Consider the following 72,089-nt stretch of genomic DNA (forward strand, 5'->3'; position numbering starts at 1 on the left):
ATTGTGGCCCTTTATCCGTTGCTGTGGAGGCACTGCTCAGCTAAATTTCTTGTCCTTTTTTGAGGGAAGTGTTGCAGCGATACCTGTAGATTTGTAGTGTTATTGGGATGAAGTGAGTTCAGGATCCTTCTACACTGCTAACCCTCCCCTCCCCCTAGGTTTTAAATGTTAGTAGTAGAGGATAGTTTTGAACTATCAGCCTCTGAGTCATGGGCCCAGCACTTTCCATGCTCCATTCTACAGCATGGCTCATTGTCAAATGATAATGATGGTGTTAATTAAATAATAATATCACAACCATTAACAGTCCCATACTCCAGTTAGAGAGATGCAGCTATGGCCCCTATCTAACCAAAGAAGAACTATTATCAGTGCAATTGGCTTTTGCTTTAAGGAAGAGCTTGGTTACTTGCTACTCAAGTTGAAGCAAAAAAACATGGGGTATCTTAAGGTGGACTATTCACTCATTCAACAGGTATGTCTTGGGTATGTCTTTGTGTGGCATGCACTGTTGCAGGTGTCATCATACTCTTGCCATTCTAGTGCTCAGAGCCTAAAATTCTAGTGTACTCAGAGCCTCCTGGGAATTTCAAACCTACTCACTTGACATTTAGAATTCTTCCATGTCTAGCCCCCCACTTGCCTATGAGGACTGCCCCATCTGTCCCTTCATGCATGATCCTGGCTGATTTGGCATTGCTACCTGGCCACATAGCAACCCCACATTTCTTCCTAGGCATCCTTTTCAAAACTATGTACTGCAACACCCCAGAAAGTGGGGGACCACTCTTTAATCAAGGGTATACATGTATAAAGCTCTCTTATATGTAGAATTCTTCTATGATATCTAGTGGCTCTGGATGTAGCAAGGCCTCTAAGAAACCAAGTTTAGGAAAATTCTACAAGTCTGTTGAAACAATTCAAGCAACATGAATTGCTATAGATTCTAGAAGTAGGTAATAGGAAAAAAATTGGTAATTACTAATTTGGTAAATTGATCATTTAACAAATTAATGATTTTACAAAACTGAATTTTTGGTTCATTTGCTTTCAGCCAATTGATTTTTGTGAATTTCTTTTTGCTTGCTGATTTTGTTTCCCTATTCCTAGGAAGCAATGAGACCGTATAGAAGAATCCTGAACTAGAGGAGAAGCAGTTTAGAATTATGATGATATGTGAAGAGTCAACTAAACCAAAGACAGTGAGATCCACCTTCACAAAGGAGTGTGTTTTGCCTGCCCTCTCTCTCATCCTTTCTACTTCTCCTTTTTCTGTTCCATATTTGTCCTGTTTATGGACCCCTTAGTATGCACAATGAGTTCATCTCTGAATCCCTACAATACCCACACCAATGCCTTGAGCAGAATAGCAGAACTTTCTTTTAGGATCCATTCTTACCTAAGGAATCCAGCCTGAAAGTTTTATTTCGGTGTAAATGACAAAAGGGGCTTGGGTAAAATGAACCCTATGACAAAAGGGGCTTGGGTAAATGCCTTTCCAGAAGGCATTAATGTGACAAGGAAAAGAGATTTGAGAAGGCAAATTTGAGAGACTCTGTCTGTTTCCACATTCTGGAAGATAACCCCAAAGTTTCCTTCTTTGTTTGTTTGTTTATCATGAAAGATGAGACTGAGCTTAAGATGGGTCAGGACCTCACATAACAATTAAATGGGGAATCAGAACTAGAATGCTTGCTATTTGGATCAGTTGGGGGAAAGGGGTGAGAGAACTAATGCTTACCTTTTTCCTTTTCTTTATTATGGAAATCACAAAGTGAGATAAAATCCCTGCTTCTTCTTCTTCGAAGTGAAGATTTATAAGATTATCCTAGTGGTTGCTTGCTGGAATGCTGCAGGAAGAAATATTAGTTTTATACACTGATACAATGTCCATAATTCCACATGAAAATGAATTTAGTAGCCACCAAGCCCAGACAGGCCACAAGGCTGCATAGAGCCCTGATGAATGAATAGAACCACATTATAAGGTTCTCCAGAGAGTGGAGAAAAAAGAACCAATTGTCTTTCTGAAATATACCAGCAAGAATGCAAACCTTAATTAACGAAGCCCAAGGTTGATTTTTCTTGCTGCCTTTTTCTCTAAAAGACAAATAATAAGAAATGAATGAGGTTGAAAGCAAATGAGAACCATATTTGGAAAGAAAAGCATACTCAAACTTTAGGCTGAGCTAGTTGCAAAGAGCTAAAGTTCTTTAATCATCTTATGGGAGATGTAGCCAAAAAATGCAATTTGAATCTCTCTCTCTCTCTCTCTCTCTCTCTCACACACACACACACACACACACACATTTCCACACCATACCCTCCTACTTTTTCACTGTAGATGAATCAAGATAGTGGAGACAGGATATGATGAGAACCATTCCTGCCCTCCATCTACTTTATCAAAAGCCTTTGGCAATTGGTAATCTTTGCTGCCTTGGTTTGGGGAATCCATCTATCAATTCTTATTCTCTAAACATTCATTTGTGCATTTATGAATTGGCTGCAAGGAGCTAAGAAATAGCTGAAATAGGTAATGTACTGTGAATATGCAGGGAATGGCATCTTCTCACAGATTTTTCTAGAAGAAGATGAGCCAGTTTGGGCCTAAAAGAACATTACTCATTTGAAGGTGGGTATGAGATGGGAAACGACAAGTTTTCTAGAATTAAAATAGTGTCTAACAAATTGATGAAACACAGAGGATTTTCCTTGTGTCAGGCAGAGTTAGCCTGGTCCACTTTCCAAAGAAGCAGAATGGAAGGTTGAATATGGTGGTGTGATTTCAGGATCGTCCAGTAGACACTCCATGCTTCACAGCACCTCAGGGTTTGTTCAAGGTTTGAAACATTACTACTGTCTTTGTTAACATAGAGACAGAAGACCTACCAATCTTGCTTTATGGATGTGGGGGAAATATGGGCTTTGATTAATGAAGCCTAACTTAGATTGATATCAGAGAAATCTGAGGTACTGTAGGAACATTTTTACTCGACTCATGATGTTTCTGTTTGTTAAAGGAAGCTCATTTAGTGTAACTCCTGGCCTTTTTCAGTCCATTACTCATAATTCCCCAAGGGGGAATGGAGTACCTTAACCAACTGGTGTATCTGGGCATGCTTGGCTCAGTTGCACCTATGTTCCTCTTGTAGGTGAGTTGCTCACAAAGAAGAAGCATTTTATTCTGCTCTTCTAGCAGGGAGATCGTTTTCCTTATTGGGGTCCAGCATTGGCAGATCTACTCAGCTAACAGACAGCCATATGCTCCCAACCTGGCCCCTATTAGAAACAAAGGGTACTTTTTTTTTTATCACCATTTGCCAGTTAATTTGTACAGAACAAGGTCAGAGAAGAGTGTGGTGTAAATTGGGCTCCCTCAGACACCACAGCATGTTAAGAAAATTAATTTATTTATTTGAGCGGGGAGGGGCTGAGGGAGAGAATCCTAAGCAGACTCCCCACTGAGCATGGAGTGCAGCGTGGGGCTCATTGCCACCACCCTGAGGATCAGGACCTGAGCCGAAACCAAGAGTTGGATGCTCAACCAGCTGAGCCACCCAGGTGCTCAATCCCAGCATGGTTTTAAATGTCCAGAAACATGAATGGAAAACTTGAAACTTGAAGATTTTCAATCTGATCTTGGCTCTGTCTTTCCTTAGGTGTTTGAAATTGGCCAGATATAGAGGCTTTCAATGCTTCAGTTTTCTTAAATGTGAAAGTACTTCATAAAATCATTACCTTATAATTATATGCACAATTGGATGCCATTCCAAGACTTAAGTTTATATAATACAGTGTACTGTCAGAGACTTTTTTCCAGCCAGAGGAGCTTCCAGATCTCTGTATAGGCAGATTCTGAGGAATCTGTTAGTTACATAACAGAGGGCTGATCAGGTTATAATTTTTTGAGAGAGGATATAATTGAATTTTTCTGGATTTTGAGCCTTCATAAAACTCCCTATCTCCTTGGAAAGAGCAGCTCTGGCAAGAGTCTATAATTATTTGCAAAAGGGTCTCAGGAACCTTCTGAGATCTCAACCTTGTGTCCCAAGAATCAAAGTAATAGTGATCTACCAGAGGTGGGCCAGATTAGTCCTAACCAAGGCCAGGGATAGGGAAGATCTGTGAAGTCCCTAAAAATGAAATTATATTGAGGAAAGGAGGAATGAGATTGATGGCTTGAGCTCAACACAAAGCCAGTGATCCATGGATCAGTTAATTCTATACAACCACAAAATACTGGTGGAAAAACCAGTAAGCACCATTTAGGCCAGGAGTCTGCAGGTTGACTAGGGTATAATGATCTGTGCTGGGCTCAGCTTCATGGTTCCACCAATCTCCAATAGGCTTTACAAATATATACTGGTTCGTTGAAGTTTAGCTAATCTAGACTGGCCTTGATTGGAGTGACTCAACTCAGTTCCACAAGCAAAAATGCATGGCCTCATTATGACCTAGTCTAAGAATTGGCACACTGTCACTTGCTCTTTTTTATTGGCCAACGTAAGTCACATGGATAAATCCAAATTTAAGAGACAGGGAAATATACTTTGCCCTTTAGTGGGGGAAACTCCCAAGATACATGGCAAAGGACATAGATAGGAGGGGGAGATGTGGAGAATTGGGACCAATGATGTTGTCTATCAGTGTTGGGAGTGGTTTGGGCACAAACTGATAAGGTTCCTTCTGGGAGCACCTCTAGACCAGTGCTCAGGCACCAATGTGTGTGCTCTAGAGACTGATGGCTAAACAAGGCAATGTAAGCTCAGGAGAGTTGCAGCCTTTGTGTGGAGGACAGTGGTGATCTAGGCAAGGTCCTCACTGCATTAGAAGTCAAGAGAGCTGTCAAGTTATGAAGGACCACCTGTGACAGTGGTGGATGCCAGGTTCTTTTTCCAGAAAATAATTACAAACCTCTTTGCAGCTCTGTGAGCTCCTAGAACTCTCTTGGGTGAGAAACTGGGGGAAGGATTAAAAAGTAAGTTTCTGGGCTCTCCAAGAATACAAAAAGAGATTCTGGGAAATTAATAGAAATGGCCATAAATGGTCATTGAACTGATGACACAGATAATTTCACACACAAAGGAAAGCCACTCACCAATGGACCCACCTCATCTGTCCCACCATGCTCCTCTTCCTCCTATCATTTTCCTATTTTCTTCCTAATTTTCTGAAGTTTATAGTTACAGAGACTGAGGAAAGTGTCATAATTCCTATTTAGAAAATGGTCAGTGTTATGGGTGAAAGGATTTATAAGTATCATTATGTTTCATCCCCTTCCTAGAATGAATTTTGGGATAATCCTCCTGACATCCCAGTCAAGTATATGACGAAAGATCTAACCCCCAAGGCTTCATTCAAACAGGGCAGCCATTTTGTTTCCTTTTCCTTGTTCAAATGAATGATCTGTTCTTTCTACAAGACCATGGACAATCTGACAGGAAACCAGTGGTGCTGGCTGGCTATGTGTCTGGAGGGGAACAGAGATTTGATAGGAAAGGATATTCTTTTGCCCTCCCTTCCCCAGTGCATGTGGTCTTCCAGTATACCTCTTCTGTGCCCCACCCTGGCCAAAGTTTAGGGTCCTAAAGGTTAATGAGCAATATTTTTAATCAGCAAAGAAAGAACTTCAGGTCCATTAGACCTTTGAAGGGGTCTGCTGTCACGGCCGGCGCGACAAATCGACCAGGAAACGTGAGGGTAAGAGGATAGTGAAAAGAAATTAAGAGACAAAGAGATGGGGGCAGGAGGAGCACTGAGGTTGATGTCCAACAGTACTGATTTTATTCCACATCTTACAAGCATTTATAAGGCAGATCACAATAGAAGGAGTAATACGTCAGTATCTAGTCAGATGACTGCAAGTTCCTATAACAAGTTTACATTAACTACAAGCAAACCTCGTGATGCCAGGTAGTCTCAGCTAATGCCATTAGCAAGACAGTCAACCAGGGAGTGGGTTATGGGAGGTACAGGAACAACAAGGACCAACTAAGAATTCATGACCCTGACCACATTGCTCCCTTCTGTAGGGAGAGCGTGTGGGAAGTCACGTAGGTGAGCACACGACACGTATCACAGACCCTTCCTCAGTGTTACTCAACTTTCCCATCCTTAACCCCTTGTCAAGGTGTCCAGACTTTAAAGGAGACACAAGTCAGGGCCTGGTTTGATCCACGACTCCAACCATGCCGTAGCCTCCAACAGTCTGCATCTCAAAAGTTTACTGGTCCTGTTTGCTCATGAGGGCGTGAGACCATCCCAGCCCACACTGCCTGCTCATCCCTGTTAAAGGAGAAGATTACTCTGTTGTCCAGCTAGAGTCTGGGTCTCAGAAGTCAGTGCTAGATGGACAATTATAAAGAAGAGATGGGGAAGGAATTCAATGGTTTGTGAACATCAGTGTGCTTTTGTGCAGGGAGGACATGGAGATGGGAATAATGTGTCATTAAAATCATGAACTTCACTTTTACTATTTTAATTATATTAATTGTTATGTCAACAACAATATAGTCACAGGGTTTAAAATTCAAAGGTACAAATGTTATCCTGATTAAACTCTTCCCTCCAATTTCAAACATCACAGAGTTGTTATGATTAAATGAGATGGTGTGTATAAAGTGCTTCATATAATATTAACTCTCAATAACCATAAACAAAAGCTAATGTGATGCCTATTCATTTCACAAAACACAGACTTATGTGGGCAAAAAAACCATACCTTTCTTTATTTTCCCTGTTTCGAGCCTTCCTTTCTATCTTGAGTCCTCATTCAAATATATACAGAAAAGTTAATGTAATTATTTTGGGGTAAACCTGGTTAAATTCAGTGATCTCCCAGACATTATAGGTTATAAGCAAGTCATAGTCAAGACTTCCTTCTCCCTCTTTCTTCTTATACCTGGCTGGTCTTTGTTCCAGTAGGAAGAAGACTGTCTAGGCTCTGACTGACTGCTATCATGCTTGCCCATGTGTATTGAAGGTTGGGTACCTATGTATTCTCAGCTGTGGCTTGCCTTTGTGCTCTAATAGCCCACTGCCTCAGATGTCCCCTGTCCTCTCTCCATCCAAGACACTCTCCCACACACTGGCAGTCCTCTAAGATACAGCTCCATTCTTCCAAAACTTCAGTGGTCTTGTGCATGGGCTGCATGCTTCTGATGTGGAATTCCCTTATGCTGGCCCCACAGGCTTGCTCTCTCCCAGATATCTTCTGTGTTTCCCTCAGGAGCCTTTGGTATTTTCAGATGGCCATCTATACCCCTTTAGGGATTTAGAAAGCTCGGGTAGTATTGGTCTCCATTGTGTTTGGCTACCATTTCTACCTCTACTGTTGATAATCTAGCAATGGATTATGCTTGCAATCTTTCTGGACTTCATGCAGGTAGCAAGACACAGGTCTTCTCCATTCTCAGATCCCCAATTAAAAAGGGTTCCTTGGTGTGCCCACACTTGGGACTTGACAGATTAGGAGGAAGCATAATTTCTATGCCTCACCTAACCCTACTGTTTCCTCTTTGGCTCTCCTCTCTCTGCTCAGCTTAGAGGCCTTCCTCTGTTGGTTTAGAAGTGGAGGAGGACACAGATGGAGGGAAGGCAGGACACATCACAGCTTCTTTCACATTTTTTCTGCCTTATGCCTGGTTAAGGCTATCTGAAGTTAAGGAGTTTGGTGTCTTTGCTCCCTGTTTCTGCAGTGGTTGGATTATGGAAGCTATGGAGGATACAAATGAATAATGTGTGTGGGGATATGCTTGGGAGAACATGTCCATTGCCACTATACATACCATCCCATACTCAGTCTCCTGTCGTTGCCAATGCCTCTGGTTGGTGTTGGTTCTGGTAGAGATGCTGTCTAGAGTCCTGAAGAGGAGTTTTGTCTGCTCTGAAGGGCAACTGCGGATTAAAGAGAAGAGCCTTGACCTTGGCCTGAGATGACCTGGGTGGAGTCCAGACACTGCCTCTTCATTTTTAGGCAATCTTGAGCCCTTAATCCCTTTTGTACCAAGCTTTCTCAGTTCAGACAGACAAGGATCATAATACTTCCCCCTCAAGGTTGTTACAGAAATTGTCAGGTAATGTCTCAGAAAGTGGTTTAGTATGTGTAAAGCCCATTAAAATCTCAACTATGGTTTCCCCCAAATCTTCCACCCAGTTAGATTATCTTCTTATTGAAGGTCATGCAAACGAAGTGGGAAGAGAAAAGTTAACTGGAAGACAACCTGATAAGATTACTCAAGTGATCAGGCTGAAACAATAGCTGGTAATGACACCAACATAAACAGTTAATTCACCAGGAAAATAGTCCAATAGGATTCCAGTAATAAAGAGCAGACCCTTAGACAAACATGGAGAAACTTAGTCGTGATCGGACGTTTGACAGAATAATTTATGTATGTGCTATGGACTTAACACCATCCTGCCCAAATGTGCATGTTGAGTCCTTAACCCTCAATGCAATGGTATTTGGAGCTGGGGCCGTTGGGAGACGATTAGGTGCAGATGAGATCCTGGGAGTGCGAATCTCTTTCTATGCTCTTTCTGCCTGGTGAGGATACGGTGAGAAAGCAAGCAATCTACAGGTCAGGAAGAGAGATCTCACCAGAAACACCATGTAGCTCAGTGTCAGACTTTCAGAATCTAGAACTGTGAGAAAATAAATTTCTGTGGTTTAAGCCGCCTTATCTGTGGTATCTCCTTGTAGCGGCCTGAACTGACTAATACAAATACCCTTAGAAATCCTCTGTCTCTCCATGATTGGTTCCTTCCCATGAGCCCTAGGCAAAGTCTGTTTATAGAGCTTTCTGTCGGCCACACAGGAAAGGCAAGCCAACATTCATCCCTATCTGTACACATTTTCACTTCCTCCACCGTGGAACTAAAATCCATCAAATACTCACCACAACTTTACACTCTTTTTTAAAAAAAAAATTTTTTTTAATTAAAAAAAATATTTTATTTACTTATTTGACAGAGATCACAAGTAGGCAGAGAGAGAGGAGGAAGCAGGCTCCCCACGAAGCAGAGAGCCCACTGAGCCACCTAGGCACCCCACAACTTTATACTCTTAAATCCACCTTCAACCAATACAGTCATTTATAGAAAGAATGCGAGCAAGCTTCTGCATTTTCTGGTATGCAGATGGTAAAGAGGTATCTTTCTTTTTCTTTTCTTCCTTTTCTTTTCTCTTTCTTACTTTTTTTTTTTTTTTTTTGAGAAACCCAACTAGTTCTCTCCTCCTCTCTGGTAAAACATAAATTCTTTGAAAACAACAATATCAGGGCACCTGGGTGGCTTAGTGGTTAAGCCTCTGCCTTCAGCTCAGGTCCTGATCTCAGGGTCCTGGGATCGAGCCCCGCATCGGGCTCCCTGCTCAGCAGGAAGCCTGCTTCTCCCTCTCCAGCTTCCCCTGCTTGTGTTCCCTCTCTTGCTGTCTCTCTCTCTCTGTCAAATAAATAAAATCTTTAGGAAAAAGAAAAGAAAGAGAAAAGAAAACAACGGTGTCTTTCTTCTTTATGAACGATCTGTAACTTCCAGATGAGGCGGGCGGCCTCCCATGCCGGCCTTTCAATTGTCATCCCATCTCTTGCACTTGGTGGTCTTGTGAGCGGTGTTTTTCCATGACCTTCCTGAGCCGCCCAGTTTTCTCATTCATAAAGTAGGAAACGCACCTAGCACACAGGCTTTGTGTGACGATTAAAGAGAGTGTGAGAAAATCTTTGGCACATGGCTTGATTCTCAGTACACCCACGTGTGGAAGATATTACTGATATACCACCCCACAAAGCAGCCCCAGAGAAGCTAAGCATCTATACCTCAGGCGGTGGTTGGTAAGAGGGCACAGGGCTCTCCCAGGGGCTAAGAGGCTGTGAGCCTGTGTAGACACAGACCTGGCCATGGTAGTAGCACAGCCACCCCTCAGGGGAGCATAGAGGAGCTCAGAGTTGCTCAAGGACTAGTGAGACCTCGAATCAGGGAGATAATCAAAAGGTCAGCTTGAGGCCTTGGGCCAGTTCTCAAAGCCTCTTGAGTCCAAAAAGGAGTCACCCTCATATCACGACTCTGCACTCCAGAGCTTAGGAGTCCCTCTCCTGCCCCATACATGCCTCAGGCCCTGGTTCTGGGCACCTAGGCAGGGGCCTCAGTGCTGGGACATGGTCATGAAAGAGGGAAATAAAGACAGACACCTGAGAGAGAGAGAGGGAGGGAGGGAGAGAGGGGGCATGCATGTGTCAGGGGTTGAGTCCATCCCCAGAGCCTTGAGGAAAAAAAAGCAGGAAACCACACCACAAACACCAATGGCAGGTCCCAGGGCAGGAGAAGTAGACTGAAACGGGGAGCCATTCAAAATCGGAGAGGAGTAAGAGCAGCTCTAGAATGAGGATTGGAGGTCCAGCACTCAGCCCTCAGGCTTCCTGACCGGTCAGCTGGAGTGTGGGGCATACCCGCAGGGCAGGTTCAAACCCAGGTTGGGGGCCGAAATGTTATCTCTGTAGCCATCCGCATGCTGTTCCACCAAGTGAAATTTCTTCTCATCTTGGTTCTTTATAGAGCTTAAAATTTTTAAGCTCTCTAAAAAAAAATCTCTATAGAGCTATAGAATTCCCTTCTCTGTGCATTGCAGGGATTCAACCTTTGTTGATTTCAACTAAGAGCCATTGACCATGGGGCTGGGATTCTCTTGGAAACTCCATGAGAGACCTACTTCACTTCAAATTTCATTCAGAACAGCAAATAATTTGTTGAATGCATTTCACAGGAACAGGACACTCATTTTAGTATCCTGGACATGGACCAGGGGACCACAATCTAACTGCTCCATTTCGTATGCTCACATTTCTAACATTGCCCAGAAAGGTCATTCCTGAGTTACAAGGAATTGTGAGGCAGGAGATAAGAATTCATCCTCAGCTCCACCACCAACTCCTGTGCTTCTGGGTCCCTGAGCAACTCTTTCCTGACTCTGCTCTCAGTTATTTCATCGGGAAATGGGAATAATAAACTCCCATTGGAAAACCTAAAGCTGGGTTAGAGAGTGAGTTCTCAGCTGGGTAAGAGAGTGATGCCTATTTCAGACATGCTCCCAGGGACAAAATCACACACATGTAAAAGCCATCTTCTCTCCCCTGTGATTGAGAAGAATTATAGAACTTGAACTGGGCAATTCATCATCCTCATGTTTGTCAGGGTGTGGCTAGTCATCTAAAAAAATCCATCATTCCCAGTTAGCATCGAGAAGGGGTAAATACTAGTGGAATCAGTTGACTCACTCAAGAAGTCACTAAACCCTAGCCTTGGCTCTGGCTCAAATCTCCACACTAGGGTCTTCAAGTCTGATGAGAAGTTTTTGGCTTTGCATTTGGCATCAACACACCTCAAGGGCCAGTGGGCCCTTACGAAACTGTATTCCCCCATTCACAAGCCTACTCCTGCTCAGGAAATGTACCCACTGTATGCTCTGCAGGTCACCCCAGGACTCAGCAAAGCGGGGAGCCCCACGGAATGTCACCTCCCCAAAGCCTCACCGAAGGCGTGACACATCTTGTGTGCTCTGTGCCCTCCGTCCAATGAGTGAATGAAGGTGCCCACTCTGTGAAGCTGAAGGTTGGGGCAGCCCCACTTACTCTTCCTAGAGAGAAGATGCAACAGAGTGCATACTAAAGGGACATTTGATGGGTTCCCAAACCTAGAGAGGGGTCTTCAATAATATTTAGGACTTGCTAAGTGTGACGTTATGATTATAAGCATTTTGGGGTCCTCATTCATTCTCTATTTGCAATAATCCTAGGAGGTATGTTCTAGGATTATTAGTCCCACTTTTACAGATGAGGTCAATGTGCCCAAGAGAAGTTTATGATTTGCCTAATGGTTAGGATGCTGGTGTCTCATTCTAGTTGTTGCCTCAGTTACAGTGCACAAGGATCTATAGCTCCCTCTGGGGAGTAGGCTCCTGGAGAAGGTGTGACTGTGCACCGTGTCACTGTCCCTTCAGTCAAGCTAGCTCCCCTCAGCCTGGGTAGGTTGGGCCTGCTGTTTCTGTTTTCTAATGGAGATGCTGAGATGCAGGGGCACTCGGGTGTCTCCCTCACTGTCCCTAGGCTCTGTGACGTAGAGCCGTGACCAGAAAGCAAGCCTGCCGGCCTCTGCCAGGCAGCTGGAGTGTGCAGCGCAGCCATCGCTACCAGAGACACCCACCGACACTTCCCAGCCCCCCATCAGCAGGCTTCCTTTGCCTAAAGGTGACCAACTGAGAAACACCTGCCGTGAGAGGCGGTCCGCAGGCACCAGAGATAAAGCCAGAAGAGAAACTGACTTGAAGAAGTGTTTAATCTGGCCCTTCATTTCATGAATGCCCACACCAAGGCAGCTTGCTCAGGGTCCCAGACTCCTTCTTAGCAATGTGCAAAGTGGAGCCCGGGCCACCCCACAGAACACCTCCTGTGGTTTTGCTACTCTGCCCTGCGGTGCTGGACCGCAGTCATGCTTTGGACCAAGAGCCCGTCCTTACGGCCGGCGGAACGTCTCTGGCTGAACGGAGAGCCTGCAGGTCTGGGCACCCCCTTATCACTGTGCCCCTGTGGCCGTCAGTACAAGGAAGGCAAGACCTGCTGTGTGGGGTGAGGCACCCAGGCTTGGGGGCTCTCCCAAGACCGGTGAATAAAAAAACTATCCTCCCCGAGCCATCCGTCCCAACCATCCCCCTCCTACTCCGTGCCCGAAACTTAATTAATCATGTTTGCATCTGGATCCAGACAAGACAATAGCAGGGATGTGTTTTTGGTTAGGAACTGAAGCTGCATTCACAAAGGAATGTTGATTAGTTAGTGGTCGGTATCATTTTTCATGCCTTTTTAAGTTACAAAAATTTTAATATCAAAGCATTTCTCCCTGCACCGCACATATCTATTTCTCATAAGTGCATTCTGCTGGCATAATTTTCTTTTCCTTCCTGCGGGCTCTGTTTATGAGATGATCCATCAGGTTGTCTGAGAGTCTCCATCCGGCCCTTCAGCAAGCGGAGGCGGTCCAGGTGAGCCGCTGGCTGCAGCCCCCAGCCCCCCTTGAGCCCAGGCTCAAGGCCAGGGCCCATCAGGGAGACAAACACCCTCCACAGCAGGGACTCTCCTGGGAGCACGTCCTGGGCCAGACTGAGCCCTTATTATAAATCCCACTGCTGTTGCTTAGAATGGGCGTGGACCCCGAAAGTGAAGAAAACAGTCCAGACCTTCTCTAGACCCATAGATGTGGAGGTCAATCTGAACCCCTCGGTTCAGTCTTCAGTTCAGCACCAGCAAAATATCCCCAATCCGGGAAAATCTCCTGATGCAGGAAGCATGTGTTAATGTGTACAACATGCCCATGTGTGGGGAACATGTCAAGTCCCAGATGATAAGTCAGGGCCGCAAGTAATGTTGGAAGAATGTGGCAGGGCTGGAAATCTGTCTGCCCTGCTGGCTCTCCAGCTAGACTTCCCTTTCAGACAAAGGTGAGGAAGGGGTCATGGAAGACAGTGAGGGACCCTTCCTTCTGTTCAGTGGCCTTTTCTGCTGAGTTCCAAACCTGGAACTGCACTCTGAGTGCAGTTGCAACAGGACAGACCAGCAGGGCCAAGGAGAGGAAGATGTTCTAAGATGCTCAGAGAACAGGCAGACCCTCCCTCCTTCTTAGAAACTGTCAGAGTCATGAGACCACAAATTCCCCAACCGTCCCTGGTCCCAGGGGAAGGGAAAGGGCTGGTTCCAGGACAGAGTTGTGGCAGAGAAGGCAGGAATTCAGGGTGTGTTGGGGGCACACTAGTCGCCAACCTTTTTTTTTTTTTTTTAGTTTGCCTTTGCTATTTGATTAGTTAATAACCCCGGATAATTGCTGTCGCTACTGACTTTGGCAGAGAAGTAGGATAGAATGGTGAAGCTGATGGCCTACCTGGAGAATGAAGAGTGCTCTGAATAACTAAATAGCAAACTCAAATTCCCAGAAATAATCCATGAATCCCATCATTTATTCAGAAAATAAAGTGTGCCTCGGGCTATGTGCCTCGGGCATTGTGCCGGAGGTGGGCTACGCGGGTCCCAGCTACCCTGGGCCTCACCGTGGGGTTCCCCCTGACTTGGCCTTGTTCTTTGTCCCTCTTCTCCCAGGACTTTTTCTAAGAACCAACCTTAGGGCTGGATAGGCACGAGAGTGGACACTTAGTTATAGCCATTCTCAGCTCTGAGGAAAAAAGTTAGTATGTCCATTTTTATCCTCAGAGACACAGATGGTAGAAAGCAGGAAACAAATGTGGCTTGCAGCCTAGTAGGGTGAATAGTTTTATTGGAGCAGAGCTATACACTTATTATGGCTGCCTTTTTGCTTCACCAGGGGAACTGAGGACCTGAAGACAGAGTGTATGGCCTCCAAATTCAAAATATTTGCCACCTGGCCCTTTACAGAAATGGTTTACCCTGGTATAAAAACTTTTGCCATTTCCATGAAGAGAATCAGTGATCCAACAGGGAGTACACTCATGATTTTCTTCTCTGAGGCCCCCCCCACCAGAGACTGGCCTCCTCAGTAGAACCTTCTTTTTTTCGGTCTTTAATATTTTTAATCTTTGCGATTACTGCCCCCTGGTGGAAGCTGTCTACAATACCAAGCAGCTGTGATGGGAAAGCAAAGGAGAAAAGTCTTGAAATCTGCGACCCAACACAGTGGTTTAGAAACCAGGGGACAACCTCAGGCTCTCACACTCTCCTAAGTCTGATCTGAGTTCACAACCGTGACCCTGTTGAATCTAGATGGCCATCGTGGGACATGCAAAAATCGGGTAACTTAACACTCATTTATTTTAGAATTTAAAAGCATTTATGTATCGATTCATTGATTTACCACAGAGATCTTTAAAGCATGTGCAAACAAACCTTTCAGATATTGGAATAATCTAAAAATGTCCTATGGGGAAAATTAAGTATTAGGTAAATACTCAGGCTTATTATCATCTGGACAAAAACACGGATATTTTTGTGGTACTGTTGGGACTTTGGAGGCAAATGAATATATGAAGAACAGAGGGCAGAGGTGTTGGGTTTCTTGTACAGGGCCACATGGCTCTCAGTCAGGCTAACCCAGGTCAGTCTTACTGGAAAGTCCATATCTCAAACATTCTGCTCTACACACTGGCTTTTCTGGGGAGCCTAGGGGGAACTTGGAGCCTTGGAGTCGACTGGTGACATGGCCCTGGGACACGCCTCACAACTGGGTTCATGAAGATTCTCCCAGGCCACTCACCCAGAAGCTTGTGTCCTCAAATCACACATGAAACCATTCCCTTGACTCTTTTCTGGACCCCAGATCTTTTTCCCATTCTTGTTGGAAGGCTAAGTGAGAGTTTCAGAGTATCCAAGAATTTGCCAGAACTGAGTGTGCCTTGGCACCTTCTCCTGGATCCACTGTCTTCTTTGACTATATGAGCCATGGTCTAGGAGGGATGGGTTAGACAAAGATGAGGAGGGTTACTGTGTTCACACAACTCATGAGAGTCAACAAAGAGGCACCATAATAAATCTTCTGGGAAATTTTCCAAGCTGACAGTGGGATCTGCAATGGAATGAAGGAACACTGACAATTACCACAGCTCCAGTTCAACTCAGCCCAGCATTACAGACTTTACTTGCTTGGTGACAAGCCCATGGTGAGTGTTGAGTGTTGGGAAATCTGGGAGGAACAAGCTTCTGGCCTTGCTTTGGAGGCTTTCAGTGAGGGTCACCCATCTTGGCCTAGCTACATCCACTGAGGGGTGGACGTAGCTATGGAGCCTGTGGCGGGAAGACCTGAGGTAATGCCAGGGCTCTGTTGGGTGTGCAGAAGTCCTGCAATCGGCAAGCCCTGAATGCCTGTTGTCCCTTACTCTTAAAGCCAACTCAAAGTTGGTATTATCTCCCAAACCCCCATCTTGAAAAATGGGGCTGTTGTGAAAAACCTGAGGGATGGGCCGAGACTCTCCAGGTCGTTGCTGGGTGGGAATCACCTTTCCCTCACAAGAGCCCTGTGAGGGAAGCAACCTTATTTCCACTTATTTCTTTATTTCCACAAAAGGGAAAGTAACTCAGGAAGATTAACTGATGAGCCCCAAATCACACAGGCTAGAGATGGCAGAGCTAGGAATCCTGCGGCTCTGGCCCCCAGGTGTCTGCCATGAGCCATGATGGAGGGCTGGAAGGGGAAGACAGGTCACGGAAAGGCAACTCAAAGGCCGAGTCTTCCCTAGAGTTGTGCAGTTGACCCCTGTAGAAAGGATCCCCAGCAGAGGGAACCAGTGTCGGCTGAAATTCAGTCTGTATTCTGGTCCCTAGGCCCTGTTCCCTGTCAAGGTACCGGCCCTCTGGAGAAGGACCCCCTTTTCTAATATGCACCACAAGGGCACTGGGGGCTGATCTGGCCCTGCTTGTGGGTGGGCCAGTAGTGAGGTCGAGTGTGGAGAGGGACAGCAGATCCAGCCCTTAGCTCGGTGGCATGGGGAGGGCTCTGGACTGATCTTGTACATGCCTACTTTGTATTACAGCTTTTGTTGACGTGGCTTTCCCTGCTTCAGTCACTCCCTCTCTTCCCTAAATACCTATATGAAGCCATCCAGCAGAATATTTAACTATGAATTTTTTTTTTCCAAGACCAAGGCAGGAGATAGGGACGATGAATGACGAGAGTAAAGCACATTGCCAATTTAGATATTAAAAAAGACATTGCAAATATAAATTTAGAATTAGCTGATTTCCAAATATCACAGCAGGATGGAGTTCTAGGAAAGAAAAACCAGCAAATATTTCTTGAGTATTGTGGACCCAGTAGTAAGCCTAGGCTCTAACTGCAGACAGAACAATTAGCAATAAAAGTACTGGGGTTGGTCAAAATCACAAACTTTTTTCACCAATTTGGGCTCCGAATGCAATTTAATCTCTTATTTTTCCAGCCCCTCCCCGTCTGCCCTTTGAACAGCTAATCCAGTGTTCTTTGCTTTGCCCAATCCTCTCCCCGAATTGCATGAGAGTGCTGAGTACCTACAGTTTAAAGAGACAAGAGCCGGAGTCTGATCCTTGACTACCGCTGTTCATCTTGCCGCCTTTGATAATGTTCTTAAACTCGGAATTGCCGGCTGCAAGGTAACTCGGATCGGGCTGCTGGAATGTTGCCCCACACGCCCGTCCTCGCTCTAGAGATTTTAGATTCACATTCTTGTGCTCAGCCATCTTTCCCCCCAAACACAACCACGGCGCCTTGCGGGCGGTTCTGAAACACCTTCCAGCATCAGCCAGACCATGTCACGTGATCGTCCGCGGCCCTCTTCCGCAACTCTTCTGGTTCACGTACTGAGCTGGTGGTACGGATCCAGGCTTCCCTTTTCCTTCAGTTCATTTTATTTCCATGGCCCGCACGTCCCTTTCTGTCCACAGACCTTGGTTGGGGGCACCCCAGTCCACCCTCTCCAGTCTTCCTGTTCTCAAATGCCCAAAAGCCTCAGCTGGCAGCTTCAGCATCTTCTCTCTCAGAAGGTTCTTGTGCTCTTTTTTTCTTACACATTGGAACATTCTGTAATGTTCCAGTTACCTTGGAGTTGCCACTGTACCCCCTGGCTACACCATCTATCCCCTGAACACGCCTCACTTCAGGCTTTCTCTTATGCTAGGGGGTTTAGAGATTGGCAACCTCACCCTAGTTACAGAAAGTTCTCTTATCTCCTAAGGTCAGAACACCACAGGCCTCTGCGCTTACATAACCGAGAACGGCCTTTAAGATACTTTTTTTGTGCTCCTAGGAAAACTCCTCCCGATGACCGGGTGTCTCTACTTCGAGATATAAGAAAAGGTAGATTTTTTTTTTTTTAAATCACTACCTTAAAGGAAGCCCTGTTAGGTACACTAATATAACATTGTGGCCAACTGGGTGTTGGAGAACAGGGTGTTGGAGAACAGTTAGAGAACAGGAAAATCCTACCGTGGGCTCCCAGCCTCATCTTCCGGGCTTCCTGCTCCCTTCCTAGCTGCTTCCCACTAACATCATCCTTCAGAGCTGGCTTGGCACTTGACCTCCTAAATGAATCATATTCACCCTATTCAGTGTAGATTATTATCACAGAGGAGGGAACAGATAGAGAGGCATTAAGTAACTTACTTGAGATGCCGCCATCCAATGAGCATAGCTCCAGAATTCCCATGCGGGTCTGAGCCCTAAGTCCCCAGCGCCAGGTGTGATCGTCAAAGATACCTCACTGGTGTAAGAGCCAGGGCACGGTGCCGGCCACCAGCCCGCACCCCAGCATAGCGCTGTGTGTGTGTGGCGAGGGGGGTGCAGCAGGACTGCGACACCTCCTCCCCCCCCCTCCCCGGGGTCCCCCGGCTAAAAATGAGGCCAGGGCTAAAAATGAGGCGTCTGGGAGAGCCTCCCCGGCTGCTGCCAGCCACAGAGAGACGGCGTTGGCAAGAGCCCAGGGAGGATCCCCCGCACGAGATATATCGCGTGCTGACACTTTTATGACCCGGGCCCGCTTACAACACACGGGCCGGTGCGCAGCTCTGCGTTCCCTGCCCAGCTTGAGATCACATGCTCGCCCCACGGCTGCCACTTGGAGTCAGGAAAGCCCATATATTTCCCTCCTCAGATAGGCCTAGTGGTTCTAGGCAGGTGCAGAAAGCCAATAAATCACCAGCGAAGTCTCCCTGTATCTCTCAGTCAGGAGGCTTGTCATCTTCCCGGCCTTGATCCACATGAAAGCCGCCGGCGAGAGGGGCGGGGCGCGGGGCGGGGCGCGCGGGGCCCGCCGACACCTGCAGGGGCGCGGGGCCGGGGCTCCGCAACTGTTCACAGCTCTGAGGGGCGGCGGGCAGGCCGGCACCTCCTCCTCCACCCCTCCCGCACACGCTTCCCTTCGCTTTGATGTCAGAGGGCTCAGGATCTGGGAGGGGAGGCCAGGCCTCCAGTCCGGGAAGGGGGAGGGTGGTGTGTGTGTGTGTGTGTGTGTGTGTGAGAGAGAGAGAGAGAGAGAGAGAGAGAGAGAGAAAGAGAGAGAGAGAATTCACACCCATCCTCATTGTAGCTTCTCCGGGAGGAATGAGAGTTAGGAAGGAAGTTTCTGGATGATCTCCCATCATAGCACCAGGAGAGGCAGGGGGGTTTTCATACGATGCTGCCCCATCTTGACATGCACACCTGACAGAGCTTGGGTGCCAGTCCCTGTAGGCAGAGGGCCCTGTTGGATGAAGTCCCTTTCCCATGTGCCATTTCGTCCAGAAAGCAGCAGAGGGGTCCTGCTGGTGCCATCTGATGGACCTTACCTTGATTCAATATCCCACTGATTCAATATCCCACTTCCCTCTTTTGGGACGCTAGTACATTCGCTTGCACTCCGTGCTTCTACTTTCCTCGTGTGTCCGTGGGAAGCTGGTGTGGGAGTTAAATGAGGCACCAAGTGGGAATGGCTCCGCCCAGTAGTACACCTAGTAAAATGGTGAAAAGGTGATAGTTGCAAGTTTATTATTTCCTCATCTATAGAATGTTGGTTTTGGACTAGAAGCATTTTAAGGCCATTTCTAGCTGTGAGCTTCCTACCAGGTGCCCCCGGGGAAACAGGTCCCCCCCCCCCCACCCAGGTAGTCTGCTCAGGCACCTGAGCCCCTACTTCTCATCCTCAAATTCACCACGAGGGGCCGAGGGTCATAGGTCTGGGAAGTCTGACTGTTTGGGATGAGTGCCTCACTTCAGAGGCATAGGGAAGTCTCCTTCTGTGTCCACAGCACATCTGTGTGGGAGGCACCACGGGGTGCCAGATGGGAGACCATAGTGGGAAAGCCTGCATCTTGGGGGTTAATGAGGGAACTACTCTTAGCCACGTGGGTAGCTATGCATTGCAGACTGGACCCCAGTGGCCTTTTTCCTCCTGCAGCCATGCCAATCATGTTTAAGTACCACATTCACCACGCAGAACAGCGAAAGCAGGAGGTTCCCTTAACGAGCTCTCTTTAATTTCCCTTTTTAATCTCTCCCTCGACAAATAGTTTTTGATCATGTCCCATATGAAAGCCACCAAGAACCTATCCCTTAACCACACTGGGCCTCAGTTTTTTTCATTGCAGATAGGGGGGCAGAAGTGCCAGTGTCTTTCAATAGGGAGTTTTTTGGTGTCTGGGGCCAGAACAGTGCTGCATTTAAAGGAAGTTTAGCACCTGCACTCAGGACATTAAATGACAACAGAGCCTCAAGGCATGGGACAGTCACATAGGCCCTCATATTCCAGACACCCTGAGCTCATCCCATTTCCCTTAGGGCTTGGGGGTCCTGCTTCAGGTACTAATCAAGAAATCTACTGCGACTTTGGCCAATCAAGCTGCTTAATTAATTAAAAAAATCTGTATTATGGGATCGGCATATCCTATACTGTCTGTGTCACAGAACTATTGTGTAGAAATTATTTAAAAAATAGATGTGAAGGGACATCTGGGTGCCTCAGTGGGTTAAGCTGCTGCCTTCAGCTCAGGTCATGATCATAGGGTCCTGGAATCGAGTCCCACATTGGGCTCCTTGCTCACTGGGGAGCCTGCCTCTCTCACTGCCTCTGCCTGCCACTCTGCCTGCTTGTGCATGCACTCTCTCTCTCTCTCTCTGACAAATAAATAAATAAAATCTTAAAAAAAAATACGAAAACAAACAAAAAACCACTTTCATTTAAAAGAAAATGGAGGGACTCCTGGGTGGCTCAGTGGGTTAAGCCTCTGCCTTCAGCTCAGCTCATGGTCTCAGGGTCCTGGGATTGAGCCCCGCATTGGGCTCTCTGTGCAGTGGGGAGCCTGCTTCCTCCTCTTTCTCTCTGCCTGCCTCTCTGCCTACTTGTGATCTCTGTAGTCAAATAAATAAATAAAATCTTATAAAAAATTTAAAAAATAAAAGAAATTGGATGTGAAAACACTAAAGTGGTCTCTGAGGTGAGGTACTCTTATTATGATGAGAAAATAATGATACTTCCTTACTAATAGGTTCTAGGCGTTTCATGGATATCCATTCAATTCTAAAAGTATTCTTAGAGTAATTTTTATTCTTTCCACTTTACATCCAAATTAAAATAGTAAGTAATTTGCCCAAGGCCATGTAGCTAGAACTTGAACTTAGATCATCTGAACACAAAACTCATGCACTAAATAATGTCCTCTACTTCCTGTTCACTTGGGTCAGAAAGGGCTTGTCCCCAGATCGTCACAGTCTGTCCATGAACAAAGTACACAGGAAGCCATTGTATGGGGTTGTTGCTTTGAGAGATGGAATGAAGGCATTAAGAAGACCTTAAGAAAGTCTCACTCTTTTGTCACTCGTGCTCTGTCGCCATTAGCGTGATACTCCAGTTTTTGTCTCTTGTGCCTTTCCTGTGTCCTCTGTGAGAGTGAAGACTCCTTACAGTCATTTTAATATCTTTTATCCTCATTACTTCCCTACAGCTCTCTGTTCCTGCTGACTACTCTGCACACACACACACACACACACACACACCGGGAGTAGGGTTGCCAGATTTACCAAATAAAAATACAGGATGGCCAGTTAAGTTTCAATTCCATATAAACAATGATTATTTCAAAATATAAGTATGTCCCACATATCACATTGGACATACTAAGACTAAAAAATTATTCGTTGTTTATGGGAAATTCAAATTTTGTTGAGTGTCCTTTTTATTTTATCTGATAAATCAAGTCTACCCCAAGCCCTACCTTTCTTTTTCTTTTCTTTTTTTTTTTTTAAGATTTTATTTATTTATTTGACAGATAGAGATTACAAGTAGGCAGAGAGGCAGGAGAGAGAGAGGAGGAAGTAAGCTCCCTGCTGAGCAGAGAACCCGAGGTGGGGCTCGATCCCAGGACTCTGAGATCATGACCTGAGCCGAAGGCAGAGGCTTTAACCCACTGAGTCACCCAGGTGCCCCTAAGCCCCAACTTTCAGGTCTGTCAGCACAGAGAAGAGTAGGGCACTGCATGACACATGGGAAGAGACCCCAGAACACAGAAGTCTTAGTCTTAGGAGCATTCTGAGTCTAACTGAAAGACAGAAATCTCAAAAGACAGCTGGTAGACCCTTCTCTTGAATCTCAAACCAGAAGTCATGTGGGACCTCTTCCTCGTGGGTGACCTGACATCTATATTCACCTCCCCATCCACAGCTCCCTTTCACATTCTTTCAGGAAACTTCACTTCCCTCCATCTCCAGTTTGGTCCATTTCCTCAATAATTTGCATCTGAGGGGCCCCTGGGTGGCTCAGTTGGTTAAGCGACTGTCTTCGACTCAGGTCTGTCTTCGGCTCAGGCCATGATGTCAGGGTCCTGGGATCGAGCCCTGCATCGGGCTCCCTGCTCAGTGCAGAGTCAGCTTCTCCCTCTGCCTCTGCTGCTCCTTCTATTTCTGCTCTCTTGCTCGCACTCTCTCTTGCAAATAAATAATTAAATCTTTAAAAATATAATAATTTGCATTTGAGGGGCTGCAAAATTCTTCTAACTTGGCTTTGTGTTTCCATTCTTGATTCTGAATGCCCTTCACCCCACTGAGACCAGAGTGGCCCCTGCATTCTTCCAAAATACCATGTTTCCTCTAATGATCAGAGTAATCCATGTTCATTGTCGAAATATCAGAAAATTCCACAGGAACAAAGAAAAACATTCCAATCTTCCCTGGTTATTTTTCCACTCAAAATTTGGGCCAGTTTCTCATTTTCTACACAATAGGATCCAAACTCAAAGATTAGTTGTGCAGAGCTGTGTGATTTGGCCTCACTGCTTCTCCTGAGTCTGCCTGACACAGTCTAGCTTGCACCCCAAACTTGAAATTTGCAACAGTCTTCCAGTTTCCTATGTAAGAGGGAGCCATGCTCTTTGTCTAGGCCTTTGTAAAATCTCTGTCCTCTTCTTCCTTAACTGGCTTCTACTGTGCACTGGCAAACTCCTATTTATACTTGCTAACCTATGTTATCTCCTGCACCTTTGCTTCCCAAGGCAGGCTTAGAAATAATCTTCTTGGTGATCCTGTAATCATCTATGCTTTCACAGTTCTTATCAATATTTTTCTTGTGGATGTCTTAAAAAGAGTGTGCTGAAGTTACTTATTGACACACTTATTTACACACTTGTCATTCCATGGCAACTGTGGGGTCCTTAAGAGCAGAAACTATATATCTCTGATGCCTAGCAAAGTGCCTGACAAAATTAGGAGCTCGATAAAACTCCTGTTAATCACTAAATTATTTAATTAATGAAGTCCTTTCCTTTCCCACATGCTTCATGCATTCCACTGATGACCTCATACAACTTGTTCTACCAATTAAACGCTGATTTAAGTGCTGCTATTACTTGACACTTGCCAATCCAAATAGATTATAAATGTTTGTAATCCCCCACAGTGACTCTTTCCAGGCTAGGCATAAATATTTGTTGAAAGACTGAAATATCTTCCCACAGACGTCGTAGAGGATGCAGCTTACAGTAAGTAAATGGTGGAAGGTCCCAGTTAGGGATTCAGAGGTCTGGGTTCCAGTCCTGTTTTGCCAAGCTGTGTAAATTACCATGGCTTGGGGCACCTGGGTGGCTCAGTTGTTAAGCGTCTGCCTTCGGCTCAGGTCATGATCTCGGGGTCCTGGGATTGAGCCCCGTGTTGTGCTCCCTGCTCAGCAGGAAGCCTGCTTCTCCCTCTCCCACTCCCCCTGTTTTCCTTCTCTTGCTGTCTTGCTCTCTCTGTCAAATAAATAAATAAAATCTTTAAAAAAATTACCTAAACTCAGTGGGTCTCAGTATTCTCCTCTCTGAAATGGTGACAAACCCAGTCCTGCCTTCTCCTCCCAACAGACAGCACTGTTCTGAGGATCAAAAGAAGGAGAGTACGTGAGAGTGCTTTGTCAATTGTAAAGTGCCATACAAATATGAGTTATTATCATTTCCAGCTGGGGTTGTCTGGGACTACTTCAATGCGGGCATTATAAATGATTGATAAGACTTTATGTGGTATTTGTGCTTTAAGGGGGAACAAATCTTAAGTCAAATGACTGCAACTCTGCTATGGAATGTTGGTTGCAGCGCCCTAGACAGAGGGATTTTGGGCCAGTGAAGGGGGGGAAAGGTTGGGCCCAAATCCAAGACACCACTTTGAGTTAAACTAAAGCTAAGTCTTTAAGTTAAAGCAGAACTTAGACTCCAGGGTTAGGAAACGTTATGAAATGTTAATTATTATTTAGTTATTCATTGGACAGGTCAAAGAAAGCAATAATATCAGCAAACACTTATTTGAGTGCTTACCTCGTATCGGGCATTGTTCTAAGTATTTTATATGTCCACATATTTCATTCTTAAATCAATCCAGTGAGATGAATATCTCTGTGGGGAATATGATTATTCCCCTTTATTGAATGAGGAAAATAATGCTCAAAGAAGTTAAGATCTTCTAGGGTCACATAGCTAATAAGTGGTGGAGCTTCGGTTTGGACTCAGTCATTCTGACCCCAGAGCCTGAAGGAACAAGGAAGAGATAGAAGGAGGGAGCGAGAAAAAGAGAAGGAAAGAAAGAAGTCTGGATTTAAGTAGTCCTTTGGTAAGTTATTCTGAGACCTCGGGAAAGCAACTAGACAGAGATCCAGAAACAAATAATTTCCAAATGATACGTGCCCTCAGGGAGTCAGAAGAGAGCTTTGGGGCCTGTCCTTGCCATAGGCACAGTATGTCCGTCTTCCATCTGTGGACTACAATGGAACCACTATCTCTGAGGAAAATATAAACCAGGTGCTATGAAAGCACAGAGGAGGGGTGACAGTAAAGTGAATCTTCAAGACTTCAGAGGATCCAGCCAGACGCAGAGTTGGGGAAGGAGGCATGAGACCACCTAGGGTGAGTGGAGTCACAGGTAAGTAGGTAGGATTACAAGCGCAAGGCAATGTGGGAGAAGTAAGATGGAAGGCTAGAAGGTCAAGGTGGATCTGGGGCACGTGCACCAGGAAAACTCTGTGATGGACCAGGAAGCTCAGACATTATTTTGGGGGTGGAGGAGAGCCAAACATGGCTTCCAGCACAGTTAGACCTATGGTTTAGATACTCCTGCTGGGGAGGGGGGAGGGCAGGGGATGGGGAGACTGGGCAGGATGCTACACCAGGCAAGAGAGCATGAGCACGATAACTAGGGAAGTCATAATAGAGCTATAAAGGACTGAAGTGATATTTAGGAGGTGGGTTTTTTTTTGTTTTGTTTTGTTTTGTTTTTTTTTGCACTGTTTAGTGACTGGATTGAGGGGGAGTGGCTAGCACTGCAGAGATCTCTGTTGACTCCTATGTGTTCACTAATGGCTGGAGAGAGAGGGAGCCACTCACAAAGGTTTGAAGGGCTAAAGAGGAGCAATTCTGAGAGCTGGGTTTGTCCAGCAGCAGACTGGAAAAAATAAACACAGAGCCTCGAGAAGCAGTCAAGGCTATGGATAGTCATTCAATTAGCTAGATTTGCTGACTACTGTGTGTCAACATTAGGTTAGGTGCTAGACTTGGAAGTCAGGCTAGGGCAGGTCCTATTGTTGTAACAAACAATCCCAAGTCTTCATATAGACACCAAAGTTTATTTCCCACTCATACTACACGTCAAATATGGGCTGCTCAGTGGCTCTGAGATTCCACATTGTCATCCACGTTGACCCAGACATGTTGCAGCATCCTCTGACTTCGGCATCTAGAACACTAGTCCTCCTCGGTCACCTGGGCAAGAGAAGAGACTACACAATCATATGAGGGTCTTTTAGCCCCTTCACTGGAAATGACATACACCCCATCTGCTTGCATTGCATTGCCAGACTTGGCTTTATGGCCCCACCCAACAGCAAGAGCTGGGAAATACCGAGGAGCCAGTGTTACTTGTGCTGAGTGTTACTGGTTCTGCTGCATAAGGGCTCAGAATATGGGAGGTGAGTCAGTCTAGGAGAGAAAGGATGGAACTGATTAAGGTAGAGACCCGAGAGTGAAGAGACTAGTGAACAATAGAACCTTCTGGAAGTGACAGGTGATGAAGGAAGGGAGCCCAAGGAGGAGACTGAGGTGAAAGAGGTAAGAGATGGGAGCCAATAACATCACTCAAGCCAAGGAAGTACATAGGTCTGTGAGAAGATCCAGGGCAGCAAATGTGGATAAAGACTGATAGTTGTGTTGTATATGGTAATCAAGAGGGATCTGGCAGACGTTTCAGTAGACGTGTTTCTGTGGAGTATTAATCCAGATTTGTTGTAGAGAACGTCGTGACTCTGAAGGCACAGGCCTGAAAGTCATGTTCAGAAATGGGTTCTGAAAATAATGGTGGTGATTCAGTTAGGGAGTCCCTCATTATCTCACAATATTATTTTAAATGCTTAATAAATTTTCAGTGGATGACTAATTGGGCAAGACAAGACTTGTGAAAACACAGACCATGATAACTGAAATGAACTGTTAACTGTCAAACGAAGAGAAGTTGACCTCTTATTCACTAATGTCCTCATGTGGTGGCAATACCAGAACTTGAGAATTTCATCCAAAGTGCACTTATCGTTAACTAATAATATTCCTTGGATTGAATGGGGAACTCACATTTGTGGTTTCCTACTGCCCCTGGACAGGAGGTGTCATTATTTCCATTTTGTTTTTTCGCTTGAGAGAACTGAGCTAAGGAATGAAAGGAATGGTCGATAATATTTTGACCATACAGCTGTAGAGCATTTCCGGGGAAAAGAAACACAGAAGAGACATTTGTTGAGTATGCCTAGCAAGTGCCAAGCCATCCCCATACATAATTTTTCTTAATCTTCATAACCACGTGGTAAACGGGATCTCGTCTTTTCTCCTCCTTTTATAGAAGTGACAAAATCGAAGAGAAAGCTCCAGTCTTCAGACTCCAGGGGCTCCATTCCATTTCTCTCAGCGAAGTAGACTCTGCAAGTGGGCCCCATGTCTGCTTCTCACAGAACTGCTGTGAATTTCTCAGCCTCCATCAGTCCAAAGCCGCTAGGAGGCAGATGAAAGGCATCACAGACCTGTGAGCTGCCGCTATGCCTTCAGAGGGACTGACTTCCAGCTTTCAGCCACATGCATGAAAGAGGCTGTTTCCATCTGCTGACCTGTCAGTCTGCCCCTCTCTTGGGCTTCTTTCCTCCCTCCTTGGAGTTTCTTCAATAAAACATTTCACTCCCTTGAAAAGCATCTCCCCTGAGTGGTGTGGGGAGGGCCCAATATGGTTCCATTTAGCTCTCTGGGGATGAGAAGGAGGCATCCTCCCTTCGCATAACTTTCCCAGCAAGTGGTATCTCTTTTTCCTTTCCCTCAAAAACTATGAACAAATAAGATCTGGTTAACACAGTATCCCAGCTCACAGATCTCCGGAATCCCATTCTACAGTTTCTGCTTCACCTTGTGTCTCCTGGATCCTTAGATGCCTGATTCCCTGAGAACTAAAGGGAGCGTTGACTGTGGAGCCCCCTTTTGGTCACGCTGTGAACTTCACCTGAAGTAGCAGCTTCAAGAAGGAGAGCGTCAAAGGCCTTTCTTTCCCTTCTTGGGAGAAGAATCAACTAGCAGGGGGGTCACCTGGGTGCATGGACATTATCGACAAGCCCACGTATGAAGGATGACAAATCAGATTTTCAAATGGTACAGAAGAGAAGTTCGTCTTCAGGCTGGACTCCCCTTTCAGCTTCTTCCCTTCCCCCTCCACTGCCTAGCGCTGAGTCCTCTCCCTACACCTGTTTCACTCTTCTGTGGCTACTCCTTAACTTCAGAACATACTCACCAGAATCACCTGGAAGGTTTGAGAAAAAAGAGTTGGTTGGAACCCATCCCCAGTTTCTGAGTTACATTTCACTGAGAACTGGCATCTCACTGAATTACTTGTGGTTCTCAAATGAGGATGCAAATTTGAATCACAGTGAAAAAAAAAAAAAAAAAGCAAAAAACAAACATAATGTGTGGCTCCTGGGTGGCTCAGCTGGTTGAGCATCCAACTCTTGATTTCCGCTCAGGTTATGATCTCACGGTCCTGGGATGGAGCCCTGCGTCGTGCTGTGTGCTCTGCACTCCAGTGGTGAATCTGCTTGAGATCCTCTCTCTCCCTCAGCTCCCACCCCTCCAGGTGCATGTGCTTTCTCTTTCTCTGTCTCCCTCTAAAATAAATAAATAACTCTTTAAAAAAATGCAGTGTATATGTGTGTGTTGGAGGTGATTCCCCAGACTAGTTGGCACATTGGTAGTTTGTAAAAACACCTCCCTCCCCCGGGGTGAGTCTGGAGAGCAATCAGGCTGAAAAGCTCTATAAATTCAGACCAGATCTTTAACTCTCAGAGGTTTTTAGATCCAGATAGTGGGATTTGAGAAACATTCTCTTCTAAACTCTTTAGATCCCAAGAGTTCCTAAAGTTAAAATTTCAGACACGTGTGTGAACTGGGGGACAGAAATGGGTATTTTATCCAAAGAAGTCAACTTCCCTGGTTTCCCTCATATTCTGCTGCCTCTTTAGACGGAAATGGTCACCAGCACAGAACTTTGAAAACAGTTAACTTCTAGCTTCTCCCCTTAAGACTATGTGAAGAAGGCAACTATTTAACTTTTCTAAACCTCAGTTTTCACATCTGTGAAATGGGGACAATAAGCACACTTATGATATAAAGTTATTAAGAGGAATAAGTGAAACAATCCGGGCCCTCACACATGGAATTCTACTAAAGACAAATACTGTATTACCATTATGGTTTTAATCCTAGCATTCATTTTACAACTCTTTGGACAGCCTTGGGAGATCTGCTGAATTGTTATCCTGACTCCAAGCTGAGGGACCCTCCTCTGTGAGTTGTAAGAGATGTAGGCTTGGTGCCTGAGAACCTTTGCAATTACAATCTCAATTCCATAGTTTGTCTGTGATCAAACTATGTGATCCATCCAAACTACCATCCTTGTGGGAATATCCACCACAATCCTCAAACTCTACCTGTCCAAACCTGACACATGATCTTGGCCCATAGGCTACCCTCCCATCCTGTTGACCTCTCCCTAGGAATGGCACCCCCACTCAACTGCCCAAGCTAAAATGCTGGGAGTCATTCTTGACTCCTGCCTCTTGTTCCCTGCCCAAGCACTACCAAAAAGCCAACCAATTAACAAACAAACAATCACTTACTAGGTCCTGCTTATTCTTTTAATTCTTCAATCAACTTCATATGCATCTCCTTTGCTGCTACCCCCAGTCAGGCCCTCATATCAGGACTATTTTAACAGTCTCTTACTTGTCTCCATAATTAATTCTTTTTTTCCTCTCTCTCTATCACTAATTCTTAGTTCTCTTATCCCATGTACCATGTTACTACTGGTGAGACACAAATATAATCATGCTGTTCCCAGCTCAGAACTCTCCATCATCTATGAGGTTGAGCTGAGCTTACAGTACAGATACCTGAAGGCCACACAAACTCATGACAAGGGCTGTTGGTAAAACATGTGATCATGTGATCAGAGGTTTTCACTGTGACCTGCTTAGATATGCTGCTTTTTAAAACTCTGAGCAAACCAAACAAAACATGTTTTAGTTATGAAGCCCTCAGGCCATGCAAATTCTGATTTCTTTGGTATATCCTCAAGCCCTTTCCCAATGTGGATCTTGTTATCTATCTAACCTGGCCCCAACTTCTCTCTCCCCCTGAATTACTTGTAGTTTCCTGAATGGGTCATGTGCTCTTCCACCTCGTGGTTTGGCTCATGCTGTACCTTCTACATAGAATGCTCTTCTTCTTCTTGATATCCTGGCCAAATCTGGCTTATAGTTGATAGTTCAGTTCCAAGGCAGACTATACAGCTTCCCCTAGATTAAATAGTTCTCCCTTGATTACTCCTAATCTGCTATTCCAATAATGACCATAGTGCACTGAAATTATTTGTTTGCATATCTAGTTCCTCCACTAGTTTCATCAACTCCTTCAAGTTAGGGGCTGTTTTTTAAATTTTAGTACCCCAGCTTTCAGCGCGATGCCTGACATAGAGTCTGATGAACACACATATGGAAGAATGCCATTAACAACCATTTCAAGTGCTTTCTTCATTCCAGGCACTGACCTAAGCACTTTATATGCATTATTTGTTTTAATCTCTGTATTGGATATACCGAAAATGAGAGAAAAGAGGCAAGTCTAGGAAGGGTCCCCGTGTAACATATGCATGGGCTGTTCCTGAGAGCTGCATGGTCAGCTGAAAGTGATTAAAAACAGTATTAAAAATGACTAGGGTTTGAGTATCAAGGATGCTCTATCCATCCTACTATACCGTAATGATTTCTTTTAGTCCCTATAAGATAATGAAGTCCTTGAGGACAACTACTGTAATTTCTGTCTTAGAATTCTCTGCACATGATATGATGCCTGGCACACAGCGGAACCTGTGTAAATGTTAGATAAATGAATGAATGGATGGTCTCATAGATTTCTTACTACACACATTTGGGAAACTTGGAAATCCTTGCTACAGGTCCCTGGCAGGCTCAGTGATTTCTCTGACTTTTTCCTTCAGAAATGTGCTGGGTATCTTGGGTATATATGTTATGCATATTTGACTATAATCATATGCTGTATCTGAGATAAAGGGAAAAAGAGAAAGATGGAGAGGGGAAAAAGAAAATAGAAAAGATAAAAAGCGGCGCCTGGGTGGCTCAGTAGTTTAAGCGTCTGACTCTTGGTTTCGACTCAGGTCATGATCTCAGAGCCAGGTGTAGGGCTCCTCACTGAGTGTGTAGCCTGCTTAGGATTCTCTCTCTCCCTCTGCTCCTCCTCCCCTCTAAAAAAAATATGGAAAGTAAAGTAAGAGATAAGAATAAGGAAATTTTTAAAACACTTGCAGCTATCACTGTGATGTGAACATAAATCTTCAACACATTTGTCTTGCCAAGAAAATATTCCTGCAATTAAGCTATCTGGCCACCAGATGTCAGTAAAGTAATAATGTCTCATCAAGATTTAACAAACCCTGGAGTTACAGACTGCGGTTTTAGGCTCAATCTCCTTCAGAGATTTGTAATTATGAACCTCTCTTGTTACGCTGATGGAAAACAGACTTTGTTAAAACAGATAACATTAAGGAAACAAAGTAGGAACCAAAACATATAATACTTTTCAAGGGAAACATCAAAGTATCCAAATTCTTCAGACATCTAAATGTATTTCTTGACTGTTGCAGAATAGCTAAAATTCCTGGCTCAAAGTTCAACTGGTATGGTCCTTTGGACAATTTTAAACATTAGCTAGAGATGTTAAGCTTGGTTAACTTCGCTATTCAAAGCACTATCAGTTCCTTACTTCCCACTTATCTCTGCCCACCCCAACATACCCCTCACCTTACACACATTGCCACTTGTCATTCAGAGTTTGCAGGAGGACCTTCTGTGCAGGACATAATAAACGGACACTTACTTCTACTGCTGATTCTCATGTAATTCCAAGCGAATTTCCTTTAAGTATCTGTAAATTTCATCTTCTTTACATGAGGAAAATGAGCTCCCTCTCTACCCTCCCCCATCCCAATCATGTTCTATCACCATCTTCATGTTTTACTTTTTTTGAAGCTATATAGTGCTATATTTTATTCATCAGACCTAGGTCAAGGATTGTCTTCAGTAATTCCCCTGCAGCTGACAGGGAGGTGGTGGCTGAATGTTGACCTCTGAGCCAAAATGAATTTGAATCCTGGTCCTATCTCTTTTTTTCTGCCCTTGGGAAAGGTTAAGAGTGCCCTTCAGAATGGGAACTGTTATGCTGCCGAACAAACAGTACTAGAATTTCAATGACTTAAAACAAAAGCGTATTTCTCACTCACGCTGCATGTCCAAATCAAGTTAGCAGAAAACGTCTGCTTATTCTTGCCACCCAGAATCTCTGGTTGGTGGGAGTCTTCTTCCTTGGCATGGAGTAAGGTGTCTCAGAGTAATCCATGGTCACCTCAGCTGGTAACAATCAGAGTCAAAGGGTCTTCTCAGTTAAATCTGCTGGTCCACCTCACTTTTGCCCACAGCCCATTGTGCAACGCTGATCATATGACCATGTCTAACTTTAAGAGTGTGGGGAAGTACGGTCCTCCATGTACCCCCAAAGAGAGGGGAACTAAGCACTGCCCAATGGTAGAAATACCTCCATGTCTGCCTTAAATCTCTAAATATTTAGTGCTGACTTCTTACTATGTGAAGAACATACCCACCCCCTTTGCAAGGAGACAACCTAGTACCTCATCAAGCTGGACATTCAATTCAAAGTCTATGATCACTGAATGAAGCATAGAAGTTCCTTCATCATGCTATCTTCTATTGTAATTTCTAATTCAGGTCTGAAAGTGACATCTTTTGATCTCAAAACTTATGAGCTAAAAAGAAAAATGATCTGCTCCCCACACACCCCCATTCACAATGATAGAATAGGGAGGGACAGGATAACCACAATGAACACTCTCATTCAGAAAGAGGAAGAATAGAGATGTGTAGCAAATACTGGGGGACAGAAGTTCTGAATTCTGCTGGGTTAAGCTCTTGAGGCCCCTTCCTTGGAGTGGAAGTGTACTCTGACTAACCTCTTTAGGCTGAAAGTGCTCCCTCCTCCATTTTAATCCATTGCTGCTGTATCTACCCTCAGAGCTTCTTCCTTTTCTTTTTTCTTTTTTGACTACATCCAAAACAGGCATTAGAGGATATGATGTCTTAGGGGACCAAGAACTTTTCCTGGTCTGCTTCCTACTGTGGATGATCAGAAGCCCAGGTCTTAAGAGTCATCCCAACTTAGTGTGATTCCTTGGTATACAACTCTCTCAAAACTCACTTCCCGAGACTCCCCATGTGTTGGATTTTGGTCAGCTTTATGTGCCACTAAGTTCATCCTTCCACATATCTCACCCACATACCTGTCTCTGGACTTAATTCAAGTACATACTTTTTTTTTTCTTTCTTTGAGCACCTTTATCCAACTGAAAGGACTCACTGGGCACCTGCCCTTCACTGGATCTTCACTGCAGGACACCTCATTCCACTGAGAGGTTTCAGTAACTGTGGGGGATGACTATGCCCTCAATGTGATCCTCCCCGAGAGGCTGAGATTTCATTAGCCTTGGTTACACACAGAATTTCTCATTCATACCTTTGTCATTAAGAATGGAGAAGCAGTTGACTTTGCAGCCCTACTAGTCCCTGAATTTTTGAAACCTCTCTGTTCTTTTTCATTCCTTGCTTCAGATCAGCCAATTCCTTTCTGCATGCATCTCTTTTTTAGTACCTTGCCAAACAGAACCTACTGAGACTGGCGCACGCCACATTTTGTTTTCCAACCTCTTCTCACAGATCTATACATTAATTAGGTGCCTAACTGAGAGCGATAGCTTTATCAAATGTTTTCCCATTAAATAACATGGACTGTCAACTTTCTAGCCTCCATTATTAGCTTTCTCACCTCCTACCACCTGGCGTCTAAGCCAATGTTGTTACGTTTTTTGGTCACATTGGGTTTTTTTTGTCTTTTTGTTGTTGTTGTTGTTACAATAGTACACTTCCCCCACCTTCAATATCTGTATCCATCGGGAGGGTCTAGGCTATGTTTTGGCAAGCAACAACCCTAGAACTTTAGTAGTTTGGAACAATAGAAGTCTATTGGTCATTTGCAATGTATGTGCAACGAGTTGGCAGGAAAGTTCTGCTCATTGTTAATCCCCCAGGAACTCCGGCTGCTGGAGACTCTGTCACCACACACCCAACACATGAGGGTCTCATACTGGCAATTAAATGCGGCAGCTAGAAGAAATCCACACCCCTTTCCCACCTTTGGGACAGGACTCATTGAATAGGTCTAAGCACGTGGCCAAACTGCATTCTAAGAATCATAGCCTTCATTCATTCAGTGGTTTTGGTTTTGTTTTATTTTGTTTTGTTTTTACTTTCTTACCTCCATATACACAAAACAGGCCACCAACAACAATGTCTGTCCTACTACATACCTTCTCTTGGTGCTTCAGTTTATTTGTTTCTGAAAAAAAAAAAAAAAGTGATGTGATCTATTTGGGTTTCAGAGAGATTCCCTCTGATTTTAGTAAAGAGGATTGGAGGCTTCATAAGGAGTGGGTCACAGGATGGCAGCATAATAGTCCAGATGAGAGATCGAAAAGGAACATGAAGCATTAGATTTGAGTGTTACGAGAATCAGTCAAGATGGAGACAGTAGGGGCGCCTGGGTGGCTCAGTGGGTTAAGCCGCTGCCTTGGGCTCAGGTCATGATCTCAAGGTCCTGAGATTGAGTCCCGCATTGGGCTCTCTGCTCAGCAGGGAGTCTGCTTCTCTCTCTCTCTCTCTCTCTCTCTCTCTCTGCCTGCCTCTCTGCCTACTTGAGATCTCTCTCTGTCAAATAAATAAATAAAATCTTAAAAAAAAAAAAAAAGATGGACACAGTAGGGGCACCTGGGTGGCTCCGTCAGCTGGGCATCTGCCTTCAGCTCAGATTATGATCCTGGGGTCCTGGAATTGAGCCCTCCCTCAGGCTCCCTGTTAGGTGGGGAGTCCGCTTTTTCTCTCCCTCTTCCTGCTGCTCCACCTGTTTGTGCTTTCTCTCCCTCCCTCTCTCTCTTTCTCTGTCAAGTAAATAAATAAATAAAATCTTAAAAATAAAAAAAGATTGAGACAGTAAATAGAGCAGGAAAAGCCCCAATTCATTGGAATGAATCCATCTGTGGGCTGACAGAAGAAGGTGATATTATTCAGCAGTAGTAAGGACATCATACTCTGAGTGGCACGCAGGTTCAACCGGAACGACCAAGCCAGACAAAAGCAGCTTCCACACCTCTAAGCCTACGGAGGAAATGTTTCAGAACTTGAAGGAGAACAGCCCACAACTGAATTCTTTCCTCAAGAGCCTTGTTAACGGAGTTCTCATTTAAACAAATAGCTTGCAACCTCAGACCTCTGAAACTTGCAGCTCTTCACAGCTGTGATTTCTACCCTGAATTTTCAGAAACAGATGCTGAAGCATATTTTTCTCTCTTCTTGTTCTTAGTCTGTGGTTATTTCATTTTCCTCTCTTTCTGGTCTCCTTTTGGGGTTGATGAAAACTCTGACTTGGGAAAGGAGGCCCTTTCCAGTTTCCTATCCAAATGCCTCTTCTGTCAAGTTCCTCAGTTTTCTGTGAAAGAGTTTACTACCACAGAATCTTGAGACTTCGTTACTAGGTTTGGTTTTGGTTAATGTCTGTTAATGATCTGGAGGGAGGTGATAACTGCATATTAATGAGGTTCACAAAGGAGCCAAATTGAAAGCTGTTGTGAACTCCAGTGCTGGCAGTCATAAACCAGAACCCTGGAGAGAATTGACTGACAACTGGGGACAATACATGTGGAGGAACCAGCACATGTGATGCTGACTCTTCAGGGGCAAGATGTAGTTTAGGCATTTTTCATAGAAGGAGAAGGAAACCGTGTGGAAAACAGCAGTCAATAGAAGGTCTCCAGGATGAAATGAAAAAAAAAAAACGAATGCCCAGGTTGTAAAAACCGCAGTGTCACTGAGAGGAAGTAGAGAAGGATGTGGTAATCGCATTGCCTCTCCCTTACTTCCTGCCTGCTCCGTGATGCTCATGTGACCCCGGTCTGCTAGGTCAGTGAACCTACAACACAGTTCTCGGTTCTGAGGTGGACTTGTAACTTGACTTAGTCTATTGGGACTTGTTCCTGGAATAATTTTTGTTCCTAGAACTCGTGAGAAAATTAGAAGCTTTCTGCCTGCAGGGACCGCGGGTTATAGACCTGCAAGTTATCCAGGTAGTGATTGAAACCACCCAGATTCTTTCTGAGCTGACAGAGCTGACGGTGAAGCTGGAGGCAGCAGGGGAGCGGTGGAACGGAGGGGAGGCAGGGAGAGAGAGAAAGAGAGAGAATACGAGCCCTCTGAAACCAGCTTGTGCCTGAGCCGTAGCCCCTTGAATTGTTCAGTTATTCGTATTTACAAATTCTTTCTTGACCAGAAACCAATTTCAAGTGGCTTCTTCATGTAGAAGTAAAAGGGTACTTACTAACCCAGGATAAGTTTTTCAAACATATCCTTTCTTTTATATCCTTTACTTTTTTTTTCAAAAATTTTAAAAGATTTTATTTATTTATTTGACAGAGAGAGAGAGAGCACAAGCATGGAGGCAGAGGGAGAGGGAGAAGCAGGCTCCCCGCGGAGCAGAAGGCGCCATGCGGGGCTCGATCCCAGGATCCTGGGATCTTGACCTGAGCCAAAGGCAGACTCTTAACAGTCTGAGCCACCCAGATGCCCTATCCTTTACTTTGTAGCCGTACTTGATGACTCTAATTTCCAGAGTGTTCTGGAAAAGTTATTCTTCTGAGGACTTGCCCAGGTAATCCCCTCCTTTTGTAATAACACCCTTCCTGCTATATTTACTTGGAGAAATGCTCCCAACCTCATGGTCCAACTCAGACCATCTCTTTTTGGACATCCCTCCTGAATGTTCAGTGGAATGTTGTCTTTCCTTTCTTTGCCTTACTATATGAAAAGACTTTGAGAAGAAGAACAAAGCTGGAGGATTAACATTATTTGATTTAAAGATTTACTATAAAGTTATAGTAATTGTGTCATGAGGGTTTTCTAGAGAAACAATAGGGAGACATAGCCAAATCTATATAGATTTATATAGAAGAGGACTGATTAACTTTATATGTATATATGTAATTTATCATTTTTGTATTTATAAGTTTATCATTTTTATAATTTATATAATTTTTTAAGGAATTGGATCACATGATCATAGGGGGCAAGAATGGAATGGTAGGGCCGCCTGGCAACTTAGCCGGGAGTTATTGCCGAGTCTTGAGGCAGAATTTCTACTCCAGGAAATGTTATTTTGGGATCTTCAGGCCTTTCAGGTGATTGGATGAGACCCACCCATATTACTGTGGGTGATCCCCTTTACTTAAAGCCCACTGACTGTAGCTGTTAACCACTTCTACAAAATACCTTCACCAAAAAAAATTAAAAAAAAAAAAACTAAAAAAAAAATACCTTTGCAACAACACCTGGGTTAGGGTTTGAGTATGTAACTGGGTACTACTCAAGCCTAGCCACATTGGCACATAATACCAGCCACCACATAATCAAGACAATGGCATAAAGACAAACAAGTGGATTGATGGAATAGACTAGGGTCTGGAAACAGAAGTATACACATATGGACAACCGATTTCAATGAAAGTACAATAGCAAACAGTGGTGAATAATAGTCTTTTATGCCGTAGATCAAGCGGATATCCATATGCGAAAAGTAGACTTTGATCCCTGCCTCTCACCATATACAAAAATTAACTCAAAATGGATCATAAACCTAAATGTAAATCCTAAAGCCATAAAATTTGTAGAAGAAATCATAGGAGAAAACCTTCATTACTTTGGGTTAGGTAAAGATTTCTGAGATAAAATCTCAAAAGAACTATGTGTAAAAGAACACATTGGTAAACTGGACTTCATCAAAATTTTAAAAGGTGTTGTTAAGAGAATGAAAAGATAAGCCACAGACTATGACTAAAAATTTCAAAGCACACATCTGATAAATGACTTGCATCAAGTATTCAGAAAGAACTCACAAAATTCAACAATAAAAAAAAAAAGACACAATTTAAAAATGGGCCACAGATGTTAACAAATGCATTGCCAAAGAAGATATTTAGAGGGCAACTAAGACATGAAATGATACTCAGCATTATTAACCATTAAGAAAATTCAAATTAGGGGTGCCTGGGTGGCTCAGTGGGTTAAGCCACTGCCTTTAGCTCAGGTCATGATCTCAGAGTCCTGGCATTGAGACCGACATCAGGCTCTCTGCTCAGTGGGGAGCCTGCTTCCCCCTCTCTCTCTGCCTGCCTCTCTGCCTACTTGTGATTTCTCTCTCTGTCAAATAAATAAATAAAATCTTAAAAAAAAAAAGAAGAGAAAACTAAAACCACAATGAGATATGAGATATTACTACATACCTATTAGATTGGCAGAAATAAAAAGACTGATGGTACCTTGTGTTGGCAAGGATGGGGAAGAACTGGAGCTCTCCTATTGCTGGTAGAATGCAATATAGTCCAACCTGTCTGGAAGACAATTTGGGAGTTTTGTAAAATGCCATGCATATGCCTACCATGTGATACAAACATTCCACTCCTATGTATCGATCTAGAAGAAATGAAGACATTCATCTACATAAGGGCTGTATGTGTATGTTCATAAGCGCTTCATTTGTAATACGCCCAAATGTTCATCAACAGGTGAATGGATAAACACACTGTAGTGTATCCATAGAACTGAATGTTACTGAGAAAAAAAAAATGAATTGTTGTTACATGCGACAACATAAGTGAATCTTATGTTGAATGAAAGAAGCCAATTTTTTAAAAAAGGGTACATGAGGCTCCTGGTGGCTCAGTCATTAAGTGCCTGCCTTCAGCTCAAGGCATGATCCTGAGCTCCTGGGATCAAGCCCGCATCTGGCTCCCTCCTCAGTGGGAAGTCTGATTCTCCATCTCCCACTCCCTCTGCTTGTGTTCCCTCTCTCGCAGTGTCTCTCTCTGTCAAATAAATAAATACAATCTTTTTTTGTTTTTTAAATTTACGTCCTCCATGAGGCCAGTTACATAAAGTTCTAGGAAACACAAACTGAAATATTGTGACAGAGAGCTGATGGGTGTTTGCCTAGCAACACAGGGAACAGAGAGAAGGAAGGGTTACAACGAAGTCCAAGGAGACTTTCAGGGGGCAGTGAATATGCTCATTATCTCCATTATGGTGCTGATGTCATGGGTACAGACACATGTCAAAACTTATCAAGTTGTACACTTTAAATATGGGCTGTGTATTACATGCCAATTACACCTCAGTAACAACATTAAATAAAAAGGCAGTGCAGGCTAACGACAGAGTTTCCAACAAAATAACTGTAGACTCCCAGAAGCCAAAGTCACATTTCTTTGAGCTCATGTGAGTTCTTAAGGGGAATGGAATCTCAAATTCTGGCCATGCCACTTTTAACTTCTCTGAGTCCCAGATTTATCCTTTCTCAAAGGGGAGGAATAGCTTTGTGAGCTCTGCTACCTACCCCAAAGGGATTGTGGGAGAACCAAAAGCGATAATGCAGTAAAAGTGCTTTGCAAACTACAGCATACCGCCCAAGTGTTCGCTGTTGGCTTGGTTGTTACATGCCATCTGCATACTATTCTTGCCCAATATATATGCGTCATGCCAGCTCAAGCCCTAATAGCCCGTATATAAAGAGCAATTAATTGTACAAGTTACTCGAATAGCACTGAAACCCAGTACTCGGGGCATGACACATCCTAAATACATAACAGATTTTGGAATAAATCAGTTTCAGCCCAAACCAGAACGGGGGAAACAGACTGATGCCTTCACACACATGCCAAGCCAGTGAGACCCACCCAAAGAGGGTGGGGTCCAGAGCAAGGGAACACAGCCAGAAAGCGGGCCTTGTGGGGTTCCTGCCAGAGACAGTTACAGGGAGCAGTGTGACCCCTTAACACGGCTGGCCCTGATGTGCTGAGAGGCTCTCTGCATTTAAAGCCAAGCTTACTTGGAAATTAACTGCTTTATTCTTGGCCTATCACACTAGCCGCCAGCACGGTGGGGCCACAGATCACCCTCATTTAAAGTCAAAGACGACCAAACTAGAATTAGGTAAACGTTCTCGGTGTCACCCTCCTTCCATTCTCTTCCTCGGCACTGTTATTTCCCTGATCCTAAATTGCAGTGGGCGCTTTCCCCTGTGATTTGGATTCATTTGCAATTACTGGAAGGAGTGTCTGAGCCCCACTTTCCACTTCTGACCTTGGGAGGGGGGTGGGAGTCCTGGGCCGGACTGCACAGGACACCCACAAAATGAGATAGCATTTCTTGGGTGAGCTGTGTCCAAAGGGAGGATCTGGGACATATAGCAGGAAGTTGACACAACTCGGGTGGGAGGAGGGATGCTGTGGTGAAGGTATGTATGTGTGTAGGGGAAGCGAGAGCTGAATAAAAGAGACTAGTGGGAAGGGGAGCTTGGGTGGCTCAGTGGTTAAGCGTCTGCCTTTGGCTCAGGTCATGATCCTGGGGTCCTGGGATCGAGCCCCGCATTGGGTGCCCTCCTCAGCCGGAAGCCTGCTTCTTCCTCTCCCATTCCCCCTGCTTGTGTTCCCTCTCTCACTGTGTCTCTCTCTGTCAAATAAATAAATTAAAAATCTAAAAAAAAAAAAAAAGAGAGAGAGAGAGACACTAGTGGGAAGAGGTCAGAGAAAAAAGCGGGCTCAAAAGCTGATGGCCAGTAATGAGTCCAGAAACAGAAGAGACTTCTCACTAACAAACATCTCAGATAAGGTGGGACCCCTGTTCAGGGGTCTCCAGGTGCCTCACTGGCTGGGGCTTATTTCCTAAGGGACCGAGTGCAGCTGTCACCAAGACCGTTAGAAACTCCATGGCCCAGGCCTCCCCACCTGGGGTTCTCCTTGTCCCAAACTTGGGCTGGGACCAGTGGGCAGGCAGCTGGTGGAAATTCATGGCTATCTTTACAAGCTCTAGGACGAGATATCATTGTAGCAATTACTGCATCTTGAAGAAATAAACAAAACGCGGCCCCACATCTCTCTGTCTTCCCAAATATTAATCCTGCTCAACTGAGAAGCACAGAGAGCTTGCAACCTCTCAAGTAGTTCCAAACCCCCAGTGAAGGGGTTCCTGGGAGCGCTTGTCTTTTCTATCAGGAGACTGATGGTTTGAGGGAGAGGGGGAAAGGCCAAAGCAAAACCCAACACTCCTCCGTAGGTCCTTCGGAGTTCATCACGAAGGATTTATTTGTTAGTGTCATGTGTGCTGTCCTTCTGAAAACTTCTTCCGGGCTCTTTCTGAGAGGAGTGAGCCACCCAAGCCCAGACCTCTCAGGGCACATTGGCTAGAGGGGCCGAATGTACATCCGAGTCACCAGAGCCCCATCCTAAAAGAAAGGGAACTCCTGTGGGAGATGAAGGACCTAGAAAGCAGATGCGACAGGGAAACAGGCAAGGGTCAAAGACTAAACCCACTTATGTTACTTTTCGGTTCAGGGTCAGTGGTCTAGTGTCTGCCTTCCTCGACTGCTTTTGTTTGGTAAATGTGGTATCATTAAACTTCCAATAAAGAAGCACGGAGAGGAAGGATACGCACAGCCAGATGGGAGACACATGATGTGATCTCTGTTAAAGGGACAGATTGCAGGCTTCGGCAATTGGAACGGCTTCCCTGGATAAGGCACCCCTGACAGGGCTCCGAAAGGGCCCATCTAACCTCAGCCAAGCCGGGCACACCTCCACTGTCAACAAACACCATTTGCCATGTTTCCACGGCACCTTGGGCAAAGCCAGCCTGTTGCTGCAGGGGTTGGGGGCAGAGGTGGGGGTGCCGGGGAGGCTGCTTCTGCCAACGCCGTCAGGGGGACTGGCTGAGAAGCACAGCCCTGAAGGACTGCAATTGGAAATATAAAAACTTGAAGCCCTTCCAGATCCTGGATATTCCTTTTTGTCGCAGGCTGTGGAGGAGGCCTGCCTGCTTTTGAGCCAAACCTGCCCCTGGGAGCACCACGCCAAATGAGTGAAAGCAGGCTCCTCTCACCGGGCCCGCATGACCCTGGGGACATGGGGCAGATGGCCAGGTAGTACAGGAGGCGCGAGGATGATCATCAGCTTCCTCCTATAGGGGCAGATTTACTCAATAGCAAATAGTTGGAAACATTTTTTTCTGTGTGGAATACGACTAGAACTGTATATGAGGTTTCAAAAAGCCACTTCAAGCTTTCTTCCTGCTCTTTCAGGGGGCGCCTCTCAGACTCCCAGGAGTCACCTCTGCCCCTCACCCCTCACAGAGGGACAACTTAAGCCTCAAGCACCCCATGACTTTAAGGAGTTCCTCAGAAAAACTACAGGTCAGTACTAGTCATTTCTGAAATTGCTCCTACTGATAGAATAGAATTCTTTAGCTTCAAGGCATGGATCCTAGTATCATGAAGATGGCAACCTTCAGGCCAAGACACCTTTGGTCCATCATCAGCCATATCTACCTCAGTGTGAACATAGGCCATCAGGCTCTTAAACCAAAGGCAGGGTTTGGTGAAGGGGAGAGAGAGGAATTCTGTGTGAAAGGCTCAGCACCAGAAAGGCTGGTGGTGTTAAATTGTATTTATTTAATTTCATTTTATTGAAGACCAGTCTTAGAGCCACGTGACACCATCCCTCTGTTTCCGGGCACCAGACCCAGTATGTGCCCACAGCCTCATCGGGAGGTATGCCCTGAAAGGGTTTGAGCCTCATTTCATTACAGGTGGCCTGAAAGGTGGCCCGACTATTCCAACAGAGTCCCACGAGCTAAGAAAGAGAGGCTGTTGTTTAGCAGAATGACCACCAACATTGTCGCTGATTGGTTATGAACATTTCAGCCTGGCCAGGGGCAGATCCAAGTTTTGGGTAGCATGAAGCTGATACAATTTGGGGGTTCCTGTTTAAGAAGAAGAATGCAAAATTAGCTTACCTGTGCAAATTCATAAGAATAGACAAAGAACGCATCGCAAGCCTCTCCCAAGGCCTCGGAAGGGGTCTTTACAATTGAGGGACTAAAGCACAAGCCTCATTAGCTTGACCATAATCTGCTTCTGCTCTCATGCTTAAATACATTTATATACTTGCTAGGGGTTGCTGGTGATCTATCATTTTCTCTCCCAGATGTAGCAATCTGTATTTTTCCAAGCTGCATCTCATTTTATAGCTTCCTGCCCAAATTTTCCAGCCTCTTTGGGTCCGTATCTATTTCTTCTTTCTGGCTAGGGCTGAGAGCAACGACGCGGAGATGTTCAGGGGGCACTTAAACAATGGGCTTGGCCCAGGAGCATGGAATTTCCTGAAAGACAGCAGGCGTCTCTGGTGGGTTGTTGGGATAGGCTGATCAACAATTTCTAACACTGGAGATGGAGTTGTACCAGTCCATGCCAAGAGCCTTTCAGAGGCAGCTCATATGGAAACCATCAGTCCAGTCCCACCCATTAGCTAACTCCAAGGCAGCCAAGCCTGGGGACCAGAGCTGCCACGGCCAAGAACAAAAGTACCACATTGCCCTAAACCAGCCAAGAGGGCTCGATGGGAGTTTCACTCCCCAAAAGAGTCTCCGTTCTCATATCTAGTTATTAAAAAAAAAATGGGTATAATAAAATTGGCTGGCTTTGTTAGTACTTACACACATTACACTAGAGTAAAGATGAAACTTAGCACAAATCTGTTTCCGTACCTTTCCAACTTACCATCCTTTGAAGGCCTCCCTTCTGGTAATTTCCACATTCTAGATATTACTGGTCCTCTCCTCATCATACCCCTGACACTTCAAGATCAGGTTGTATTAAGATTATGTTGACTTCTTAATCTTTCTCGCCTTCGCACACACCTTTGCCTCTATCTGGAACATTCGTATCTATCTCCTTTTCAGTTAGTTAGCTCTTGCTCAGCCTAAGCTCCCAACTTGGGAACATGCTGTGGACCCCCAGAACACCCAGCACACTCATCACATCTTACCAGTATCTCCCATTCAGTGCCTGTTGTCTCCATTAAACAAGAAGCTTTGTGTCTTAGTTACCTACTCCAGTGCAACAACCGCCCCCCCCCAAACTCGGCTGAAAACAACAGCAGTTTTATTCACTATCACGATTCTGCAGGATGCCTGGCCTCAGCTGGGTCAGTCTTCTGCTCTCAGTGGTATCGACTAGAGTTTAAGGCATTGGCAGGAGCAGGGGTGCTGGACGAGGCTGGAATGTCTAAGATAGCTTATTCATATAGTTATAGTTGATGCTGGCAGTCAGCTGGAAGCTCAGCTAGGGGCTGTCATCTGGAGGCCCACGTGTGGCCTCTCCACGTGACTTGGACCTCTCACAGCACGGATTCTTAGTGGAAGAAAGTAGAAATGGCAAGTGTTCTTAGAGCCTCAGCTCAGAAGCCCCAGGATATCACTTTTGCTGCACTCTGTTGGTCTAAGCTGTCGTAAAGTCAAGGTGAGGAGAAATAAACACTCAATCCAGAAAGGAGCGGTATGCTCATATAGGAAGGGGAAATAGACTTGGTGGCCGCCATCTTTGGAAATTACTGAACGCACTAGAAGAGGGTTAACTGGGTCTGTCTCACTCCCCACCACCTGGCCCAGTGCCATACCACCAAGAGTCAGCAGTTTGTCCATTTGGTCAAAGCCTCTCCTCTAATTCTTTGCTAATGCTTAGGTTTGGTCTTCGTGTTTGATGTATGCCCTAGTCTCCAGACCACTTGGGTTGACTTTTTCTCTTTATGGTTTGCCAGAAATAAAAGTAACAACCTCAATGATCTATTACTTAAATTAGAGATTTATTACTCATAACCAAAAGGGTATTTGATGCAGCAGGAACACGATATGCATTAACTGAAAGTGAGGTCCTGGTTGCTGTTCCAAAGATCATTAGAGCCTCCAGGAACAGCTCTCCCTCCACGACCACCCTCATTTCTGTTGCTGTCCTATCTGATCACCTGTAGCCAAGAACAAGAAAGTGGAAATTGAAGTTCTGGAGCCAGGTGACATACACCTGGAGCCTGGCCACTCCGGGTTTTTTGAGACAAATTTATGGTTTCTACAGAACTTGGTGAGTGTCATTAGAAAAGTTTCTTGGTGGCTCTTTCATTGGCTAGAAGGCCAGGGGTTCCACTGCTCCTCCAGTCCTTAGGAAGGAGTGGTCAAGTCCATTACTGGTGGAAGTGTAGGCAGCACATTAAGTATGGGATGGCTGCCACCATCACAGCCCTCGCTGGTGCCACAGATGGCCCAGCAGGAACAGGGAACTAGGATCACATATATATCCTGGGCATTGTGTCTGGGGAAACAAGACTTTACTCTTCCTCATATTTTTTACTCGGGCTTTGCTTTTCCTGCTCTCTCCTACCCAGCCTCAAGAGACACAGAGGAGGTGATCGTATTCTCATGATACCCTCCTCAGGTCACAACAGATGATACAATTTCAGGTTCAAAGTTCTTTCCTTCCTTCCGCTTTTAAAGATGTTAATTACCCCTTTGGCTTCTTGTTTTCTGTATTGGGAAGTCTGATACCAATTAGATTCTTGTTCTTTTGTGGTCAGTTTTCCTTTTTCCCTAGAAGCTGTTTTTGATACTCTCAATTTTCATTATGATATGGTTTAGAGAGAACATTTTTTTCTTATTAATCCTGTTCAGTATTCAAGGCTGAGAATCAAGGCATTTACTGACTTACGAAGGCCCACTAACTAGTACAGAGGGCAGATGGCCATGAATATCCTATGTATTCCAAATGGCAAAGGCTCAACTTTTTGGAATGTGTGGACATGTCCATATGGTAAGCATTTAAAATAGGCTTTACGAACTACTACAGGTACTCAATAAACATTTGTGGGTGAGCAAAGAATGAATGAATGAGTAGCACCTTGCCTAGCACATAGTAAATTCAGGGTAGCTATTATTATTAACAGAAGTGCTGCATAAGGAAAGAAGGACACAAATGACGTGATCCCTGCCTTGAGGAGCTCGTTCTCGCGTTGAAGGAGGTAAATAAATTTGTGGTGGTTATCACATCAGAACGTGTCTTTGAAATATTACAGCATCACAGAAGGGGGCATTGCTAAGTTCTCTGAGAAAATAGAACTGAGTTTTGAGGACAGGAAGGAAGTGGGGAAAGGGCAAACGGCCCGAGAGGGAAGCTTAGGCCAAGGCCCAAATGAGGGGTGCCATCTTCAGTTAGTTTTGGCTTCTCTGAAGATGGGGGGGGACAAAGCGGAGTGAGAGTTTATTTCCCGAAGGGAAGTGAAGGCTGCCTTGGTTCCCCTCATCCCCACACAGTACCTTGGGCAGGTTTTGTAGGTGAGGAGACTGGGCCCAGGATGGGTAAGAGAGTTCCCAAAGGAGGGGAGAGGCAGAGCCAGGTGTCCAGCCCAGCTCGTCTGCCCTAGGACTTGTCTTCAGATATCAGCTGAGAGCACCAGGAACAAGGACTGTAGTAAATTCCCCACACTCGGTTTTTCCCCTGGCCCCTATCTCTAAAAACAACAACAACAACAAAACTATCAGGGCACGAGCACCAAGGAGAAGGCTCTTGTATTTGTTCTTAGGGGCAATGACTAGGCAGGGACATCTGGTCCGCTCTCCAGCGGCAGGAACGAGACTTGAGAGGAACACAGGCCTAAGCGGGTTAGAGAGGAAGATAGAAGGCCCAGCCCCGGGACTCGGGACTCGCAGAGACAAGAAAAGGGGCCATGGGATGAGGCCAGGAGGCCCAGGCCCCCTGGAGATGAGGTAAAGACTTTCAGAAGCCCTGAGCCCTGGAAAGAGGGTAATCCCTCTCTCCAGTAATGGAAAATGAAAAGACTTACGAGAGCATAAAATAATTATTATAAGCAAGTCCGGCACAATTCTCGTTCTTTCTTTCCTCCTGGATGACCACTCTTATTTATATTTTTCAATATCCCAAGAACGTCTGTGGGGGATCTGACACCCGCCAGTGTTGTTAAGGACTGTTTCCCATTTTGCAGACAAGATGAGTTCAGTCTCCGGTGAGAAGAATCCAGTCATTTGCCTGACCTCTATCCGGCCTGGGAAGTGAGTAAACCTAACTTATGAAAGTCTCTGATTGTCTGCTGAAAGCGCTTTCCCGTAGCAAATTTCGAATGCAGCCTGAAATCAGGATGTGCCAAGAAACATGTTCCTTGGGAGCCTAAGCACAGCGTTGTAGCTTAAACAGTTTGTCCTATAAACAGGAGAAAATTTATGGTAAATATTTTCTCTGGAGAGAGGCTAACTGGGGTTTGCACTGTGTTCTTCCAGTAAGTATCACTAGCAAATCTGGTGCCACTACCTGGAGCTCACCTAAGGAGGCCAGACGACAATCAGAGCCCTTCCAGGCGACAATCAGAGCCCTTCCAGGCGACAATCAGAGCCCTTCCTACAATCAGCCGGGGTTGCGGTCCTTTTAGAGAAAGGAAGGGCTGGCGCCGCTGAAAACAATGTATTTCAGACCCAAACTTGCCCTTCTCAGACCCACTTGAGGCTCCAGAATTTGACAGGAGAAAGGCAAATGAAAGCAGAATTGGGGCTGTTTGGGGCAGAAAGAGGACTCTCCAAGAGAGAGCCCCTTCAGGCAAAGCAGTAGGGAGCCAGGAGAGAGATTTACATCCAAGTTTCTTTACCTGTATTATTTCCTACTAGGCCTGAGGGCTGCCGGGGGGCTCTGCTACTTCCAGTGACTGTGAACTGGCTTAAAGCAGCGTGGTCACAGTGACCTCCGAGAATTCGTATCAGGTCTAATGAAACACAACACGCTTCTGACATCAGAACCCGACTCTGACCACACATCAAAGGGGAGGAAGTGGACGCTTTGATCCTCTCAGTCACTGCTTTCTACAAAGACTTTCAGCAAAAGAGGGAGGGAGCTGCGGGTGGGAACCGGGCTTGGGGCTTGACTTTTTCTTTCTGCTGTGAATGTTCTTTGAGTTAACTACCCAGAAGCAGCGGCAGCAGCAAGCAGACTGAGGCAAGGTGGAAGCTTTGAGGGATTCTCCTCGTGTGGTTTCCACAGCCCCCGGGGCCTCAGCCAGTCTTCCCCAAATCCCTCCCCTACCTCTATGGTGATTCCTGACTTCTAATACTAGAGTTCGTTTACTTAGCTTGAGTCTTAACTCTTTCTAGAATAGAAACCTCTCCTGGGAGAGGTGATAACGTAAGCCATATTATCCTGCCAAGAAATGCCATTTTTAGAATGCATCTCAGACCTTGCCTCTATACCCAGACCTTCTGGGCTCTGGTGACCTGACTGCAGAGGAATGGGCTCTGATGACCTGACCACAGGGGAAAGGCTGAGGGCCTTACCACAGGGCACACTGGTCTGTCCCTCCCTGATCAACCATTCATCTCTAGCAGCTGCGATTCCGCCCACATCTGAGCAATTGTTCTTTCCTCCCCTAGGACACGCTGTCCTCCAGAATGAAATGCTAGCCCAAGGTCAAGGTGAAAATCACACTCACCTGTGACCCAGGTGTGGACAAAGAGTAGGCCTCCAAATGGCTTCTCATGTAAATGAATGAATGAAAACGTCCTCATTGTGTATCTGCTTTCTTTCTGCTCTGCAGGTTTCCAATGAAGGGGGCAGTGTGAAGAATAGAGAAGACAGGGGCGGGGGCGCCCCGGTGGGGGACAGGGCTGCTAGAAGAGGCCAGTCATATCATTTTGCACATGGACCGTTGGTCTCATTCAGTGTGGTGCTGACTACGAGGCTGTAGGGGCAAGACTCTTTACAGGCCAAGATTCTGATGTCCTGAGGGTGCAGGGGCAGGCCTGGCACACTTGGTTGGGTGGGGAGGCAGGAGGAGCCAGGAGGGAGCTGAAGGCTGAGGAGGTTGAGCAGAGCTCAGGGAAGCCGGGGGGGGGGGGGGGGGGGGGGTGTGTGTGCAGAAGGCAAGGGAAGGTTGCTGCCCAACGGCAGTTGGACCAGAGGCAAAAAACAGTTGCCTGTGAGCTTGTAGAGTCCCAAATGCTGAGTAGGTGTCCCCTCAGTGGGGAAAATGAGTCCAAATAAAATGGGAGGGGGTAAATGGACAAAAGCCTGACGAAACAGAGGCAGATGGTCAAGTTCTGGTTGAAGGTGGTGCAGCGGGGATGAGACCAGCTCTGGGTGCAGAGAGAAGAACTGGTGGCCACGTCCTCTGATGCCCCTTTCCTCCCCTGGGGCTCCCAGGATCTACTGAAGGAAGGAAATGCGCCCCCCCCCTCCACACACACCCAGTGCTCCTCCTTCCCACCTGTTGGTAAGGAAGAATGTCACGGAGCAAGGTTTCCCAAGCCACAGAGGGGTACGACAGGGAGGCTGATGAGAGAGGGGGCGGTTCTAACCCTCTTCTCACCCCGAGGCCACCATGTTTCCTACCCATGAACTGAGTGGTGGTCACCTGCCATCCTGAATGACATACTTGGACAGGGAGCTGGCTGTGTAGTAGGCAGGGGGCAAGCACTTTGTACTCAGGTGAACTTGGCTTTGCTGCTTTCATACTCTTTGTGACTATGGGTATTACCTATGCAGTCCGAGGGTGGGTCTCTCATCTGGAAAATGAAAGTAACAATAACATTTACCTCTTGGATCACTGTCAACAGTTAATTACTGTGTAATAAGTGAAGGCACGTCTCACAGTCCCTGTAACAGTGTCTTTTTAGGGCTCTACACACACAAGCTCCTTTAGTTCTGGGTGGCTGTTCTTGGAACCAATCACTGCCCTGGTCTTGACTTCTAACTACTCTTAGCATTCTCATGTGTTCTGCTGAAGGTCACACTCTTACCTCTCAGTCCCAGGGATCTCGTCCTACCAGATCACACGACCTGTTCAATCCGGTATTCTAGTCGAACAGCATTGCCATGCAGCAATTCATGTAAAGCAGATTCACATAAAGAGATTCCTCGCGTTAGTGAACATTTGGCAGCCCATCTATGAATGGGGTGCACTCCCCGACTGAGCCAGGATTAAAAACTACCAGACTCAATGTTGGCCCAGATCCCTTCTGGACCTAATATCTATTTTTATAATCATGACAGCGGACAGAGATAATAACAAGCTAAATGGATGAAGAGCATCCCTAAAATCCACAAGTCTCCTATTCAAGGTTTAAAATTGTGGGAGCCCCAGTTCCTATTTAAGAAACCCATGTTTCAGGGCACGTGGGTGGCTCAGTGGGTTAAGCCTCTGTCTTCAGCTCAGGTCAAGGTCTTGGGGTCCTGGGATTGAGCCTGCATCAGGCTCTCTGCTCAGCAGGGAGCCTGCTTTCCTCCTCTTTCTGCCTACTTGTGATCTCTCTCTCTCTGTCAAATAAATAGATAAAATATAAAAAAAAAAAAAAAGAAAGAAAGAAACCCATGTTTCAATGAACAGTTGGGTTTTAGCACCTACATTTCCTTTCTGAGAAACACTTCACTAGACATTATCCATTCCTGACATGTCCCAGTTAATCTTTTCAAGAAAGAAAAAGTGGGGTGACTAGCAGACTGTTGTTTAGTTTGGTCCCTGCTTCTGATATTCTCTTTGCTACCAGCTAACTATATGATTTTGAGTAAGTCGTTAAAATTCTGTCCCTTTCAGGGCTCTAGTCATGCAATAAGAGGTATAGCAGCTGTTCTAGCTTCCTCTCTGGTAGGTTCGACAGCCATGGTCCATCATTATCGTGGCCTTAGTTCAGCCCTAACATCTCTCCTTACTTACTCTCCCTCCCTCAGATTCTCCTTGCACCAAGGGTGGCCCTGGTCCAGCCTCCTACACCTGCTACCACAGTATCTTTCTGATCATAGATCTATCTAGTCTGTCCTCTTACTGCAAAAACCTGTGGTAATTCTCCTTCAGTGGCTTTTAGCTGTTGTGAGGATGATGATTAAACAGCTTCATTTGGTAAAGGTCCTCTAATCTTATTCCTGCCCAGTTCCATTTCTCATCACTTTACCATCACGTCTGTCTTCCAAGAGTCTCAGCCTTCTTTCTGTTTTTCTACCTCAGGACTTTTATACGTGCTGTTCCCTCTGTCTGGAAAGCTCTCCTCCACTTGACCTCACCCACTTTCTCTTTGCCTAGTCATTAACCTTTTTTCCTTTAGATATCAGATGAATTGGACTTTCCTACAGGGAAGCCTTTCCTGACCATTCCTTCCTCAACCTGATCAGGCTCCCTGTCACCATACCTTCCTGCATTGCTGCCACTTATATCTATACAACTTTATTGGTTAATATCTGGCATTGATTAACGCTCAATCAAAGAAATGTGTCTAGAATGCATGTTGCTTAAGGGCAAGGACTATGTTTTGCCCACTGTGTTCTTCCTGGGGCTTAGTACAGTGCCAATAGCTCAGTAGATATTTGTTGATTGAATAAATCAAAAAGGGATGGGTGACAGATGGATGGTGAGGTGTGACCCTTGCCTAACTGGCCCTGTCTGCCTTTCCCAGCTCCATTTCCCACACTCTCTGCCTGGACCTTTCATGATGCACCTATGTATGTCTCTTACATTCTGTTCACCTCGAACTACTTGTTACGATAAGGTGATGCTGTGTTTGCTACTCCTATTGCTGTTGCTCTAAGACCAAAATCCTTTGCTATGTTATATCAATCAGTTCCTAAAAGATGATTTTAATGTCACCATAAAAAGACTACTGCTTCAAGAAACAAGCAATAAGACAGGTTTTGCTTTGGAAAATTGGAAGACACTCACGAAACATGGTAGCTCTTTTCAAATACTTGAAGGACAGTCATGAAGGCGATTAAGCTCATTCCCTGCACCTTTAGAGGCCAGAATCAGAAACAAGCAGTGGAAGCTAAACAAACAGGGGAGCTCATTTTGGCTTAATACAAAAGAAGGATTTTACAATAAATATATGTGGCAGATGAGGAAATGCACTGCCTGAAGTGTTGGTGAGATGCCTATCACTTGAGGTGTACAAGCCAAGGTTAGAAGCCTACTTTGGGTGGTTGGATTTGATGACCTCCAAGACTGCTTGCATCCTCACACGTTCTTCCTGTGGACTAGTGTTCTGTTAAACCAGCGTCTGATGGGACCTCTAAGCACTTGTATATGTAGTAATGGAGACGAATCAGTGGCTAAATACTTAAAGACTTTTACTTTTAAATTTCACAAAGGCTTTTGTGGACTTTTGTGGAATAGAGAAGAGATGTCTCAATTCAAGTACTCTCTCTATAGCCAGAGACCAATACAGCCACATCACCTCCCACAATCCCCGCCAACCCTTTACTCTTTTCTCTTTTATTTTATTATTTTTAAAAGATTTTATTTATTTATATTTCATAGAGAGAGAGCACAAGCAGGCAGAGTGGCAGGCAGAGACACAGAGAGAAGCAGGCTCCCTGCTGTACAAGGAGCCCAAAGCAGGACTTGATCCTAGGACCCTGGGATCATGACCTGAGCTGAAGTCAGCAGCTTAACCAACGGAGCCACCCAGGTGTCCCATCCCTTTTCTCTTTTAAACATCCCAAGGAACCCAGTTCTCCGGCACTGAGTGCCCAGCCTTCCAGAGACCTCAGCAATCTTCCTTCTGCCAAGACCTGGGCTCCACCTAGTGGTGCGATTTGATGTTTTGCACACAGTGGGTGCAGAGTTGGGTCTGGAGGAGGGGAGGGTCCTGCCACTAGAACAGGTTTCCATGCTCCTTGACATGGTGCCTCTCCCCAGTCTTGCTCTGTTGACTAGGGGCTAGTTGACTTGAGTTGCCATTTGGGATTTGGCATTTTGGGGACGTCTGCCTCTTGGTGCCCATACTACACCCCCATGGTATCAGCAACGAAAGGATTAATGCCTCTCAAACCGTGCATCATTGAGCCCAAGGGGTTCAAAAGAGGTATTTTGAGAGTCATTACAGGGAGTGAAGTAAGATAGGCTGAGGTTTCAGGAACCCATCTCCTCATACCACTGTCTTATCCCCACCTTCCATTAAACTCTTTCACACTGTCCACTTAATTTATACATGATAGGGGACTGATAGATAGATAGGTAGATGATAGATAGATAGATAGATAGATAGATGATAGATCTTGTGTCGAGTTAACAAAAGAATAATTTGTGTTGCTAAGAGGAATATGAAAGACTCTAATCACTTACATTTCCCCCTCGTTTTAGGGGAAATTAAGACCAATAGTTCATTTACAAAAGCTGACTTGGTTAGAGTCATAGTCCACTCCTCCAGAGCCCTGCACCAGGGCTCCGTCATCCCAAAGGAGTGTAGTCTTTGTGAATCTTTTAGGGTCAGACCCATTTCCAGCCCTATTCCCTCTTTACGTGCGGCAGAATATGACTGCAGTGGTTCCAGAAATCGTATTGTGCCCAGTTGCTTTACTCTTGTAAAGGAGTAGGTTTTATAAGCAGCACAACTGAACCCTGGAGAAAATGAGAGATTTGCTAAAAACACATGATGCATCCAGCAGTGACCAACAGAAAGAAACACCAGTCACTCTCTTGCCTCTCTCCCTCCCTACTGAGTTTAGGACTCTGTGCCTAAGACACTAATATAGCAGGGTACATAAAGAGTAAACACTTGAAGAGAAGCAAACTTCAGCCATTGTCTGATTGATATCTGCAGCATAATGTCCAAAGATCAGTCTTTTTGAAATTCTGATTCAAGTGAACTGAAATCACAGACAGCTATATAATCTGTCTTAATTAAGTAACTATGTTATTTATTTGATTGCTTGTCTTTCTGTAAGAATGTAAGTTCCACAAAGGGAGTGACTATGTCTGTCTTCTTTATTACTGTATTCCAATATCGAGCTCTTTGCTGGCACCGAGTACAGACTCAACAAATCATTATTTCATGAATAAAAATGTAGTTCTTTACCTGCACTTTTGAATCTTAAAAGTGCCCAATTTTCTCAATTAATTATTTATAATCAGGGTTATCCTCAGCAGTCAGCTGTACCGAATAAATAGTTCAGGTTTCAAAAGCATAAAGATGAACTTTTGAGGGTAATGACAGTGATGATGACAAGAAGGATAACATCCATACATAGATAGTTTTCTGCCCGAACATAGAATAAATTGAACTAAAGTGTTATCCATCTGATTTTAAGAACTTGCCTTAGAGTAAACAATTTAGGACATTTGGAGGCAGGCGTAGCCAATATGCTGTGTGAGGTTTCGCTTCTCAGCAGTAGAGGGTATTATTGTTATAGTCAGAACAGGACCATATGCGATATAAATGGATAACAGGAAAAAGGAAGTAGTTGTTCTAGACCGGTACTTGACAATGGCTTTATTTATCGACAATGGCTAACTCCAATAATGGAATGTTTTTCGATTAAACAATAAACTATTAGGTTCTGTTTTCTATTAAATAATAAACTAACAATTCTCTTTGAGTTTAAGCCCTGTTGCCCAGGAGGGTCCTAGTCTAAGTACATTTAGTCAAATGTAACGCAGATATTCTGAACTAGAGTCCAAATCTGCAGCTCAACCTATCATTTGTCACAGAAAAACAAGTCTATAGAAAGCGATATGGTTTCAAATTAATAATATAGTGGAAATGTATTTTCTCATTGTTCATTTATTTAAAGGGAATAGTGAATTAATGACTGAAAGAAGGTGTGGAATGCACAATTCTTGCCTAGTGAGTGATAATTCTCTGATTACATTAGAAATAAGGAGACCCCACAAAAACATCTTGTTATCCACATAACTCCCTAAAAGGAGATACTATTATTTCTGCACCATGACCATAAGAGATTAGGAATTGGGTACATCTCAGAAGGTCATTCCTAGGACTTGAAGGAGGGCTTTAGACAAGTTGATTCTCAAGTTCAATTTTCACCATTACTGGAAAAATGTAGTTTCCAATCTATCTACTAAAAAACTGAGAAAAATTTAATTATATAGATATTATATGGATTATATTTAATATAATAGAAGATCGATTTAATTATATAGATTATATACAGGTAAGATATCATTGGGTCATGGCTCAGTTTGATCCACGTAGATCTAGCCTACTTTGAAATTTAAGGTCCTGATTAAAAAGTCCAGGCATGTAGATTTTTTTAAAAGATTTTATTTATTTACTTGACAGACAGAGATCACAAGTAGGCAGAGAGAGAGGAGGAAGCAGGCTCCCTGCTGAGCAGAGAGCCTGATCAGGGCTCGATCCCAGGACCCTGAGATCATGACCTGAGCGGAAGGCAGAGGCTTAACCTATTGAGCCATCCAGGCACCCCCAGGTATGTAGATTTTGACTTGTATTTGCATTAGGATTATAATCTCTCAACAACTGTATTCACCTGGATCTTTAATTAGTCTGGTGATTGAATACTACTGAAGCCTTGGAAAACCCATACTGGTAAACTGTGGAGGAACCCATTTGTCTCAAGTACCAGGGAAAAAACTGGTCCCTTTGAAGGGTGATGCCTTTTCAGAATTACTTATATGGTATGACAGAGAAAGAGAAAGGAAGGGAGAGAGGGGAGGGAGAGAGAGAGCCTCTAAAGCTCATGCCCGTTCTTAGACTGATGTGTTTCAAGGTAACATGTGGGCCAAATTTGTCCCCTACTCAGCAGCTTGTCTTAGGTGCTCTCTCATGGAATCTGGAGATACTCAAATCCTGTCTTATTCTGTGGTACGCATAGAAGAAGGGCCATGAGTGGCTGGGAGATGTCTAATTGCCTAGCTGCTCCTAGAATTAGAGATGAGTTTTCCGGCTAATTTCAAGCAGATCATTCTACCTTTAAAAAACAGGAAGATTCTTCCTGGGGTGCCTGGATGGCTCAGAGGTTAAAGCCTCTGCCTTCCATTCAGGTCATGATCTCAGGATCCTGGGATCGAGCCCTGATCAGGCTTTCTGATCAGCAGGGAGCCTGCTTCCCCATCTCTTTCTCTGCCTGCCTCTCTGCCTTCTTGTGATCTTTGTCTGTCAAATAAATAAATAAAATCTTAAAACAATAACAGATTCTTCTTTAACAACCAGCAGACAAATCAGCCCGGTTGCCCACATACAACACAGTTGTGTCTGGATCCTTCTGATCTGAAATCTCAATGGCACAGATCTCTACTGTACATAGAATTGTCAATTTGAGGACGTTTAACCAGGATGAGGGTTGAATGGGTCTAGGCAAGGACTTCATTTCTCCACTGATCATAGGAAGTCTTGTCTCATGCTATCCTCTATAGGATATCCAGCTTTGTGGAGAAAAGCAAAAGAAAAAGCATACTGGTTAAATGAAAAGACAAAAGAGAGAATATGTGTGTGTGTGTGTGTGTGTGTGTGTGTGTGTGTGTTTCAAAAAAGGGAAGTGAGATATTGGGAAGAGAGATTGAAAGTTTAGATTAATCTAAGAAATTCTACTGTGTAAATCCCAGCAGAGTATAGAAGTTCTCCTTCTATAATCAGGTCTCTACCGGCTCTAAGATCAGAAGCTCAGAAGCACTGAAGTACCCATATTTCTTTAATATCATCATTCATAGGGGCGCCTGGGTGGCTCAGTGGGTTAAGCCGCTGCCTTCGGCTCGGGTCATGATCTCAGGGTCCTGGGATCGAGTCCTGCATCAGGCTCTCTGCTCAGCAGGGAGCCTGCTTCCCTCTCTTTCTCTCTCTGCCTGCCTCTCCATCTACTTGTGATTTCTGTCAAATAAATAAATAAAATCTTTAAACAAAACAAAACAAAAATCATCATTCATAGGAGTCAAATGTCAGTGTCCTTATTTGTAAAATAGGAATCATAACATCTTTGCAAGGATGTTAAGTGGATTAAACTGTGTAATGTGTATGGATTGTGAAGTACTCTGAGTATTCTGTCATCTAAAACATATCATCAAAAAGTATTCTGCTTTTGTGAGGATCTAGATTCTGATTTTGTGAAGCTCTAGATGATGATGGCAAATAAGTTTCAGCATGAATATAGGTTGGAAGTGGTAGCTGCGTGTAACGCTGAGAACTCTTTTTGCTGACAAATCTTAGTACAACAAGAAGGTTTGCGATCAATTAGTGATGTCTGTAATGCACATGGGAGGGGTGAGTGGCAGCACGTGTATTTCTTGTAGATGACAAAATGTCTAATGTGAAGATTCAAATCCCCCTGAAGTTTCCACTTTATAAATGTGTAAACTTTTCCACTTTGTAAATGTGTCTTTAATATTATGAGAGATAGGCACACACACACACACACACACACACACACTATATAGATACATATGTAATTTATAATATCTAATAATACACATCATATATAAATATCTATATCTATACTTGTATATAAATATATATAAGTTTTACATAATTAAATTTTAAAATATATTTCATTTATTTATTTGAGAGATTGAGAATGAGAGAGAGAGCATGAAGGGGGGAGGATCAGAGGGAGAAGCAGACTCCCTGCTGAGCAGGGAGCCTGATGCGGGACTCTATCCCGGGACTCCAGGATCATGACCTGAGCCAAAGGCAGTTGCTTAACCAACTGAGCCACCCAGGCGCCCAATTAAATTTTATATAATTTAAGGATTCTTTTTCAACAAGTTCAAGATCTTTTTTTTTTTTTTTTTTTTTTTTTTTTGTAGATGGTATATACAACAAATTAAAGATCTTAAAGATCATGACTATCTCCAATATCTTTCTACAGGGCTCCTGGAATGAATAGTTCTATGAAGTCTATAGAGTAAGTTGCTAATCCCTTCCCTTCAGTATTGTTTTTCTGATAATACCATAATCTGAACACAGTTTAAGCGTATATTTGATGGATTTATCTCAGTGTTAAAATAAGCCAAGTGCTAGTCAATGTTGAGGAAAGAAAACATGTTAGGTGTAGATTTTCTTTTTTCACCATATTTCAGAGAGAGATTTCCTTGATTCACAAAGATTGAGCAGGCTGCGTCAGTGACAATAGGTCCAGGAAAGCAGTCGCTGTTAGGTGACATCGAACATTTCTGTCACTGCAGCTCATGAAGGTAGGATCGTTTTCCTTCTTCGCATTTCACATTTTGCACGTTTAATGTTTCAGCCTTCTGCCCATGCTGTTCCATTATTCATCGTTGTCAAGACTTTTGTTGAGTCTCCTCCCTCTGACTGTTGCATTTATCATGTGCTTCTTTTTGCTCATGTAGGCACACCACAGAGCAAGCTGGAGCTCAGGGTTTTCCAGACCAGCTGGCCTCCTACCACGCAGAAACAAAGCCATGAAGCAACTATTAGAAATGAATATAGTTCAGCCACTGGCAGATTTGGATAGATAAAAACTGGGAGTTCAGAAGATAAGCCCTGAAATGCAAAGGTGAGACCAAGGGTGTGGTGAAAAAAGTGAGTCCTGGGCCCCAATCCTACCCAACTGAGAAAACCCTACGGCCGTGTTCTCCTCGGAGAAGCTCTCTTAGGACTTGGTTCATTGAACCACAATTTTTTTTTACGTTCTTGAATTCTCTCCTTTCCGTGCCTATCTTATTTGCCACTTCTCCATTTCCTCCTCTCGGAGCTCATTAAGAGACACGTCCCATGGCCTTTGAATCCCACTTCACACTGACCTAGCACAATGCATGGGAGCATTCAATAAACATTTGCTGAATGAGAAAGAATATTATCATCATCTGGCAAGAAGAATGTGCCGAGTATCCAGGCCTGTGTAAGGCCTTGGGAGTGTAACAGTGATCAAGACAGCCATGAACCCGGCCCTGAGGGAGCTCTCGGTCTTGATGGAGAAGGGAGCCGAAGGACCCAGCAGGCAATCGCTGTGGCGTGCTGGATATTTCGAGGTGATAAAAAGAGAGTGGAAAAGAAGAAACTTCATGCAGAAAGCTCTGTCAAGTCTCTTAGGAGTCAATATTAAATTTCCCTTTCTCCATTTAGAGCAAGAATGGCCAACTCAACTGTTTGCAGGAGCTGGGGAGGTGAGATTAATAAGATAACGGAGACAAGTGGGGGCTGGAGTGACCTGGAGAGTTCACGCTCGGGCTCCAGGGAGCAGGCTCTGCCCAGATCCAGCCAACTGGGGTCATGCAGGCCTGAAAGCTGGCCCAGTGTCGCCACATCTAATTTTTTCCTAGGAATCAAGCAGTTTGGATTTGTATGTGAAACCCAATTTCCAAATGCTGACAACCAGTTTTCTGTTTCAGTGGCTCAGATCTGGCCTGCGAGCTACTGGGTTTCCATGTTTGATTCAAGGTTTCCATAGAAGGGGATGCCCCTCAGCAGGAGTCTGTGTGCCAAGCCTCCCCTGCTAGGGTCCCAGAGCCCATAATCTCTCCATCTCTCAGCCCCTCTCCTCCTGCCACCCTGCTTTCACACCTTATTCCAGGAATTGTCAAGGGCTCTCAATTGAGGCTGCTTGAGGAAGAGCCCGTGAGAAAATGGGTTAGCCTTTGAGAAAAGTCCGAGGCACCGGGCTCCCGGGGGGTGGCCATGTGGGTGGAGAACTCTCTCGAGTCTTGCATGGTGGGCAATACTCTCCTTTTTAAAAGCATTAACCAAGGTCAGATTAACAAGTCAACACTGTTAACAAGTCCAGACTAGACTCCCTAATTGTGGGGAGAGAGCAGAGAAGGGGCCAGAGGAAAGAATCCAGAGGACAAGCCCAAGTCCAGATCTGTCCCCCGTCCGTCCCCTGGCAGGCTGGGGGCATAGCTGATAAGGTGAAGGGAAATTGCAAAATTAGAACTGGCAGCTTGTACAGAGAAGCCCAGCGCAAGGCCGTGGGCCCGAGACTGGCTGAGAGAGTTGAGGAATCGTGGGGAAAGAGGACTTGGCAGCCTGACTTCCTGTGGCAGCATCCAAGGCTAATTAGTTTGCAGTGTTCTGTGTGCGCCTGAATGGAAATGAGCCCAGTTCTGAGAGGCACGGGGGTGAGGAAATCAAAACCACATGCACCGAGACGGGAAGGGGAAGGGATGGTGGGAGAGGAAGGCGAGGGGGAAACCTGTCCTTTCGGCCACATTTTCTTTTCTTCAGGACGGGGCTCTCATCATTCTGTTTCATGACCAGTAAATCACCACCACGGCCCCGTCCATCACATCTCCCATCTGCTGCCGAACTCATTAAACATCAAAAGACGGCCTATCAGTTCTGCTTAGTTAGAAGTCTGACTTACCAGAGGTCTGACCAGGGAGGAGCTTGCGTGTTTTTAATAATGGCTTAAGGAACTTCTTCACACCCCATAAATTACTTAAGGCCCCGAACTCTTCCTGTAATCCAGCGGGCATTTGGAAGCTGCTGAACCAACGCAGACTTTCCCCCATGGCAAGGGTGGCCACATTCCAGAAGACAGCGGAGTGTTAGTTAATGCTTGAATGCATAATTCCGTGCCTGTTCCAAACAAACAAACAAACAAACAAACAAACAACAACAACAATAAAAATGAGTCACCTTGTGTGTAGGTTCCCCCCGGAATGTGCAGCTCAGAATTCTTTTGTCTTCCTATTTCTGACTCACTGTCTCAAGAAGGTGACCTGGTGTGTTCCTCCATGGATGTGCTGCAGAATCCCGTTGCCAGGTTCCTCAGAGCAACAGGAAGTGGCCATGTTGAGAGATGGATTAATAACCAGGAACAATAAAACCACTACCCTGCCCCAACCTTGAGGGTACATGCTGGACAGATACTTAAAACAACAAATATTTATTGAGTGCTTACTCTGGGTTAGATCTAAGACATACAAAAATGGATTCAGACATTTTGACTACCCTCAAAGAGGCCGCATGATACAGACACTCATGAACACTTTGAGGTTTTAAAACAATAACAACAAAGCCAGGAGAAGGAACTTTCCTCCACCAGCATTCTCTAGAAGTTCCTTGGGTGTCCAGTGCATGTTGCTGTCACTGTTTGATGCAACTTAACTACCTACATGCCCAGACCTGTGAAAGACAGGCTGAGGAAAGTCACAGAATCCATGAAGAGAAATTTCGAAGAGGTACAACTCTGGGAACCATGTCTTCTCTGGGAGAATACTGGGTCAGGAGCTCAGTCCATCCTCTTGACTCCATTTTATTTTCAATCCACTTGACAAGGACATAGAGGAAATTTCTAAGCACACATCTAAGCGTTATTTCCTCTCCGAAGAGTCTCTCTGGCATGAGGCTGTTATGGAAACAGAAATCAAGAGGGATGACTGTTGTGCTATTAATTTATTGTTGATGGCACACTTGCATTGTGCCAGGAACTGGTTCATCCTGGCGAAGATCCTTAGAACCCAATCCTTCACCTCAGAGAGCTCCCCAGCCCACTGAGAGACAAAGCCCCCTACAGCAGAGACATGACTGAAGTGTAGAGATGATTCTACAGGAAAAGGAGAAGGTACTAAACTCAGACACGAGGATAGGGAGGCAAAGTTTTCTTAGCAAAGATGTTCCATGAGCTCGGTCTTAACCAATTAGCCAGAGGCAGGGAATGGGAACATTCTGACACCACAGGGTGGCTGTTTGCAATGATTTGTCTCCTAAAGGTGATTTCATTATCATTGTTTTTACCAGACAGCTAATGAGCAATTACTCTGCCCAGGAAACTGTGTTAGGTATCATAGATTCAATGATAATCTCTATACTTAAGTGACACACAATTTAGGTGTGATGAGTGAATGAAGAGATAGATTATCTATATATAGGTGTGTGTATGTGTGTGTGTGTGTGTGTACACACATAATGGTGATACCTCGTCTATAGTTTCGTCTGGCAGTGTCAGGGTTTTTTTTTTTTTTTCAAGATTTTATTGATTTATTTGAAAGAGAGCCTGCACAAGATGGGGGAGAAGGCAGAGGGAGAGGGAGAGGCAGACTCCTTGCTGAGCAGAGAGCCCAACTCAGGGCTTGATCCCAGTACCCTGGGATTATGACCTGAACCAAATGCAGTGCCCAACTGACTGAGCCACTCAGGCATCCATCCCAAGTAATGCCTGTATTAAGGGGCTTCACACAGTGCCTTCTTTTGCCCTGACTTTCTTGAAAGGAAGCTGGGAAAAACATGACTTAATCCATTTTGAAAATGTAGAGGCTCACATGCTAATGAGTGCACAGATGACCAGGGCCCAGGACTGACTACTTGAAGGAAGTGGGAAGGAGAGGAAGGACATGGGTAAAGGAACAGAGAAACAGGCTGGGAGAGGGATGTTTGCTCAGGAAGCTGATGAACCAGCCAAGCTGAGACAGGAAGAGAAGGATGTTGTTCCGAGCACCTGGACCACATGCGTGCTGCAGCCATTGCAGCAAACTCTCACTTTTGATGGAGGCAATACCTCCCTGAGGGCTTGGAGACTTGAGGGAGGGGCCAGGTTTACACCATTAACAGCCACATTGAGAGTCACAGGGGTGGAAATGTTGTAAAGTAGAAATGATCTGTGAGTCCGCCACGACTCACTTGCCTTTTACGATGTGTTTGAGAATGTCAGCACCACCTTGGAGTGGGGTCAGCACAGTCTAGGGGCCAGGACCCTCACTACGAGGACTTTTCTGCCATCCCTCACACCACACCCCTAAATGCCACATTCCGCAAAGTTTAACTCTACACCCTGCTTAAGTGCCTCATCCTCCAGCAAGCCTTCCTGGACTTCACAAGCTAGGTTAAAGGCCCTTCCTGAACTACCCAGGCACACTTACCACCAGGTATCAATCCTCCCCATAAGAACATTTCTGCTTTCTATATAAAGTATCTAGTTCCTAGAGCCTGTTGGGTATTTTTTTTCTCTTTTGTAATCTAAAAATTCTTTAGAAACTGACCAGGCTCCAAAACATTATTTGTGATAGTCTTTTTGATGTGTCAACTTGGCTAGACTACAGTACCCAGTGATTCAATCAAACACTAACCTCGGTGCTGCAGTGAAGGTATTTTGTAAATGTAATTCAAGTCTATAGTCAATAGACTTTCAGTAAAGGAGATTATTTTACATAATCTGGGTCAGCCTGGTTCAGTCACTTGAAAGGTGTTAAGAGCTGAGGTTTCTCTGAAGAAATTCCACCTGTGGACAGCAGCTTTGGCTTAGTAGCCTGCTCCCTCTCCCCCAAGCCTGCCCTACGGACTTAGGGCTTGCCTAGCCAGCCCCTGCAATCATATCAGCTGATTCCTTGCAATAAATCTCTTAATAGATATGTCCTACTTGTTTGCTTCTTTGATAGAATCCTGATGGATACACTGTAAATTCAAAATATCTGAAAGGTTTTGTGCTGGCAGTCCCCCAATGCATTTCCAGTAAATAAGAACATGCCAGGCTCTCACAGCTTTAAATCATTCTTACTGATACCAGAATGTATCAGCGTTTTGTTTCTCCTTCTTGATGATACATTATATCAAGTATCTTTTCCAAAGGCGAACTCGCTTGATCTATGAGAAATCCGTTGATCCAACCCACTTCCTCAGTCATTTCTGCCGATGTGGTGGTGAACAGACCTTCTTGGCAGTTAAAGTGAGATGAGATCGGGCTGCCTTGCCACCGTGAGGTAGCCCAGATCCGAACTGGCTTGAAGATGACAGAGCAGCCTGTGACTCACTCTGGACGTTGAAGTGGTGTCATTTTTTTAACCATGCTTAGTTCTAGAAAAACACCCGCAGCCGTCTCTAGAATTGAAAACAGCCTAACTGAAACTAGCTTTGGCTTCTGGCTGATAATGGAAGAAAAGAAAACACTCGGGGGATTGGTGGTAAGGATGAGTGGCATACCAAGCACTGTAATCCTCTAGCTGCGCACTATAAAGTTTTCCATTTCATCCGTCTCTGCATTTCTTGCTTACTATGGTCAGTTGTGTAGGCACAACACTTTTCTCAGGCTTCGTGATTCACTCTGGCCTTTGGGACTGCTTCTCGTCTCTAACAATTAATACTATACGGACGTGCAACCTTCCATTTATTTCTCTACCACCTTCTGTTTTTAAGAATTATCTCTACTTTCATTTTGTCATAACTGTGTTCCTTTTTTCAACAATATTTTAATATTCTTTCTGCTTTTGCCCTTCTAGGGCATGTGAAGTGAAAAGTGTTTGTGAAACATCTCAAACTCATGCACAAATGCGGCTGCTATACCAAGTGCCAGGGAAAGAAATGGTTGGCCCTGACCTAAATGGCAGGGCATTGGCCAATAGCGCCATCTGTTGGTCATGGGTAGAGTTGGCTTCTGTTCCACTCTCTCCTCCATAAAGCATTATTCCAGTGACTCCACCTCTCCTAGAAGTATCTGATTCTGGGCATGTTATTGCCTTTCGTGGTAAGGGCCACTTTGGTCACCAAGTGATGAGAGCTGAGCCTTCTGGGGAGACAGGGAAGCCCAATTAAGGGCAATCTGTGTGGACCTGTTGCCCTTCCACCATAGCTGAGGCTGTTTTCAAGTAACCTCATGGTTGCCAGATTGAGGACCATGACCTGCACCAGAGGTCCTCTTCTCCGGCTGCACAGTAGAATTTGTGTGGTGAGGCTCAGGATTGGAATTTTTTTAAGTTCCCCTGTTGATTTGGGGGTAGAGCCCAGGGCTAGAAACCACTTACCTAAAGGAATAAGAGAAAGACATGGAAGAGTTAATGTCCCACACATTTGTGAAGGTGTCTACCTTCCTCGACCAGCACCCATCTCTTCAGCCACAGTGACATTTAGCGAATCTACTCCCAAGAGATACTAGAAATAAAGATGTTTCCCAATTTTCCCAAGATTAATCAGCACATTCGTGACAGGTTTGGATCTAAACTTGGTGCTTGGGGTCCTCAGCCATAAGAGCTGCAAGTTGGAAGCCATCAGGTCCCTCTGCCTCCCATGATTTTTGAGACTGTAGTGTAGTCACTGATAGATTGCTGCCCTGTTCCTGCCCAGAACCCTTTGGACATGACCCTGGCCAGATCAGAGAGCAATCAGAGAAAAAACCAATCCGGCCCCTCTGTGGAAAGCTGAACTCTAGAGTTTTGTTATGGTCTGAATATCTGTGTACAACACCCTCCCCCCACCCCAATTCAAACCCTCAAAGATGATGGTGTTAGGAGACTGTACCTTTGGAAGATGCTCAAGTAGTTATTGTGGTGTCCTCATTAATGGGATTAGTGCTTTTACAGGAGAGATCCCATGGAGATCCCACGGAGATCCCATGGAGATCCCTAGTCCCTTCCACCATGTGAGGGCACAGCAAGAATGCACAGGCCATGAGCCTGGTACAAGGTTCTCACCAGATCCTGGCCATGCTGGCGCCCAATCTTGTATCTTCAGCCTCCGGAACTGTGAGAAACAAATTTCTGTCGTTTGTAAGTGTTGCTTGTGGGTCTTGGCCTATTGTAATGATGCCATGTGCTAGCAATGCCTGGGGACACTCACCTGGGCTCCTACTACTTGCGGGGGGGGGGGGGAAGACACTGACATTTCCCTGACCAGAGTCAGTGCTGTGGCTGGACCAGCCCTTGTGGTTTTCATTATGACTGCAAGGTGCCTCTCCACAGCAACCATTAGAGAATCTTGAAAAAGCAAGGTTCATTACTCACAAGCCCTGGGCCTGGGGCCACACAGCGAGTTTGTGGGGTGTCAGGGGGTGGGGTGGGGTGGGGTGGGAAAGAGGACTGGCACTCTGCCTTTGTTGGGGTTGAGCATGGGGTGCATAGGTTCACTTTTTATTGGCAAATTTAAAACACAAAAGTGGGAATTAGGGTGCCAATACAATAGCTACCCAGTCTGTGGCATTTTGTTGTAGTAAAGTCTGAACACGTAAGAAGGGCTTGTAAAGGTGCTGAGCTGGACTCTGAGGCCCCAGACCCTCCAGGAGCGCCTGCGGAAGCCAGCAGGTGATTCGGCTTCCAGAAATACCAGGAAGGAGGCAGCCTGAGTTGTTGGGTGCTGAGGCACCCCCACACTCACACTCTTCCAGTAGCTAAAACAGAAATCTTGCACATCTCAGCTCAGGAGGAGTGAGCTGAGCTGATCAATAGCCTGAATGTTAGAATATTTAAATGTTGGCTTGACTGCTACCAAAGCCAAACGCATTTAACACAGAGCTCTACATTAAAGGGAGATAAGAACATTGGAAATTAGGGGCGCCTGGGTGGCTTAGTTGGCTAAGCATCTGCCTTCAGCTAGGGTCATGATCCCAGAGTCCGGGGATCGAGCCCCGAATCGAGTTCTGCATCAGGCTCCTTGCTCAGTGGAAAGTCTGCTTCTCCCTCCCCCTCTGCCTGCCGCTGTGCATACTTGAGATCTCTATCTCTGTGTCAAATAAATAATAAATTAAAATCTAGAAGAAAAAAACCCTGGAAATGAACACACAATTTGTGTGAATACAAGAGCAGCCATAGTGCCGAAAACAGTAGGCAAACTATTCCCCCTACAAGTTTATTAACTTCTGACCTATAGTTAATAAAACCCGCATGGCTTTCCAGGATCTGGTGGCTGCTGTTGCTGCCAGTGTCGTCATATCGCACAACTCCCCTTCCTTTCTTCTCTGCCCTCCCCAGTACCTTCAGCCTGATATGCCAAACAACGGCTAGGTCCCCACAATAAACCTCATTTTCCACACCTTTGCGTTCCCACATACCACTGCCTCGCCTTTGATTGGGCTCCCTCTCCCGCCCACCTGAAGAACTGCAGTTATTCTTTCAAAACAGAACATGATGCGTAGTCCTCCCTAGATAGGATGGGACATGAACAAATATTCAGCAAACAGATAATGCAAGTTGTTAATAAAGATATACATATACTCACTCTCACCTGTAATTTAGAAAAATCAAACTTAACAATGAAATATGACTCATCCCCAAAATAGCAAAGATTAAAAATGATAAGATGTGACAAGTAGATACCTTTCTGGTAACATTTTTAAAAAGTAAGTTGGAAATACATATCAAAAGCCTTAAGAATATTATTTACCAAGTAATTCCACTCCTGGGAATCAACTGGAAAAAAAATAATTGGAGATTCAGAAAAAAGTTTTTAATTACCAGGCTTATTTCAGGCTTAATAATAATCACTCAAAATTAAACAGTCTAAGTACCAACTATTAGGACAATGGTTAAGTAAAATATTAAGATAAGATACTACACAGCCATTAGAAATAAGATTTATGGAGATCATAGTAACATATGAAATGATTTTAGTTGCAATTTAGAATACCAAACTCAAGTTGCCTTAAGCAATAATGAATATATGGACTCATGAAATAGGAAAGTTCAGAAGTAATGCAGGACTTCAGGCATGGTTGGATCCAGAGGTCCACAATATCATCTGGTCTCTGTCCACATTGCTTTTCATTTCTCTCACACCCTTCTTCATGTACAGTTAATTCCTCAGTCTGGCTTCCCTGGTAGCCAAACTAGCTGAGGTATTTCGAAGTCTCAAATCTGCAAGCCACTGCCATTCAGAGGGAGAGAGACTTTCTCTCACCAGTATGCCAAGCAAAATTCCTGAGATTCACTCTCATTAGACCAGTTAAAGCCACATGCCCACACTTGAACCAATCCTTGGTCCAAGAGATGTAATATATGGTTTCAGTCTAGCCCAAGGTTGGCAACCTTTTTTTTTTTTTTCCTGCAAAGGGCCAAATAGCAAATACGGTAGGGCTGGGGGCCATGATCCCTGTCACAACTAGTTGTTAACTCTGGTATTATAGCACAGAAACAGACACAGACAATGTGTAAATGAAGGGCAGGGACGTATGTGTCCCAGGCTGAGTGCCAGATTCGAACTGTGGATTATAGTTTGCTGAACCCTGATCTAACATGTGTGAATTGTACCCCAGAAGGGAGAAGTGAAGTCAGCTCCCTGAAACCACAAGGTTCCTCAAACAGAAACAGAGAAACTAAAAAGAAAAATGTGAAAAATTGACATCAGAGGAATACAAGCAATTGGTTGTATATTGGCATATGCAACCAATAAATCCATAGTATCCTGGGGAAATGTTTGCCAATTTCCCCTAAATCGTGTATCAAATTCTTCTAGAATTTTTTTTTGTAATTATTTTTATTGTGGCCAAGTCTACACAACATGAAATTGATCATTTTCACCATTTCAAAGTGTACTTTCAAGCAAATTCACAATATTATGCATCTCTATTTCCAAACTGTTTTCTTTTTTTAAGATTATTTAGTTATTTATTTGACAGACAGAGATTACAAGAAGGCAGAAATGCAGGCAGAGAGAGAGGAAGGGAGGCAGGCTCCCTGTTGAACAGAGAGCCTAGTGCAGGGCTTGATCCCAGGACCCTGAGATCATGACCTGAGCCAAAGGCAGAGGCTTAACCCACTGAGCCACACAGGCATCCCCCACCCAAATTGTTTTCATCATCCCACACAGAAGCTTTGCAGCCAGTGATCAGTATTGCCCATTTCTAATCCCCAACCCCAGACCCTGGGGACCTCTTTTATCCTTTGTCTCTTTGCCAAATCTCGATAACCCATAAAGTAGAACCTTATGATATTTGTCTTTTGTGTCTGGCTCATTTCACTTAGCATGTTTTCTAAGTTCCATCCACATTGTAGGTCAGATCAGAACTTTGTTCCTTTTATGGCCAAATGATATTCCATTGTTTATCCATTCGTGGGTTGATGGATATTCTAGTTGTTTCTAAACATGGGCTGTTATATCCCTGGCTGCTATAAACACAGGTGTGAACATTATTAAGCTATAAAGCCACAACACAGATTTGCTCCATAATCAAAGAAGACATAAATGTCATCTTACATAACACCTCTCTTAAGACACCATGATGTTAATATATTAAAGACTCCATGAAATCTGTAGTTTAAATTTAAAAAGCACTAACAACACTAATTGTATTAAATTAAGAGGATTCTGGGGCACCTGCGTGGCTCAGTGGGTTAAGCCTCTGCCTTCAACTCAGGTCATGATCTCAGGGTTCTGGGATCGAGACCCTCATCGGGCTCTCTGCTCAGCAGGGAGCCTGCTTCCCTTCCTCTCTCTCTGCCTGCCTCTCTGCCTACTTGGGATCTCTGTCTGTCCAATAAATAAATAAAATCTTTAAAAAAATAGTAAACTAAGAGGATTCTTACCTGACTTGATCAGGGACTCATTATTTTAAAAACAGAACATCTCCAACCCATGTTAGAGTTCAGCTGAACTCTAGGTCCACTCTGTGGGCATCTGGCTTTAACTGTTCTAATCAGAGTGAATCTCAGGAATTCCGCTTGGCATACTGGTAAGGGAATGACCCATAACCCATGTTATGTTCAATCTTTAACCCACTGAACACACTTAGGCTCAAGCAAGCCTCTAGGTTTTAGAAGAACGTTGGATACAAACAAAATTGTATACATATTATAGATTTAGCTAGACAATACTAAATTTACATAGAGATATATTAAAAAGACAAGGACTTACAATGTTTGTCTAAGATAGTTGAATTATGAATAATTTCTGATTTTTTGCATTTGTCTGTGTTATTTATTTTCTGAAAGTACTCTTAAGTATTGCCCCCAAATCAAAAAAATTCTGAGCTCAAAAGACATGTAGAGCCATCGTTCTGTTACTACAGTTGATAGGCAAAGGGAAGCAAAGGGATGGAATTGCTCAGGGAGAAGAAGGCAAAAGAAGCATATTGGCTACACTGAACGTACTCACTTCTACTTTCCATCCCTTGCTTTATCTCTGCACCCTGCATGAGTGTGTTGTCTTTAGTGACTCATTATTTATTCTACCAAAAGAATGCTGTATGCTCAGACCATCTCCGTGACCGCACCGGGGATGAAGACTGTTTCCTAGAAGAACAAATCAGAGCTAACATTTGGTGGGGAGACTGAGAAGAACAGAATAGTCCATGTGAGGAAAAGGGTAGTAGGGAATCATCTCTCACTAGCTTCAGATTCCATGGGTCTGAAAATTGCGCTTCCTCTGTCTAGCACTTTCTCCTCCTCAGTTCACTGCAAATGACCTTCACTTTCCTTTTAGAGCTTGGGGGAGGATAGGTCTTGGGGTGGCTTCTGCAGCGTGGCGTGACAAGGCTGCTGTCCACCGTCTCAGGAAAGACCACGGCTCTTGGCCACAGAAGCCTGTAAGCCCCAAATGGGACAGGAGCCTGAATGCAAGTTGTCCTCTTAGAAGCTTCCTGGGAATTCCAGTAAGGGCTTTTCCATGAGCTCTTGAGATTTAAGGGTGAGAGGTATTTTAGTATGTGGTCCATCGAACTTGGGAGACACAGAGCTGCCCTCAGTAGAGGAAAATACCGCATCAACCAATCTATCTCCCAAACATTTCTGCGCCAGTAGGTTACACCTTGCATTTGTTGATTGGCCATCTCTTGACACATTCCTTTGACTTTTGTGATTACTAACTTCTTAGGTTGGATGGACCCAGGACTGGATCCAGACCAGCAGTTCCTCCAACCAGAAAGATAACCCCCCAGCTGTTAAGTGGCTCTGGGCAAGTGACTTAATCTTCCTGAACCTGGGTCTTTTTCTGCAAGAAATGGAATTGTTGGGATAATCAAAAAAGAGTGGGGAAAAGAGCTTTGTAAACTGTAATGTGCTACCAGAAGGTGAGAAGTTACCCTGGGAAGTGTTCTCACGCTCTGAACAGTGACCGGGCAGAACCCCTGGTAGTCCACAGAGAATGCTCTCCCCACCCTTTCTCAGGCTGCCCTTCTGCCTGAATGCCTTGCCCCTCCTCCCTTCTGCCCAAATTCCATCATTACTCACCACCCCAATCAATTTTTACCTAGCTCAACAAAACACTTTCTGAACAACAGGTCTTCTGTGACCTCTCTCTTTTCTAAATTTCTCTAGCACCTGGGCAACTGGATGCCAAAGACCGTATCAACACAGGCCATGTGCCTTGTTCCCTCTTCTTTCAGTTCTTTCCATCCTGTCTCCACAACCCAATTTTTAAAAATATACCCTTTGGACATGTAAAACAGACATACAGAAAAGTGCCCATGTAGCAAAATGTTACCTGCGCAACTGCCATCCACATCCCACACAGACCCATCACCCAGACCCATCAGCTGACCTCTAATGTCATAGATTGGTTTTAATGCTTTTTGCATTTGCTATTAAGTATGTTTTCTCTAGTGTCTGGCTTCTTTTGCTCCACCTCATGTCTTAATAATCGTCCATGCTGGGGCTTTTGGGGGGTTTAGTGGGTTAAGCACCTGCCTTTGGCTCAGGTCATGATCCCAGGGTCCTGGAACTGAGCCCCACGTGGGGCTCCTGGCTCCGCAGGGAGTCTGCTTCTCCCTCTGCCATCCCACCCACCCCACTCGTGCTCACTCTCTCTCTCTCTTTCTCTTGAATAAATACGTTTTTAAAAATCTTTTTTTAAAAGATTTTATTTATTCATTTGACAGACAGAGATCACAAGTAGGCAGAGAGGCAGGTGGAGAGAGAGGAGGGAAACAGGCTCCCTGCTGAGCAGAGAGCCCGATGCGGGGCTCAATCCCAGGACCCTGGATCATGACCTGAGCCAAAGGCAGAGGCTTTAACCCACTGAGCCACCCAGGCGCCCCTTAAAAATATTAAAAAAAAAAATTATCCATACTCCTCTGTGGGCCAGTAGTTTCTTCATGGTCATTGCTATCATGGTCAACATGATCATTTTCCAATTCATTTCTCTGTTCCACTGTTATTTGGGGGACAATGACTTCTTTCCTGGTTTGGCTATAACAAGTACTACTGGGCACATCCGAGTATGTGGTTTTTCGTGAACACTTATGTGCATTTGTTTGCGGTGTGTGTCCCGCAGCGGGACTGCTGGGCAGTAGGACATGCCTATATCCAACTTCCAACTTGAGGGTACCTCACGGTTGCTCAGTTTACACTCCCAGGAGCAGCATGCGGGCCATCCATACTCAGCAAGCCCCCAACACTTGGCATTACCAGTCCTTTCTGTGCGGCCACGTTGTTGGTATATCTTCTACTCCGTTGTAGTTTTCATTTGCACTTTCTTGAGAACAAATGAGGTCGCCTCCTTTCTCCTGTGCTCAGGCAGACATCTTTTGAGAAGAAAATAATGTCCAGTTTCTATTAGGTTTTCTGACTTTTCCTTATTAGGGTGTAGGGAATATTTATGAGACTGTGTATTGCAAATTCTTCTCCTGCACTATGGTTCTCCTTTTCATCCTCTTCATGGTGTCTTTTGATAAACAGAAGTTAGCAATCTTTTAACATTTTCCTTTATGGATAGAATTTTTGTGTCTTGCTTGAGAAATCCTTGTCTATTGTAGGATCATGAAAATATTCTTCTATGTTAATTTTTAGAAGCTTTATTGTTTCATATTTCACATTTAGATTTAAAAACACCTGGAACTGGGGGCACCTGGGTGGCTCAGTCAGTTAAGCATTTGGTCATGATCCCAAGTTGCTAGGATGGAGCCCCAAGTCGGGCTCCTTGCTCAGCTGGGAATCTGCTTCTCTCTCTCCTTCTCCCCCTGCCTGTGCTCTCTCTATCTCTGTGTCAAATAAATAAAGAAAGAAAGAAAGAAAGAAAATCTTTGAAAAAATCACCTGGGTTTTTTAAATAATTTGTGAGATAAGGGTCGAGACTAGGGTTTTGTTTTGTTTTTTTAATATGGATGTCCAACTGACTGTAACATTGACTAAAATGAGCATTGTTTTCCCTCTGCTCT

General features: G+C 44.7%; 1 long non-coding RNA gene across 1 annotated transcript; it reads right to left on the reverse strand.

The window, feature by feature from the left end:
* Nucleotides 1-25,574: 25,574 nt before the first annotated feature.
* LOC106003648 lies at nt 25,575-47,373 on the reverse strand. Its single transcript, XR_001176257.2, has 5 exons — nt 47,263-47,373; nt 38,053-38,124; nt 34,000-34,028; nt 31,846-31,972; nt 25,575-25,730 (listed from the first exon to the last, which is right to left on the reverse strand). It is a non-coding gene; the product is annotated as an uncharacterized LOC106003648 (long non-coding RNA).
* Between the last annotated feature and the right edge of the window lie 24,716 nt (nt 47,374-72,089).

The sequence above is a fragment of the Mustela putorius genome, unplaced genomic scaffold (genome assembly GCF_011764305.1).
Source record: "Mustela putorius furo isolate JIRA1106 unplaced genomic scaffold, ASM1176430v1.1 tig00000585_pilon_pilon_pilon, whole genome shotgun sequence".
NCBI classification, from domain to species: domain Eukaryota; kingdom Metazoa; phylum Chordata; class Mammalia; order Carnivora; family Mustelidae; genus Mustela; species Mustela putorius.